We start from the raw sequence: 72,089 nt of genomic DNA, 5'->3' as shown, positions 1-72,089 counted from the left end.
CCTTCTTCCTCTTTACAAGACATTCAATCTCCCGCGTCAACCAAGGTCCCCTCACACGACCATTTCATTCCTGCCTGACAGGTACATACATATCAAGGACACGTCGTATCTGTTCCTTGAAAAAGTTCCACATTTACACGACATCCTTCCCTGACAGCCTATGCTCCCAACTTATGCTCCTCAGATCCTGTCTCGTGGTGATTGTAATCTTAGCTCGGGGCATATGTGGTCTTTCTACGTGCAGCACTCGCTATCTTCTGGCCATGACAACGTCAGATCTACTGTTCATTGCTTTTTATATCATCCTTCACCAATTTCGACAGTATTATTATCCACTGTGTTTCCTGCAAATCACTCCTGTTTGTGGTGTTATCTATGCCCTCAACCGCTTGAGCATTGATTGTTCTGCGTGGTTCACCATTGCTTTTTGCTTTGATCGATTTGTTGCCATTTGTTTACATGAGATGAAAACTAAGTATTGCACAGGGAAAACTGCAACCAGGGTTCTAGCAATAACCTGTATATTTTTTTGTTTAAAGAACATTCCCAACTCCTTTGTATATCGACCTGGAAAGATTATCAACAATGTTCCATGGTACTGTTATATCAGGCCTGGTTATTATTATGACCCTCGGTGGATAGGTTTTAAATGTTCTGAGACTTTTTTAACACCAGTGTTCCCATTCACTTTTATTCTCTTTATCAACATTCTGACTGTCAGACATATCTTCGAGGCCATTAAGGCGCGGAAGGAACTGAGAGGTCAGAGAAAAACAGGGAATTATCCAGAGGTGGAGAGCAGAAAGAATTCTGTGATTTTACTTTTTGCCATATCTGCCAGCTTCATACTTCTCTGGTTGTTGCATATTTTATATTTCTTTAATGCTGGTTATTCGTTGGATTCTGTTGCTTTTGATCTCTTTGCTCAGATTGGATATATGCTGAGGAACTTCAGTTTCTGGGTAAAAACAATGATTGCAGATGCTGGAAACCAGATTCTGGAGTAGAGTGGTGCTGGAAAAGCACAGCAGTTCAGGCAGCATCCGAGGAGCAGGAAAATCGACGTATCGGATTTCTGATGAAGGGCTTTTGCCCGAAACGTCCATATTCCTGCTCCTCAAATGCTGCCTGAACTGCTGTGCTTTTCCAGCACCACTCTCCTCCAGAACTTAAGGTTGCTGCACAAATGCCCTTATTTATGTGGTGACGCAGAAACATTTCAGAGACCAGTTAAAGTATGTCATGACATATCCAGTGATAAAATTAGTTTAATTGATGAATTAATCCAAGTAACTGAGAGCCAACATTGGATACAGCAGATGACAGAATGAGGAGTCCATGTGAGGGTGGACCGATAGGAGAAGGAGGAGCAGCAACTTGATAACACTCCTTTCCTAATGGGCAAGGAATGACTCCATCTGAGGAACAAAATGACAGAGACTGGAGGTGTAAAGCCAGTGTAAAGTGCTGTTAGCAATCAGCAACAGTTATCAGGAAGTGGAATAACAAAAGGTGGGAAGGAAGATTCATGACCTGTCCCACCTGCCAATCTTCCTTCCTACCTATCCGTCCCACCCCCCTCTCTGACCTATCACCTTCTCCATCCAACTGTTGCAATCTCAGCTACCATCTTCCTGCCCCACCCACTTCCTATTTATCTATCCACCCCTGAGGCTCCCAGCCTCATTCCTGATGAAGAGCTTTTGCCCGAAAGGTCAATTTTCCTGCTCGTTGGATGCTGCCTGAGCTGCTGTGCTTTTCCAGCACCAGTTAATCTTGACTCTGATCTCCAGCATCTGCAGTATCCACTTTCATCTGGGTGAAACCATTTTGCTGCTGCATTCTCTCACACCTCCTTCCTCCCCCCTCTAATCCCACTGAGATGACTCTGACTGTGCTCTATCCCTGGGAGAGGTATGCCCCGGGTAGAGGGAGTTAGGACTTGGGTGAGAGACCTGGGGGTATTTCAAACAGGTCCTGGCAGCCGTTGTCCCTTTCACCGTGTGCACTGAGCAGGGGGTGAGTATCGGTGTGTTTCTGTCTGTCTGTGTGTGTGAGAGTGTGGGGAGTGTTTGAATCTCAATCCCAGTTTTGATCCTTTAACCTCACCCCTCCCTGAACCAGGCCCTTCTAATGCAAGCCCCTGGAGGAGAGTCTGTCCTAAATGGGAGAGAGGAGGGTGAGAGACCATCAAGAGATCTCGGGCCAACTGAAATGGTGAATATCACCTCTCTAATCTTACCATAACTTTCCTTATCATGTGTTTGTATCTGTCTGATGTTTCCTTTTTCCCCCTCTCTCTCTTTTTGCCTCTATCTCTCACTTTCTATCTGTATCACTCTACATCTCTCTCTCCCTTTCAACCTTTCTCTCTCACACTATCTTTCTCTCTCTCTGTTACTGACAGTCTCTTCATTTGCATTTTTCTCTCCTGCCTGCACTTCCCACCTTTATCTATGATCTTTCACAGTCTTTTGCTGTTTCTTCTTCTCACGTTTTCTCTCTCTCTTTCGTTTTTTTCCTTTCTTTCCCTACTTCTGTTTTCAATCCTGAAACTGTGCACCCCCCCACCCCGCTTCAATTTTGGACAACCTCCCTCCTATCGCAAATTTAACCCCTGTCCCCCTCCATGGCCCCTGTCCAGTTGCCTTCCCGGGCAGCTTTTTCTCCCCTGAACTGCCCCGCCCCTGTAGTTCCTCCATTGGGCTGGAAGGCAAAGTGAGCGTGTATAGAGACTAATGTGTCTTTTGACTAATGGCATGGAGTTATCAAGTCATCCAGCACGGAGACAGACCATACGGACCGACCAGGCCACCCTGACCATGTGCCAAAGCTAAACTATTCCTACCTTCTTCCGCTTGGCCCATATCCCTCTAAACCTTTCCTATTCATGAACTTATCCAAATGTATTTTAAACATTGTAATTGTACCTGCATCCATCACTTCCTCTGGTAGTTCATTCTCCCTGTGTCTGCGTGGGATTGCTCCGATTTCCTCCCATAGTCCAAAGATGTGCAGGTCAGGTGAATTGGCCATGATGGATTGCCCGTAGTGTTAGGTGCATTAGTCAGAGGCAAGTGGGTCTGGGTGGGTTACTCTTCGGAGGGTCAGTGTGGACTGGTTGGGCTGCAGGGCCTGTTTCCACACTGTAGATAATCTAATCACGTCCTTTTTCAACCTTTCTCCTCTCACCTTAAAAATATATCCCCAGGTTTGAACTCCCTCACCCGAGGGAAAAATTCCTTGCCATTCCCTTATCTATACCCTTGTGATTTTTTAAACATCAATAAGGTCGCCCCTCACCCTCCAATGCAAACAGCCCATTTTTATATCTCAAACCCTCTATTCCTGACAACATCTCGGTAAATCTTTACTGAACCCCCTCCAGTTTAATAACATCCTTCCTCTAACAGGACAATGAGAATTGCACACGTTAATCCCAAAGAGGCCTCATCACTGTCCTGTACACGTTCAATATCATGGCAGAACTCCTATACTCTAAGGTCTGAGCAATGAAGCCAAATGTGCTAAGTACATTCTTAGCTATTCTGTCTAACTATGATGCAAATTTCAAAGAACTATGCCCCTGAACCCTGAGGTTTCTCTCTGCTCTACAACACTACCCAGGGCCCTACCGTTAAGTCCTGACTTTGTTTGCAATACCTCACGTTTATCCAAATTAAACTCTATCTGCCAGTCCTCAGCCCATTGACCCAGTTGATCAAGATCTCTTTGTAATCTTGGGTAACATTCTTCACTGTCCGATTTACCAATTTTGTGTCATCCACAAACTTACTAAACATGCCTCCTATATTCTCACCCAAATCCTTTCTATGAAAGACAAACAGAAGTGGAGCCAGCACCGATCCCTGTGGGACACCGCTGGTCACAGGCCTCCAGTCTGAAAAACAATGATCCATCATCACCTGCTGTCTTCTATCATAAAGCCAATTACTAATCCAATTGGCAAGCCCATCCTGAATCCCATGTGATCTAACTTTACTAAACTGTCTACCATGCAGAACTTTGTCAAAGGCTTTACTAAAGCCCAAGCAAACATGTCCTCATCAATCATTTTGGTGACTTCTAAAAACAATCTCAATCAAGTATGTGAGACATGATTTCCCTCACACTAAACCATACCGACCATCTCTAATCAATCCTTTCCTCTCCACCCTGTATAAATCCTATCTTTCAGAATCACCTCCAAAAATGTACTCACCACCGAAGTGAGACTCACGGGTCGATCGTTCCCAGGCTTCTCCTCACATCCCTTCTTAAACAATGACTTATTAGCCACACCCCAGTCCTCCAGTTCTTTACCCATGTTTATAGATGATACAAATATTTCTGCTCGATGCCGGACAATTTTCTCTCTAACTTCCCATATGTCCTGGGACACACTTGATCAGGTCTTCAAGGTTTATCTATCTTTATGTTTTCTAACATCTCCAGCACTTCCTCTTCTGGACAGTGAATTGTTTCTAAAATGTCAATATTTATTTTCCTGATTTCTCTCGCTTCCATTTCTTTCCCAACAATAAAAGCTGATGGAAAAAATTCATTCATATCTCTCCCATCTCTTGAGGTTCAATACAAAGGCAATCTCATTGGTCTTTAAGGGGTCATACTCTCTCCAGTTGCTCCCTCATGGTTAATGTATTTATAGAATATCTTTGGATTATCTTTAACCTTACCTGCTAAGGCTATTTCCTGTCCCCTCTTTGCTTTCCTCATTTCCTTCTCAAGAATGCCCCTAAACCCTTTATACTCTTCAAGACATTCTGTTGATCCCAATTGTCTCTCTAATAGATGGTTATTTTTTATTCTTGACTTGAACTTCAATATCTTTATTCATCCATTGTTCCCTAATCTTACCAGCCTTGCCTTTCACTCTAACAGGAACAGAATATTTCTGGACTCTTGTTATCTCACTTTTGAAGGCCTCCCACTTGTCAGTCATCCTTTACCTTGTGATCAGTCTGCTCCAATCAACTTATGAAAGCTCTTGTTTCATACCCTTTCATAACCATTTGCCTTACTCCAATTTAGAACTTTAACTTTTAGGGAAGACATATCCTTTTATATAACTATTTTAAAATTACTGGCATTATGATCACTGGTCCAAAAGTGTTCTCTGACTAACACTTTTGTCACTTGTCCTGCCTTATTTCCCAAGAGAAGGTCAAGTTTTGATCTGTCTGTCATAGGAACATTTATATATTGATAAAGAAAGTTTTCTTGCAATTGAACAAATTCTTCAGATCAAAACCTTTAACACCATGGCAGTCTGAGTCAACGTTTGAAAAATTAAAATCCCCTCCTATTACAACTTTATTATTCTAACTTAGCTCTCTACATATTTGATTCTCAATTTCTCTCTGACATTTGGGGAGCTGATAGTACAATCCCATCAAGGTGATTATCACTTTCTTATTTCTAATTTCAACCCATATATTCTCATGAAATGCTCCCTCAGAAATATCTTCTCTCGATACAGGAGTAATATTTTCCTTAATCAAAATGCCAGTCTGTCCCCTGCCTTGCCTCTTTCTATCCTTTCTATACTATCCAAAATCCAGAACATTGAGCTGACAGTCTTTTCCATTCCTCAGCTTAGTTTTTGTAATAGCAATGACATCCCAGACCCATGTTCCCTTAGATGCTCTGAATTCATCAGCCATATCCAAAAGACCTCTTGTATTGAAATAAATGCAGTTTAATTGTTCAGTGTTCCTTTGTTCTTTGACTTGTTTTTGTTTCTCTTTTCTAAAGAACGTGCTGTTTTCTGATTCAGAATCATTGTCATCATTCTTTCTATTTTCACTGTTGTTCAGAAAGCCCCAGCCTCACCTCTCCCAAATCTTACAATCTCCTGAAATAGAACGAGCAAATCTGTCCACCGGGACATTGGTCCGGTTGAAATGAAACTCATCCTTTTAAACAGGTCTTTTCTGTCCCAGAAGAGATCCCAATGTTCCAAGAAAGTGACTCCCTGCACATTGCAGCACCGCGTCAACCATTGATTTATCTGCCCTGTCCTTTTATTCCTTCCCTCATTAGAACTTGGCGCCAGAAGTAAACCAGAGATTACTATTTTTCATATTCTGTTTTTTTACCCTTCTACCTAACCAGTTATACTCACTCTGTAAAGCCTTAACCATTTCCCTGACTATGTCATTCCTATAAATGTGTACAACAATTTCCAGCTTCTCACTCTCCCCTTTGACAATCTGCTTCAAACGTTTTGAGAATCATTTACCCTGGCACCAGAAAAGCAACGTACTCTCCTAGATTCACACTCACTGTCCCTCGCAGGAGAGTTCCCAGAAACAATTATTCATTTAAATCTTGACAAACCCATTTGACATAAAATTCATTGTTAGTTCCAAGGTCTGATGACGACTTCTATTTTTCTCATTCAACAATACCCAAAATGGAATATCTGTCTGAGAGAGGAATAGCCACAGGAGACTTCTAAACCACCTTCATACCCTTCCTGACGGACAGTTATCGATCTGAATGATCTTGCTGTGTAATCACTTCGCTAAATCTCCTAGTCATCACACTCAATATCTCTTGCAGGCCATCAGTAACATTAATCCAAAAAAGAAGATGCTCTCAATAGCACCTTAAATATATTATTAAAACTACCTTTCCTTACCCACAGATTTAATATGAAGCATGCAAAGAAAAATTAAAAACATAAATATTAAAAAGAAATCAAACACTTAACTGAACAAATGAAAAAAACAACTCGTCCTCAAATAATCCAACATTCAGTTTTCAATGTCCAGATAAAAAGAACTCTCCCGAGCCGTCCCTATGCAGGCCTCTCCACAAGCTCCGTGTATAAACAACCTGTCCTTCATCAAGTACATTTTTAATTTGATTGCTTTCTGAAAACTCACCCACCACTGACAACAGGTTCACCAGTCTATAGTTCCCTGGCTTTTCCTTATCCCCTTTCTTAAATAATGGCATCATATTAGGAAGGGACCTTTACCCTTTCTCCTTCCTGGATCTCTCCATCTACATTTCCAGTGACAGACTCAACATGGACATCTATTTCAAACCCACAGACTCCCACAGCTACATGGACTACACCTCCTCCCACCCCTAATCCTGAAAAAACGCCATCCCTTATTTCCAACTCGTCCGTCTCGGCCGCATCTGCTCCCAGGAGGACCAATTCCACCATCGAACATCCCAGCTGTCCTCCTTCTTCAAGGACCGCAGTTTCCCCTCCCACGTGGCCGATGATACCCTCCAGCGCATCTCCTCCACTTCCCGCACCTCTGCCATTGAACCCCACTCTCCAATCGCACAAAGGACAAAACCCTCCCCCCAGTCCTCACCTTCTACTCCACTAACCTCCGGATACAACACATCAGCCTCTTCCATTTCTGCCACCTACAAACAGACGCCACTACCAGGGATATATTTCCCTTCCCACACCTTTTCAACATTCTGCAAAGATCATTCCCTCCGCGACTCCCTTGTAAGGTCCACACCCCCCACTAACCCACCCTCCACTCCCAGAACCTTCCCTGGCCACTGCAAGAAGTGCAAAACCTGTGCCCACCCCCCCCCCCCCCCTCACCTCCATCCAAGGCCCCAAAAGATCCTTCCACATCAGGCAGAGTTTTACCTGTACTTCCACACACATCATCCATTGTGTCCGTTGCTCTCGGTGTGGTCTCCTCTACATTAGGGACACAGGACACCTACTTGTGGAATGTTGCAGAGGACAACTCTGGGACACACACTAAACAACTCCACCACTCTGGACCTGAACACTTTAACTCCCCCTCCCACTCTGCCAAGGACATTCAAGTCCTGGGCCTCTTCCACCTCCAAACTTGAGTCACCCAATGCCTGGAGGAAGAATGACTTATCATCCACCTTGGGACCCTGCAACCACATGGGATCAATGTAGATTTCACCAGTTTCTTCATTCCACCTCCCCCACCTTATCCCAGATAATCTCCAACAACAGAAAATCAAACCATCATCCTTTGATATTCAATGGGGTTACCATTACTGAATCCTCAACTGTCAACATGTTGGGGTTACCATTGACCAGAAACTGAATTGTATGAGCAATATAAATACAGTGACAACAGACCAGTTCGGAGACTCAGAATACTGCAGTGAATAACTCAGACAGGATTGTGGTGGAATACTTGGCACCAACTGGGATAAAAGAGCCCACTTGATTGCCACGACATCCACAAACATCCATGTTATTTTCAGCACTGATCCGCAGAAGCAGCAATGTGCACCAGCGACAAGGTGCCCTGTAGAAATTTACAGAACCTCCTGAGACAGCACTTTCCAAACCCACAGCACATTCTCAACCAGCACTAGGGATGAGCAATAATTGCCGGCCCAACCAATGGTGGGCACTAGGTTTTAGGTTTTGTGAATATAAGCTGGTTGGGTCCAGGCAGTAACCTGTTTGTTGTGAAGAACTGAAGAGAAATGCTGTTTGGAACAATCTGTCAGTCTTTCAGAGGCATGGCCAACATACATAGCACCACACAGACACTGACCCTCATATACCAGATTACTCCCACATGAGATAGGTGGAAGCAATTTAAAATGTATTTGAATCGGGATTGATGAATATTTGGAAACACACTTAAAATATTGTATTGAAAATGATTTGGTAAGGAAGTTAGTGACCAAACTGGATATTTTCAAAGAGCTTGAACTTCATAATTATTTGATTTTGGGTGGAATATCCAGGCACATTTGTACACTTTGTTTTCAACAGATTTCAGACTGAAAATTGAACCAAACTAATGGGTGGATCTGTGTGCATTGGACAATCAAAGTGGACACGGTTAGTATTGTAGAACAATCACTGGACACAAAAGGTTAACTGTGATTTCTCTTCACAGATGATGCTGAGCTTTTCCAGCAATTTTTGATTTTGTTTCTGATTTAAAGGATCTGCAGTTTTGTTTTTGGATATGGTCCAAAGATTTATGAATTCAATATTTAGACTTTGCAGTTAATGGTCAGGACAATCTGGAAATCATTGACATTCTGGCTCGAGTCACAGACAGGGATGTTGACTGGGATTACGCTGGACATCAATGTTGATGCACAATTCTGTTTGGACACTGAAGTTGTGAAGCTGACATGCACTGGATATGGTTAATGAAGGATTCGATGTAAGATCCTATGTGTTGCAGGACTCCATTACCTTTGTAATACCTTCATTAAGGAGCTGGTCCAGGGTGCAGAATTACAGAGCCTTTATTGGGCAGTGCATTGAGTATAGGAGTGTGGTTGTACATCGCATTGGTTAGGCCACTTTCGAAATATTACTTTGGATTCTGGCCTACCTGCTATAGGAAAGATATTGTTCATCTTAAACGTTGCAGAAAAGATTTATCAGAATGTCACTGGGGATCGAGGGCTTGAGCTATCGAAGGCTGAGGGGTGACCTCATAGAGGTTTGTAAAATCATGAAGGGCATGGGTAGGGTGAATAGCAAAGGTCTTTGCTCCAGGGAACAGAAGTTCAAAATTAGAGCGCATAGATTTAAGTTGAGATGGGAAATTTTAAGAGGGACTGAAGGGGCAACTTTTCTTGCACAGAGGTTGTTGCGTGCATGGAATAAGCTGCCAGAGGAAGTGGTGGAGGCTGGCACAATTGCAGCATTTGAAAAGCATCAGGATGGGTATATGAAGAGGAAGGATTTAGAGGGATAGGGGCCAAATGCTGGCAAAAGGGACGAAATCTGTTCAGGGTGAATGGGTTGAATGGAAGGGTCTGCTTCTGTGCTGGACAAGTCTATGACAATTTAACTCTAAGTCATCAGCAGAGAGAAAACCATGAGAAGTGGTTGTTGGCAGATCATTTGTTTAAATGTTGAACAGTGATTAGATCTACCCTTGGCTGAGTTTTTTTGAAGAAGTAACGAAGAGGATTGATGAGGGCAGAGCAGTAGATGTGATCTATATAGACTTCAGTAAGGCGTTTGACAAGGTTCCCCATGGGAGACTGGTGAGCAAGGTTAGATCTCATGAAATACAGGGAGAACTAGCCATGTGGATATAGAACTGGCTCAAAGGTAGAAGACAGAGGGTAGTGGTGGAGAGTTGGTTTTCAGACTGGAAGCCTGTGACCAGTGGAGTATCACAAGGATCGATGCTGGGTCCACTACTTTTCAACATTTATATAAATGATTTGGATGTGAGCATAAAAGGTACAGTTAGTAAGTTTGCAGATGACACCAAAATTGGAGGTGTAGTGGACAGCGAAGAGGGTTAACTCAGATTACAACAAGATCTTGACTAGATAGGCCAATGGGCTGAGAAGTGGCAGATGGAGTTTAATTCAGATAAATGTGAGGTGCTACATTTTGGAAAAGCAAATCTTTGCAGGACTTATACACTTAAGGGTAATGTCCTACTGCTGAACAAAGAGACCTTGGAGTGCAGGTTCATAGATCCTTGAAAGAGGAGTTGCAGGTAGATAGGATAGTGAAGAAGGCATTTGGTGTGCTTTCCTCTATTGGTCAGAGTATTGAGTACAGGAGTTGGGAGGTCATGTTATGGCTGTACAAGACATTGGTTAGGCTACTGTTGGAATATTGTGTGCAATTCTGGTCTCCTTCCTATCGGAAAGATGTTGTGAAGCTTGAAAGGGTTCAGAAAAGATTTACAAGGTTGTTGCCAGGGATAGAGGATTTGAACTATCGGGAGAGGTTGACCAGGCTGGGGCTGTTTTCCCTGGAACGTCAGAGGCTGAGGGGTGACCTTATAGAGGTTTCCAAAATTAAGAGGGGCATGGATAGGGTAAATAGAAAAAGTCTTTTCCTTGGGGTGCGGGAATCCAGAACTAGAGGGCATAGGTTTAGGGTGAGAGGGGAAAAGATTTAAAAGAGACCTAAGGAGCAACTTTTTCACACAGCGGGTGGTTCGTGTATGGAATGAGCTGCAAGAGGAAGTGGCGTTGGCTGGTACAATTACAACATTTAAGAGGCATTTGGATGAGTATATGAATAGGAAGGGATTGGAGGGTTATTGGTCGGGTGCTGGCAGGTGGGACGAGATTGGGTTGGGGTATCTGGTCGGCATGGCCGGGTTGGACTGAAGGGTTTGTTCCCATGCTGTACAGCTCTATGACTCTATGACTCTACCCTGTGCCAATGCTTAGTTCTTCTGCTCCATGCACTTCCTAGCTTTCATAGAGTCATAATGTCATAGAGATGTAAAGCACGGAAACAGACCCTTCAGTTCAACACATCCACTCCAACCAGATATCCGAAGTTAATCTCATCCCATTCACCAGCAGTTGGTCCACATCCCTCCTAAGCCTTCCTATGAATATACCCATCCAGATATGTTGTAATTTTGCCCGCTTTCACCACTTTGTCTGGCAGCTTATTCCATTCACACATCACCCTTGGCAGGAAGAAAACTGCCACTGAGATCCCTCTTAAACTTAGGCCCCTCTAAACTTGGACCTATGACATCTAATTTTGGACTCCTAACCCCTGGGAAATAGATATTGGCATTTAACCCTATCCATGCACCTCATAATTTTATACATCTCTATAACATTACCCCTCAGCCTCCAATGATCCAGGGAAAATAGCCCCAGACAATTCATTCCCTCCCTATAGTTCAAACCCTTCAACCCTGGCAACACCCTTGTAAACCGTTTCTGAATCCTTTTAAGTTTCATAACATTCTTCCTATAGCAGGGATAACGGAACTGAATGCAGTCTTCGAATGGTGGTCCAACCAAAGTCCGCCACAGTCTCTACGTAACCTCCCAACCCCTATAGTCAATGCACTGATCAATAAAAGCAAGCCGAGCCGAGCAGTGCAGAGGAGAGAGAGTGGGAGCCGGCAGTGTGAGGGAGAGAGAGAGTGACCCGGCAGTGTGAGAGAGAGAGAGTGGGACCCGGCAGTGTGAGGGAGAGAGAGTGGGACCGGGCAGTGTGAGGGAGAGAGAGAGTGGGACCGGGCAGTGTGAGGGAGAGAGAGAGTGGGAGCCGGCAATGTGAGGGAGAGAGAGAGTGGAAACCGCTAGTGTGAAGGAGAGAGAGTGGGACCCGGCAGTGTGAGGGAGAGAAAGTGGGACCGGGCAGTGTGAGGGAGAGAGAGAATGGGAGCCAGCAGTTTTTGGGAGAGAGAGAGAGTGGGAGCCGGCAGTTTGAAGGAGAGAGAGAGAGTGGGAGCCGGCAGTTTGAAGGAGAGAGAGTGGGACACAGCAGTGTGAGGGAGAGAGAGAGTGGGAGCTGGCAGTGTGAGGGAGAGAGAAAGTGAGAACGGGCAGAGTGAGGGAGAGAGAGATTGGGAGCCGGCAAAGTGAGGGAGAGAGAGTGGGAGCTGGCAGTGTGAGGGAGAGAGGACGGGAGCTGGCAGAGTGAGGGAGAGAGCGAGAGTGGGACCTGGCAGTGTGAGGGAGAGAGAGAGTGGGAACCGGCAGTGTGAGGGAGGGAGAGAGAGTGGGAGCGGGCAGTGTGAGGGAGAAAGAGAGAGTGGGAGCTGGCAGTGTGAGGGAGAGAGAGAGTGGGAGCCGGCAGTGTGAGGGAGAGAGAGAGAGTGGGAGCTGGCAGTGAGGGAGAGAGAGAGTGGGAGCTGGCAGTGTGAGGGAGAGAGAGAGTGGGAGCAGGCAGTGTGAGGGAGAGAGAAAGTGAGAACGGGCAGAGTGAGGGAGAGAGAGATTGGGAGCCGGCAAAGTGAGGGAGAGAGAGTGGGAGCTGGCAGTGTGAGGGAGAGAGGACGGGAGCCGGCAGTGTGAGGGAGAGAGAGTGTGGGAGCAGGCAGTGTGAGGGAGAGAGAAAGTGAGAACGGGCAGAGTGAGGGAGAGAGAGATTGGGAGCCAGCAAAGTGAGGGAGAGAGAGTGGGAGCTGGCAGCGTGAGGGGGAGAGAGAGAGTGGGAGCTGGCAGTGTGAGGCAGAGAGAGAGTGGGAACCGGCAGTGTGAGGGAGGGAGAGAGAGTGGGAGCGGGCAGTGTGAGGGAGAAAGAGAGTGGGAGCTGTCAGTGTGAGGGAGAGAGCGAGTGGGAGCAGACAGTGAGAGAGAGAGAGAGTGGGAGCCGGCAGAGTGACGGAGAGAGAGTCGGAGCCGGCAGTGTGAGGCAGAGAGAGAGTGGGAGCCGGCAGTGTGAGGGAGAGAGAGAGTGGGAGCGTGCAGTGTGAGGGAGAGAGAAAGTGAGAACGGGCAGAGTGAGGGAGAGAGAGATTGGGAGCCGGCAAAGTGAGGGAGAGAGAGTGGGAGCTGGCAGTGTGAGGGAGAGAGGACGGGAGCCGGCAGTGTGAGGGAGAGAGAGAGTGGGAGCCGGCAGTGTGAGGGAGAGAGAGAGTGGGAGTGGGCAGGGTGAGGGAGAGAGAGAGAGAGTGGGAGCCGGCATTGTGAGGGAGAGACAGAATAGGAGCTGGCAGGATGAGGAAGAGAGAGGGTGCGAGCGGGCAATGTGAGGGAGAGAGAGTGGGAGACGATAAAGTGAAGGAGAGAGAATGGGAGCTAGCAGGGTGAGGGAGAGAGTGGGTGGAAGCGAGCAGTGTGGGGGAGAGAGAGTGGTAGTCGGCAGTGTGAGGGAGAGAGAGGGTGGGAGCAGGCAGTGTGTGGGTGAGAGAGTGGGAGCCGGCAGTGTGAGGGAGAGAGAGTGGATGCTGGCAGTGTAAGGGAGAGAGAGAGCGTGTTAGCGGGCAGTGTTACAGAGAGAGAGAGTGGGAGCCGGCATAGTGAGGGAGAGAGAATAGGAGCTGGCAGTGTGAGGGAGAGAGAGTTGGAGCCGAAAAAGTAAAGGAGAGAGAGTGGGAGCTTGCAGTGTGAGGGAGAAAGAGAGGGTGAGAGCGGGCAATGTGGGGGAGAGAGAGTGGGAGCTGCTAGTGTGAGGGAGAGAGAGAGAGTGGGAGCAGACAGTGTGAGGGAGAGAGAGTGGGAGCCAGCAATCTGGGGTCGAGAGAGAGTGGGAGCGGGCAGTGTGAGGGAGAGAGAAAGTGAGAACGGGCAGAGTGAGGGAGAGAGAGATTGGGAGCCGGCAAAGTGAGGGAGAGAGTGTGGGAGCTCGCAGTGTGAGGGAGAGAGGACAGGAGCTGGCAGAGTGAGGAAGAGAGAGGGTGGGAGCGAGCAGTGTGAGGGAGAGAGAGTGGGAGCTGGCAGTGTGAGGGAGAGAGAGTGGAGCCGGCAATGTGAGGGAGAGAGAGTGGGAGCGTGCAGTGTGTGGGAGAGAGATTGGGAGCGGGCCATGTGGAGTGAGATAGAGAGTGGGATCCAGCAGTGTGAGGGAGAGAGAGAGATTGGGAGCCGGTAGTGTGGAGGCAGAGACTGTGGGAGCCGGCAGTGTGAGGGAGAGAATGGGAGCCAGCAGTGTGTGGGAGAGAGTGAGGGAGCCGGCAGTGTTAGGAGAGAGAGAGAGAGTGGGACCCGGCAGTTTGTGGGAGACGGAGAGTGGGAGCCGGCAGTGTGAGGGAGAGAGAGTGGGACTCTTCAGTGTGAGGGAGAGAGAGTGGGAGCCGGCAGTGTGAGGGAGAGAGAGTGGAACACTTCAGTGTGAGGGAGAGAGAGTAGGAGCCGGCAGTGTGTGGGAGAGAGAGTGGGACTCTTCAGTGTGAGGGAGAGAGAGTAGGAGCCGGCAGTGTGAGGGAGAGAGAGTGGGACTCTTCAGTGTGAGGGAGAGAGAGTGGGAGCCGGCAGTGTGAGGGAGAGAGAGTGGGACTCTTCAGTGTGAGGGAGAGAGAGTAGGAGCCGGCAGTGTGAGGGAGAGAGAGAGTGGAAGCGGACAGAGTGAGGGAGAGAGAGAGTGGGAGCCGGCAGTGTGACGCAGAGAGAGAGTGGGAGCCAGCTGTGTAAGAGAGAGAGAGAGTGTGAACGGGCAGTGTGAGGGAGAGAGAGTGGGAGGGGGCAGTGTGAGGGAGAGAGAGTGGGAGCTGGCAGAGTGAGGGAGAGAGAAGGTGGGAGCGAGCAGTGTGAGGGAGAGAGAGTGGGAGCCAGCAGTGTGAGGGAGAGAGTGGAGCCGGCAATGTGAGGGAGAGAGAGTGGGAGCGGGCAGTGTGTGGGAGAGAGATTGGGAGCGGGCAGTGTGGAGTGAGATAGAGTGGGATCCAGCAGTGTGAGGGAGAGAGAGAGATTGGGAGCTGGTAGTGTGGAGGGAGAGACTGTGGCAGCCGGCAGTGTGAGGGAGAGAGTGGGAGCCGGCAGTGTGAGGGAGAGAGAGTGGGAGCGGGCAGTGTGGAGGGAGAGAGAGACTGGTGCCGGCATTATGAAGAGGAGAGAGTGGGACCCGGCAGTGAGAGAGAGAGCGAGAGTGGGAGCTGGCAGTGTGATGGAGAGAGAGAGACTGGGAGCCGGCAATGTGAGGGAGAGAGAGTGGGAGCGGGCAGTGTGGAGTGAGATAGAGAGTGGGAGCCAGCAGTGTGAGGAAGAGAGAGAGATTGGGAGCCGGTAGTGTGGAGGAAGAGACTGTGGGAGCCGGCAGTGTGAGGGAGAGAATGGGAGCCGGCAGTGTGAGGGAGAGAATGGGAGCCCGCAGTGTGAGGGAGAGAATGGGAGTCGGCAGTGTGAGGGAGAGAGAGAATGGGAGCCGGCATTATGAAGGAGAGAGAGTGGGGCCCGGCAGTGAGAGGGAGAGAAAGAGTGGGAGGGGGCAGTGTGAGGGAGAAAGAGAGTGGGAGCGGGCAGTGTGAGGGAGAGAGAGAGTGGGAGGGGGCAGTGTGAGGGAGAGAGAGTGGGAGGGTGCAGTGTGAGGGAGAGAGGGTGAGAGCCGGCAGTGTGAGGGAGAGAGAGTGGTAGCCGACCGGATGATGGAGAGAGTGTGCGAGTGGGCAGTGTGAGGGAGGGAGAGGATGGGAGCCGGCAGAGTGAGGTATAGAGAGAGTGGCAGCTGGCAGTGTGAGGGAGAGAGAGAGACTGGGAGCCGGCAGTGTGAGGGAGGGAGAGTGGGAGCGGGCAGTGTGAGGGAGAGAGTGTGGGAGCCGGCAGTGTGGAGGGAGAGAGAGACTGGGAGCCGGCATAATGAAGGAGAGAGAGTGGGACCCAGCAGTGAGAGGGAGAGAGAGAGTGGGAGCTGGCAGTGTGATGGAGAGAGAGTGTAGGAGCGGGCAGTGTGAGGGAGAGAGAGAGTGGGAGCGGGCAGTGTGAGGGAGAGAGAATGGGAGCCGGCAGTATGAGTGGAGAGAGAGAGAGTGGTAGCCGGCCGGATGAGGGAGAGAGAGTGTGAGGGAGAGAGAGGGTGGGAGCCGGCAGAGTGAGGTATAGAGAGTGGGAGCTGGCAGTGTGAGGGAGAGAGAGGGTGGGAGCCGGCAGAGTGAGGGAGAGAGAGAGAGTGGGAGTGGGCAGTGTGAGGGAGAGAGAGAGAGTGGGAGTGATCAGTGTGAGGAAGAGAGAGTGGGATCTGGCAGTGTGAGCGAGAGAGAGTGGGACCGGGCAGTGTGAGGGAGAGAGAGAGTGCGAGCGGGCAGTGTGAGGGAGAGAGAGGGTGGGAGCCGGCAGAGTGAGGGAGAGAGAGAGAGTGGGAGTGGGCAGTGTGAGGGAGAGAGAGAGAGTGGGAGTGATCAGTGTGAGGAAGAGAGAGTGGGATCTGGCAGTGTGAGCGAGAGAGAGTGGGACCGGGCAGTGTGAGGGAGAGAGAGAGTGGGAGCCAGCAGTGTAGGAGAGAGAGAGTGGGAGCCGGCAGTGTGAGGGAGAGAGAGAGAGTGGGAGCCGGCAGTGTGAGGGAGAGAGAATAGGAGCTGGCAGTGTGATGGAGTGAGAGTGGGAGCTGAAAAGGTGATCAAGAGAGAATAGGAGCTGGCAGGGTGAGGGTGAGAGAGGGTGGAAGCGGGCAACGTGGAGGAGACAGAGTCAGAGCCGGCAGTGTGAGAGAGAGAGAGAGAGAGTGGGAGCGGGCAGTGTGAGGGAGAGCGAGTGGGAGCCGGCAGTGTGAGGGAGAGAGAGAGAGTGTGAGATGGCAGTATGAGGGAGAGAGAGAGAGTGGGAGCGGGCAGTGTGAGGGAGAGAGAGTGTAGGAGCGGGCAGTGTGAGGGAGAGAGGGTGGGAGCCGGTAGTGTGAGGGAGAGAGAGTGGTAGCCGGCCGGGTGAGGGAGAGAGAGTGCGAGCGGGCATTGTGAGGAAGGGAGAGGGTGGGAGCCGGCAGAGTGAGGTATAGAGAGAGTGGCAGCTGGCAGTGTGAGGGAGAGAGAGAGACTGGGAGCGGGCAGTGTGAGGGAGGGAGAGTGGGAGTGGGCAGTGAGAGGGAGAGAGAGAGTGAGATGGCAGTGTGAGGGAGAGAGAGAGAGTGGGAGCGGGCAGTGTGAGGGAGGGCGAGTGGGAGCGGGCAGTGTGAGGGAGAGAGGGTGGTAGCGGGCAGTGTGAGGGAGAGAAAGAGTGGGAGGGGGCAGTGTGAGGGAAAGAGAGCGGGAGCGGGTAGTATCAGGGAGATAGAGTGGGAGCCAGCAGTGTGAGGGAGAGAGAGTGTAGGAGCGGGCAGTGTGAGGGAGAGAGACTGCGAGCCGGCAGTGTGAGGGAGAGAGAGTGGGATCTGGCAGTGTGAGGGAGAGAGAGTGCGAGCAGGCAGTGTGAGGGAGAGAGAGAGAGTGGGAGCGGGTAGTGTGAGGGAGAGAGAGAGTGGGAGCCGGCAGTGTGAGGGAGAGAGAGTGGGAGCGGGTAGTGTGAGGGAGAGAGAGTGTGGGAGCTGGCAGTGTGAGGGAGAGAGAGTGGGAGCGGGTAGTGTGAGGGAGAGAGAGAGTGGGAGCCGGCAGTGTGAGAGAGAGAGAGTGGAAGCCGAAAAACTGAAGGAGAGAGAGTGGGAGCTGGCAGTGTGAGGGAGAGAGAGTGGGAGCGGGTAGTGTGTGAGAGAGAGAGAGAGTGGGAGCCGGCAGTGTGAGGGAGAGAGAGCGTGGGAGCGGACAGTGTGAGGCAGAGAGAGTGTGGGAGCGGGCAGTGTGAGGAAGAGAGAGAGTGGGAGCCGGCAGTGTGAGGGAGAGACAGAGTGGGAGCGGGCAGTGTGAGGGAGAGAGAGAGTGGGAGCTGGCAGTGTGAGGGAGAGAGAAAGTTAGAGCGGGCAGTGTGTGAGGGAGAGAGAGTGGGGGACGAGAAAGTGAAGGAGGGAGATTGGGAGCTGGCAGTGTGTGGGACAAAGAGAGTCGGAGCGGGCAGTGTGAGGGAGAGAGAGAGTGGGAGCCGGCAGTGTGAGGCAGAGAGAGTGTGGGAGCGGGCAGTGTGAGGAAGAGAGAGAGTGGGAGCCGGCAGTGTGAGGGAGAGACAGAGTGGGAGCGGGCAGTGTGAGGGAGAGAGAGAGTGGGAGCTGGCAGTGTGAGGGAGAGAGAAAGTTAGAGTGGGCAGTGTGTGAGGGAGAGAGAGTGGCAGACGAGAAAGTGAAGGAGGGAGAGTGGGAGCTGGCAGTGTGAGGGAGAGAGCGAGGGTGGGAGCAGGCAGTATGGGGGAGAGAGAGTGGGAGCCAGCAGTGCAAGGGAGAGAGTGGGAGCGGGTAGTGTGAGGGAGAGAGAGTGAGACACGATAAAGTGAAGGAGAGAGAATGGGAGCTAGCAGGGTGAGGGAGAGAGTGGGTGGAAGCGGGCAGTGTGAGGGAGAGAGAGGGTGGGAGCCGACAGTGTGAGGGAGAGAGAGAGTGTGAATGGGCAGTGTGAGAGAGATAGAGAGTGGGAGCGGGCAGTGTGAGGGAGAGCGAGTGGGAGCCGGCAGTGTGAGGGAGAGAGAGAGAGTGTGAGATGGCAGTATGAGGGAGAGAGAGAGAGTGGGAGCGGGCAGTGTGAGGGAGAGAGAGTGTAGGAGCGGGCAGTGTGAGGGAGAGAGGGTGGGAGCCGGTAGTGTGAGGGAGAGAGAGTGGTAGCCGGCCGGGTGAGGGAGAGAGAGTGCGAGCGGGCAGTGTGAGGAAGGGAGAGGGTGGGAGCCGGCAGAGTGAGGTATAGAGAGAGTGGCAGCTGGCAGTGTGAGGGAGAGAGAGAGACTGGGAGCGGGCAGTGTGAGGGAGGGAGAGTGGGAGTGGGCAGTGAGAGGGAGAGAGAGAGTGAGATGGCAGTGTGAGGGAGAGAGAGAGAGTGGGAGCGGGCAGTGTGAGGGAGGGCGAGTGGGAGCGGGCAGTGTGAGGGAGAGAGGGTGGTAGCGGGCAGTGTGAGGGAGAGAAAGAGTGGGAGGGGGCAGTGTGAGGGAAAGAGAGCGGGAGCGGGTAGTATCAGGGAGATAGAGTGGGAGCCAGCAGTGTGAGGGAGAGAGAGTGTAGGAGCGGGCAGTGTGAGGGAGAGAGACTGCGAGCCGGCAGTGTGAGGGAGAGAGAGTGGGATCTGGCAGTGTGAGGGAGAGAGAGTGCGAGCAGGCAGTGTGAGGGAGAGAGAGAGAGTGGGAGCGGGTAGTGTGAGGGAGAGAGAGAGTGGGAGCCGGCAGTGTGAGGGAGAGAGAGTGGGAGCGGGTAGTGTGAGGGAGAGAGAGTGTGGGAGCTGGCAGTGTGAGGGAGAGAGAGTGGGAGCGGGTAGTGTGAGGGAGAGAGAGAGTGGGAGCCGGCAGTGTGAGAGAGAGAGAGTGGAAGCCGAAAAACTGAAGGAGAGAGAGTGGGAGCTGGCAGTGTGAGGGAGAGAGAGTGGGAGCGGGTAGTGTGTGAGAGAGAGAGAGAGTGGGAGCCGGCAGTGTGAGGGAGAGAGAGCGTGGGAGCGGACAGTGTGAGGCAGAGAGAGTGTGGGAGCGGGCAGTGTGAGGAAGAGAGAGAGTGGGAGCCGGCAGTGTGAGGGAGAGACAGAGTGGGAGCGGGCAGTGTGAGGGAGAGAGAGAGTGGGAGCTGGCAGTGTGAGGGAGAGAGAAAGTTAGAGCGGGCAGTGTGTGAGGGAGAGAGAGTGGGGGACGAGAAAGTGAAGGAGGGAGATTGGGAGCTGGCAGTGTGTGGGACAAAGAGAGTCGGAGCGGGCAGTGTGAGGGAGAGAGAGAGTGGGAGCCGGCAGTGTGAGGCAGAGAGAGTGTGGGAGCGGGCAGTGTGAGGAAGAGAGAGAGTGGGAGCCGGCAGTGTGAGGGAGAGACAGAGTGGGAGCGGGCAGTGTGAGGGAGAGAGAGAGTGGGAGCTGGCAGTGTGAGGGAGAGAGAAAGTTAGAGTGGGCAGTGTGTGAGGGAGAGAGAGTGGCAGACGAGAAAGTGAAGGAGGGAGAGTGGGAGCTGGCAGTGTGAGGGAGAGAGCGAGGGTGGGAGCAGGCAGTATGGGGGAGAGAGAGTGGGAGCCAGCAGTGCAAGGGAGAGAGTGGGAGCGGGTAGTGTGAGGGAGAGAGAGTGAGACACGATAAAGTGAAGGAGAGAGAATGGGAGCTAGCAGGGTGAGGGAGAGAGTGGGTGGAAGCGGGCAGTGTGAGGGAGAGAGAGGGTGGGAGCCGACAGTGTGAGGGAGAGAGAGAGTGTGAATGGGCAGTGTGAGAGAGATAGAGAGTGGGAGCTGGCAGAGTGTGGGAGACAGACTAGGAGCTGGCAGTGTGAGGGAGAGAGAGTGGGAGCCGAAAAAGTGAAGGAGAGAGAGTGGGAGCTGGCAGTGTGAGGGCGAGAGCGAGGGTGGGAGCGGGCAGTATGGGGGAGAGAGAGTGGGAGCCGGCAGTGCGAGGGAGAGAGAGAATGGGAACAGGCAGTGTGAGGGAGAGAGAGAGTGGGAGCGGGCAGTATGGGGGAGAGAGAGTGGGAGCCGGCAGTGCGAGGGAGAGAGAGAATGGGAACAGGCAGTGTGAGGGAGATGGAGTGCGAGCGGGCAGTGTGAGGAAAAAAGAGAATGGGAGCCGGCTGAGTGTGGGAGAGAGATTAGGAGCTGGCAGTGTGAGGGAGAGAGAGGGTGGGACCGTGCAGTGTGAGGGAGAGAGAATGGAAGCCGAAAAAGTGAAGGAGAGAGAGTGGGAGCTGGCAGTGTGGGGGAGAGAGAGTGGGAGCCGGCAGTGCGATGGAGAGAGTGGGAGCGGGCAGTGTGAGGGAGAGAGTGTGGGAGCCGGCAGTGTGAGGGAGAGAGAGTGGGACCGGGCAGTGTGAGGGAGCGAGAGAGAGTGGGACCGGGCAGTGTGAGGGAGAGAGAGAATGGGAGCCAGCTGTCTAAGGGAGAGAGAGAGAGCAGGTTAGCGGGCAGTGTGAGGGAGAGAGTGAGTGGGAGCGGGCAGTGTGAAGGAGAGAGAGTGGGAGCGGGCAGTGTTCGGGAGAGAGAGAGTGGGAGCCGGCAGTGTGAGAGAGAGAGAGTAGGAGCCGGCAGTGTGAGGGAGAGAGAGGGTGGGAGCCGGCATGTTGAGAGAGAGAGAGTGGGAGCCGGGATTGTGAGGGAGAGAGAGAATTGGAACAGGCAGTGTGAGGGAGATGGAGTGCGAGCGGGCAGTGTGAAGGAGAGTGCGAATGGGAGCCGGCTGAGTGTGGGAGAGAGATTAGGAGCTGGCAGTGTGAGGGAGAGAGAGGGTGGGACCGTGCAGTGTGAGGGAGAGAGAATGGAAGCCGAGAAAGTGAAGGAGAGAGAGTAGGAGCTGGCATTGTGAGGGAGAGAGCGAGGGTGAGAGCGGGCAGTATGGGGGAGAGAGAGTGGGAGCCGGCAGTGCGATGGAGAGAGTTGGAGCGGGCAGTGTGAGGGAGAGAGAGTGGGAGCCGGCAGTGTGAGGGAGAGAGAGTGAGACCGGGCAGTGTGAGGGAGAGAGAGAGTGGGAGCCAGATGTCTAAGGGAGAGAGAGAGTGGGTTAGCGGGCAGTGTGAGGGAGAGAGTAAGTGGCAGGGGGCAGTGTGAAGGAGAGAGATTGGGAGCGGGCAGTGTTCGGGAGAGAGAGAGTGGGAGCCGGCAGTGTGAGAGAGAGAGAGAGTAGGAGCCGGCAGTGTGAGGGAGAGAGAGAGTGGGAACACGCAGTGTGAGGGATATGGAGTGCGAGCGGGCAGTGTGAGGGAGAGAGAGAATGGGAGCCGGCAGTGTGAGGGAGAGAGAGTGGGAGCCGGCAGTGTGAGGGAGAGAGAGTGGGACACGGCAGTGTGAGGGAGAGAGAGTGGGAGCGGGCAGTGTGAGGGAGTTAGAGTGGGAGCCGGCAGTGTGAGGGAGAGAGAGTGGGAGCCGGCAGAGTGAGGGAGAGAGAGTGGGAGCCGGCAGAGTGAGGGAGAGAGAGAGAGTAGGAGCCGACCGTGTGAGGGAGAGCGAGTGGGAGCCAAGAAAGTGAAGGAGGGTGAGTGGGAGCTGGCAGTGTGAGGGAGAGAGAGTGGGAGCCGGCAGAGTGAGGGAGAGAGAGAGTGTAGGAGCCGACCGTGTGAGGGAGAGCGAGTGGGAGCCGAGAAAGTGAAGGAGGGTGAGTGGGAGCTGGCAGTGTGAGGGAGAGAGCGAGGGTGGGAGCGGGCAGTGTGAGGGAGAGAGAGTGGGAGCCGGCAGTGTGAGGGAGAGAGAGTGAGACCGGGCAGTGTGAGGGAGAGAGAGAGTGGGAGCCAGATGTCTAAGGGAGAGAGAGAGTGGGTTAGCGGGCAGTGTGAGGGAGAGAGTAAGTGGCAGGGGGCAGTGTGAAGGAGAGAGAGTGGGAGCGGGCAGTGTTCGGGAGAGAGAGAGTGGGAGCCGGCAGTGTGAGAGAGAGAGAGAGTAGGAGCCGGCAGTGTGAGGGAGAGAGAGAGTGGGAACACGCAGTGTGAGGGATATGGAGTGCGAGCGGGCAGTGTGAGGGAGAGAGAGAATGGGAGCCGGCAGTGTGAAGGAGAGAGAGTGGGACACGGCAGTGTGAGGGAGAGAGAGTGGGAGCGGGCAGTGTGAGGGAGTTAGAGTGGGAGCCGGCAGTGTGAGGGAGAGAGAGTGGGAGCCGGCAGAGTGAGGGAGAGAGAGTGGGAGCCGGCAGAGTGAGGGAGAGAGAGAGAGTAGGAGCCGACCGTGTGAGGGAGAGCGAGGGGGAGCCGAGAAAGTGAAGGAGGGTGAGTGGGAGCTGGCAGTGTGAGGGAGAGAGAGTGGGAGCCGGCAGAGTGAGGGAGAGAGAGAGAGTAGGAGCCGACCGTGTGAGGGAGAGCGAGTGGGAGCCGAGAAAGTGAAGGAGGGTGAGTGGGAGCTGGCAGTGTGAGGGAGAGAGCGAGGGTGGGAGCGGGCAGTATGGGGGAGAGAGAGTGGGAGCCAGCAGTGCGAGGGAGAGAGTGGGAGCGGGCAGTGTGAGGGAGAGAGAGTGAGAGACGATAAAGTGAAGGAGAGAGATTGGGAGCTCGCAGGGTGAGGGAGAGAGTGGGTCGAAGCGGGCAGTGTGAGGGAGAGAGAGGGTGGGACCCAGCAGTGTGAGGGAGAGAGAGAGTGGGAGCAGGCAGTTTGAGAGAGAGAGAGAGTGGGAGCCGGGACTGTGAGGGAGAGAGAGAATTGGAACAGGCAGTGTGAGGGAGATGGAGTACGAGCGGGCAGTGTGAAGGAGAGAGAGAATGGGAGCCGGCTGAGTGTGGGAGAGAGATTAGGAGCTGGCAGTGCGATGGAGGGAGTGGGAGCGGGCAGTGTGAGGGAGAGAGAGTGGGAGCCGGCAGTGTGAGGGAGAGGGAGTGGGACACGGCAGTGTGAGGGAGAGAGAGAGTGGGAACCAGCTGTCTAAGGGAGAGAGAGAGCGGGTTAGCGGGCAGTGTGAGGGAGAGAGTGAGTGGCAGGGGGCAGTGTGAGGGAGAGAGAGAGTGGGAACAAGCAGTGTGAGGGAGATGGAGTGCGAGCGGGCAGTGTGAGGGAAAGAGAGAATGGGAGCCGGCAGAATGTGGGGAAGAGATTAGGAGCTGGCAGTGTGAGGGAGAGTGACTGGGAGCCGGCAGTGTGAAGGAGAGAGAGTGGGAAACGGCAGTGTGAGGGAGAGAGAGTGGGAGCGGGCAGTGTGAGGGAGAGAGAGAGTGGGAGCCGGCAGTGTGAGGGAGAGAGAGATTGGGAGCTAGCTGTGTAAGGGAGAGAGAGAGCGTGTTAGCAGGCAGTGTGAGGGAGAGAGTGAGTGGCAGGGGGCAGTGTGAAAGAGAGAGAGTGGGAGCGGGCAGTGTTAGGGAGAGAGAGAGTGGGAGCCGGCAGTGTGAGGGAGAGAGAGAGTGGGAGCGGGCAGTGTTAGGGAGAGAGAGAGTGGGAACACGCAGTGTGAGAGAGAAAGAGAGGGTGAGAGCGGGCAATGTGGGGGAGAGAGAGTGGGAGCCGCTAGTGTGAGGGAGAGAGAGAGAGTGGGAGCGGGCAGTGTGAGGGAGAGAGAGTGGGATCTGGCAGTGTGAGGGAGAGAGAGATTGGGAGCTAGCTGTGTAAGGGAGAGAGAGAGCGTGTTAGTGGGCAGTGTGAGGGAGAGAGTGAGTGGCAGGGGGCAGTGTGAAAGAGAGAGAGTGGGAGCGGGCAGTGTTAGGGAGAGAGAGAGTGGGAGCTTGCAGTGTGAGAGAGAAAGAGAGGGTGAGAGCGGGCAATGTGGGGGAGAGAGAGTGGGAGCCGCTAGTGTGCGGGAGAGAGAGAAAGTGGGAGCGTGCAGTGTGAGGGAGAGAGAGAGTGAGAACGGGCAGAGTGAGGGAGAGAGAGATTGGGAGCCAGCAAAGTGAGGGACAGAGAGTGGGAGCTGGCAGTGTGAGGGAGAGAGAGAGAGTGAGAACGGGCAGAGTGAGGAAGAGAGAGATTGGGAACCGGCAAAGTGAGGGACAGAGAGTGGGAGCTGGCAGTGTGAAGGAGAGAGAGAGAGTGAGAACGGGCAGAGTGAGGGCGAGAGAGATTCGGAGCGGGCAGTGTGAGGGAGAGAGAGTGGGAGTGGCAGTGTGAGGGAGAGAGGATGGGAGCTGGCAGAGTGAGGGAGAAAGAGGGTGGGAGCGAGCAGTGTGAGGGAGAGAGAGTGGAGCCGGCAATGTGAGGGAGAGAGTGTGGGAGTGGGCAGTGTGCGGGAGAGAGATTGGGAGCGGGCAGTGTGGAGTGAGATAGAGAGTGGGAGCCAGCAGTGTGAGGGAGAGTGAGAGATTGGGAGCCGGTAGTATGGAGAGAGAGAATGTGGGAGCCGGCAGTGTGAGGGAGAGAATGGGAGCTGGCAGTGTGAGGGAGAGAGAGTAGGAGCCGGCAGTGTGAGAGAGAGAGAGTGGGAGCCGGCCGGGTCAGGGAGAGAGAGTGTGAGCGGGCAGTGTGAGGGAGAGAGAGGGTGGGAGCCGGCAGGTGAGGTATAGAGAGAGTGGGAGCTGGCAGGGTGAGGGAGAGAGGGGGTGGGAGCGGGCAGTGTGAGAGAGAGAGAGTGGAAGCTGAAAAACTGAAGGAGAGAGAGTGGGAGCTGGCAGTGTGAGGGAGAGAGAGGGTGGGACTGTGCAGTGTGAGGGAGAGAGAGTGGAAGCTGAAAAACTGAAGGAGAGAGAGTGGGAGCTGGCAGTGTGAGGGAGAGAGAGTGGGAGCTGGCAGTTTGAGGGAGAGAGAGTGTGGGAGCTGGCAGTTTGAGGGAGAGAGAGTGTGGGAGCCAGCAGTGTGAGGGAGAGAGAGTGGGAACAGGCAGTGTGCGGGAGAGAGGGAGAGTGGGAGCGGGCAGTGAGAGAGAGAGTGGGAGCGGGCAGTCTGAGGGAGAGAGAGAGGGTGGGAGCTGGCAGTCTGAGGTAGAGAGAGAGTGGGGGCGGGCAGAGTGAGGGAGAGAGATAGTGGAAGCCGGCAGTGTTTGAGAGATAGAGAGAGGAAGCCGGCAGTGTTGAGAGAGAGAGAGAGTGGGAGCGGGCAGTGTGAGGGAGAGAGAGAGTGGGAGCGGGCAGTGTGAGGGAGAGAGAGAGTGGGAGCGGGCAGTGTGAGGGAGAGAGAGTGGGAGCGGGCATTGTGAGGGAGTGAGAGAGTGGGAGCCAGCAGTGTGAGGGAGAGAGAGAGTGGGAGCGGGCAGTGTGAGGGAGTGAGAGAGTGGGAGCGGGCAGTGTGAGGGAGAGAGAGAGTGGGAGCGGGAGTTTGAGGGAGAGAGAGTGTGGGAGCGGGCAGTGTGAGGGAGAGAGTGAACAAGTTATCCAAGATTATGTAACTGGCACATACTTCCCGTCTGCTCCAGGCTGCTCATATTCCTTTTGCTTCTCTCACCTAGTATATATTTAACTTCCCTTCCGGAGCTCTGTCGAGAGGCAGCAGTGGTGATGCATTGTTGGAAGTGTGCTAGCGGCCGTGGGTCCTGAGTGCTGGCGGATGTCCATCTGGGGTGTGGATGTGGCTGTGGGCACGAGCCTAACATGGTCAGAGCAAGCACGGAGTGTCAATGAGGGAGACATGCCCCACCCCTGGCACCTGGAGCATCAAGAGCAGGGAGACAGATTCCCAAACAGCGGGCCAAAGCAAAGGTGATTGAGCCTTCACAGGGAGTGCACTTCAGAAACACTGTGCAACTTTTACTGTTATTCCTTATTTTTCCGCTTAACATGACGAAGGACTGTAATGTTAACATTTATCTTTATTTCTTGAATTTTCTCCTTCTACTAAGAAACACAGTAGTGCTTTCCTTCTAACTTAGTTTTTGTGTTACTAACCATACCTACATTTTGTACTGAGGTATCTTCGGACCTGAGATGATGCCGTGTTTGGTGACATTGTACACTTTTCACTGTACTCCTGTACTTAAGTACACGTGATAATAAAGCTTATGTCTATATCTAAGTACCAAATACCCTTTTCACTTACCTGCCTAGTTCTGACTCCACGTTCAAACATCCATGAACCAGCACTCCAAGGTCTCTTTGTTCACAGCTTCTCTCTAGGACCTTACCATTAAGTGCATATGTCCCACCCTGAGTTGCCTTTCCAAAATGCAGCACCTAACATTTATCTAAATTAAACTCCATCTGCCACTCCTCAGCTTGGGAACTCATCTGTTCAATGTCCCATTGTATCTGAAGGAATCTTCACTGCTGTCCACTGCACCTCTAATTTTGGTGTCATCGCAAACTTACTAACCATCCTTCCCATGTTCACATTCAAAACGTCTATATAAATGATGAAAAGTGGTGGACCCAGCATCGATCACTGTGTCACACCGCTGGTCACAGGCCTCCAATCAACCTTCCATCACTACCCTCTGTCTCCTCCTTCTGTAGCCAAATGACTCGTTTTCTTTGTATTCTCCTTGCTAACCATCTACCATGCAGATCTTTGTTGAATGTCTTACTGAAGTACATATCGATCATGTTCACCATTCTGCTTTCATCAATCCCCGTCATTACTTCTTAAAATAACTCAATTAAGTTAGTGAAACATGATATCCCACCATGTTGACTATCCCTAATCTGTCCTTGCCTTTCCAAATATATGTAAAATGTGTTCTCAGGACAACCCTTCAACCACCACCAATGTCAGTCTCACTGATCTAGAGTTCCCTGGCTTCTGCTTATCACATTTCTTGAACAATGGCACCACGTTAGCCAACCTCCAGTCTTCCAGCAACTTACTTGTGACTATCGATGTTACAAATATCTCAGCAAGGGGCCCAGTACTCATTTCTCTAGCTTCTCACAGAGTTCTAGGGCACACCTGGACAGGTCCTGAGGATTTATCAATCTTTATATGTTTAACCTTCAACCTCTTCAACCTTTCCCTGCAGCAGGTGCCAGTCCCTGCCTGTTTCAAGAGGGCCAACATCCCTGTGCCTAAGAAGGTTCATGCAGCATGTCTCAATGACTACCGCCCAGTGGCCCTAACCTCGATGGTCATTAAGTGCTTTGAAAGGCTGGTCATGGCATTAATCAACTTCAGCTGTCCCATTACTCTTGACCCACTCCAACTTGCCTATCGGACCAACCGATCCACATCAGATGCCATATCACTTGCCCTTCACTCCTCCCAAAAATATCTATACACCAAGAACAGCTACATAAGAATCCTACTCATTGACTACAGTTCAGCATTCAACACTGTTATCTGCTCGAGACTGATTACTAAACTTAGAAATCTCAGTCTAAGCCCCACTCTCTGCAACTGAATCCTTAGTTTCCTGATCCACCGGCTACAATCAGTGAAGATTGGGGACAATATTTCATCGTCACTAACACTCAACACTGGAGCCGCCCAGAGGTGCGTACTCAGCCCGCTGCTGTACTCAATGTATACCCATGACTGCATTGCCAAATACCAGACTAATGCCATTTACAAGTTTGCTGATGGCACCACCATAGTCAGTCAAATCTCAGATGGCGATGAAACAGCTTACAGATGGGAGGTGGAAGACCTGGAAAAAGGTGCACTGAGAATAACCTAGCTTTCCATGCCGGCAAAGTGGAAACTGTCAAGCTCCTGGGAATGGTCATCCGTAATAAGCTTTCTTGGACACTTCATGTGGATTCACTTTTTACAAAGGTTTATTTGGAAGCACTAGCTTTCGGAGCTCTGGTCCTTCATTAGATGCTTGTGGATTATAAAATTGTAGGAAACAGAATTTTATAGCAGAAGTTTACAGGGTAATGGAACTGAAATTATACATTGAAAAAGACCTGGATTGCTTGTTAAGTCTCTCATCTATTAGAATCGGCATGTTGTTTCAGTTCTTTCATATGCAAATCCCAGAACTTTAGATTAGATTACTTACAGTGTGGAAACAGGCCCTTCGGCCCAACAAGTCTACACCGACCCGCCGAAGTGCAACCCACCCATACCCCTACATCTACCCCTTTAACCTAACACTACGGGCAATTTAGCATGGCCAATTCACCTGACCCGCACATCTTTGGACTGTGGGAGGAAACCGGAGCACCCGGAGGAAACCCACGCAGACACGGGGAGAATGTGCAAACTCCACACAGTCAGTCGCCTGAGTCGGGAATTGAACCCGGGTCTACAGGCGCTGTGAGGCAGCAGTGCTAACCACTGGGCCACCGTGCCGCCCAACTTCCTTAAAGTTACATTCTCAAGTGAGCTTTAACCACAGGAGCCATGTTGGCCCAGGTTATACATTGAAGGTATGAGGTGCCCTGTGTGATGCTGTCTGTGCCCCAATGTTCAGACTTACTTGTGACTATCGATGTTACAAATATCTCAGCAAGATTGACAGAATCTTACATGGATTCATTCAGTGTTTGAGCAAAATAAAATGTAATTCTGAAAGTACAAATTCTCCCCACAAAATTATATGCGTGTGTGTCCAGGTGGGTGTGCATGTGTGCGGTGGGGGTATGTGAGAGAGTGTATGTATGTGAGTGAGTGTGAATGTAAAGGGGTATAAGTCTGTGAGAGGGTGTGTGTGAGTATAGGAGTGTCCGTGTGAGCGTATGAGAAAGGGTCTGCATGAGTATATAGGTCTGTAGGCATATGTGTGTCTGTGAATGTGTGCATGTGTGTGAGTGTGAGTGTAAAGGGGTACAGGTCTGTGAGAGTGCGCGTGTACGTGTGAGCGTATGAGAGAGGGTTGGCATGGGTGTATGGGTCTGTAGGCATGTGTGTATCTATATATGTGTGTGTGTGTGTAGTGCAGTGGGGTCATCTGTAGTGTGACATGAACCCAAGATCCTGGTTGAGGCCAGCCCTGTGGGAACCGAACTTGGCTATCAGCCTCTGCTCGGCCACTTTGCCTTGTTGCCTGTCCCGAAGACAGCCTTGAAGGATGGTCACCCAAAGGTCCGGAATGCTGAAGTGTTCTCCGACTGGGAGGGAATACTTCTGTTTGTCGATTGTTGTCCGTTTCAACAATCGGTATTCGATTATCCGTATATTGGATTATCCAGAAAGATCGCAAAACCCCTGCCCGGATGGAATTTCACAATGTCCCCAATGTCCTGTACTTCCTGCAGGAGCCTGTGCCCCACAACCTGAGCCACTTCCGGAGTTTTAGTTTTGCCCCTTTTAGGGACATAAAACGGCAGGCCCTGTACCGACTGCTGCTGCACACCATCCACCTCTATTCCCTCATCGCCCTGACATGTCTTGGTGTGCCCATTTGCCACTCGGCAGTGGGGATCCTCAGTAGAGAGCTCTCTATGTGGGAGTCCTCCGCTTCTCTCTGGGGTGGAGGGTGATGCATGCAGCAGTCCCCTATAACCACATTACGGTGGCTCACTGACTCATAGCCCAACTGCTTGTCCTGTGGTGCTGTAGAGTCCGGAGACCATGTAAATATTGTGTGTGGGCATTTGCACTCCCTTTATGATTTTCTTAAAAACCTTCTTCGCTGTTTCTGGTTCACTTCAGCCCCACGCTTCTGATCTTCGGGCACCTGGTGCAGAAGGGGGATGGTAGGTCAGAGGACCTCTTCGTGGGTCTGCTCCTGGGCCTGGCAAAACTGGCCATAAATAGGTCCAGGCAGCGGGCCATGGAGGGGGGTGTTGAGGCCGATTGCCTGCCTCTCTTACACAGTTATTTTAGATCCCGGGTATCACTGGAGAAGGAGCACGCGGTGTCCACCAACACCCTCGAGATTTTCAGGGAGAGGTGGGCACCACAGGGAGTGGAGTGTATTATTTCCCCCTCCAACTCTATTCTGATTTAATCCTTACCCTCCCCTTCACTGTTTGATCATGCAGCATTGCCCTTTGATGAGAAGGGCACTGCTTGTCACTGGTCACTCAGTGTTTCCTTTCTTCCTGATGGTGGAATATAAATAAAGATTGAAGCAATTGTTGTGCTACACAGGTTCTGACACCTGCACGCAGGGGTGCTGGGGAAAAATAAGCACTCCCGCGATTGGGTGGTAGTGTGGGGGGCGGAGAAAGAAAAAGAAATCCCATTGAATTCACCCTCACCCTATTTGCCAAAGCTATCTCATGTCCCATTTTTATTTTCCTGATTTCCCTCATGTATACTTCTACTGCCTTTATACTCTTTTAGAGATTCTCTCGATCCCTGCTGTCTATACCTGACATACGCTTGAACAAATCCTTATTCTTGAACAAAACCTCATTTTCTCTGGTCATCCAGCATTCCCTACACCTACCAGCCTTGCCCTTCACTCTAATGGGAACATACTGTCTCTGGATTCTCATTATCTCATTGTTGAAGGCTTCCAACTTTCCAGCCGTCCTTTACCTGTGAATACCCACCTCCAATCAACTTTTGAAAGTCCGTGCCTAATATCATCAAGATTGTCCTTCCTCTAAATTTAGAACTTTAACTTTTAGATCCGGTCTATCTTTTTTCATCAATATTTTAAAACTACCTGACTTGAAGGTGTTGGTATTGTACTGATGTGGACAAAGTTAAAAAACACACATCAGGTTATAGTCCAATAGGTTTATTTGGAAGCACTAGCTTTCGGAGCGCCACTCCTTTATTAGGTATAACCACCCGATGAAGGAGTGGCTCTCCGAAAGCTAGTGTTTCCAAATAAACCTGTTGGACTACCACCTGGTGTTGTATGATTTTCAACATTAATTTAAAACTAATAGAATTATGGTCACTGGCCCCAACGTGCTCCCACACTGACAACTCAGTCACCCTGCCCTACTTTATTTCCCAAGAGGAGGTCAAGTTTTGCTCCTTCTTCAGTAAGTACGTCGATTTACTGAATCAGAACATTTCCTTGTACACACTTAACAAATTCCTCTCCAACCAAGTCCTTAACTCTTTGGCAGTCCCAGTCTATGCTTTGGAAAGTTAAAATCCCTTACCATTACCACCCTATTATTCTTACAGATAACTGAGATCTCCTTACAAGTTTGCTTCTCTATTTCCCACTGACTTTTGGGAGTCCACAGTAAAATCCTAATAAGCTGAAAATGTGTTGCTGGAAAAGCGCAGCAGGTCAGGCAGCATCCAAGGAACAGGAGCATCGATGTTTCGGGCATAAGCCCTTCTTCAGGAATGAGGAAAGTGTGTCCAGCAGGCTAAGATAAAAGGTAGGGAGGAGGGACTTGGGGGAGGGGCTTTGGAAATGCGATAGGTGGAGGGAGGTCAAGGTGAGGGTGATAGACCGGAGTGGGGTGGAGGCGGAGAGGTCAGGAAGATGATAGCAGGTTAGGAAGGCGGTGCTGAGTTCAAGGGATTTGACTGAGACAAGGTGGGGGGAGGGGAAATGAGGAAACTGGAGAAATCTGAGTTCATCCCTTGTGGTTGGAGGGTTCCCAGGCAGAAGATGAGGCGCTCTTCCTCCAACCGTCGTGTTGCCATGGTCTGGCGACGGAGGAGTCCAAGGACCTGCATGTCCTTGGTGGAGTGGGAGGGGGAGTTAAAGTGTTGGGCTACGGGGTGGTTGGGTTAGTTGGTCCGGGTGTCCCAGAGGTGTTCTCTGAAACTTTCCGCAAGTAGGCGGCCTGTCTCCCCAATATAGAGGAGGCCACATCAGGTGCAGCGGATGCAATAGATGATGTGTGTGGAGGTGCAGGTGTATTTATGGCGGATATGGAAGTGTCCTTTGTGGCCTTGGAGAGAAGTAAGGGGGAAGGTGTGGGCGCAAGTTTTGCATTTCTTGCGGTTACAGGGGAAGGTGCCGGGAGTGGAGGGTTGGGTTGGTGGGGGGTGTGGACCTGACGAGGGAGTCACGGAGGGAGTGGTCTTTTCGGAACGCTGATAGGGGAGGGGAGGGAAATATATGACTGGTAGTGGGGTCCGTTTTGGAGGTGGCGGAAATGACGGCGGATGATACGTTGTACATGGAGGTTGGTGGGGTGGTAGGTGAGGACCAGTGGGGTTCTGTCCTGGTGGCGGTGGGAGGGGTGGGGCTCAAGGGCGGAGGAGCGGGAAGTGGAAGAGATGTGGTGGAGGGCATCGTCGACTACATCTGGCGGGAAATTGCGGTCCTTGAAGAAGGAGGCCATCTGGGTTGTACGGTTTTGGAACTGGTCCTCCTGGGAGCAGATGCGGCGGAGACGAAGGAATTGGGAATATGGGATGGCGTTTTTACAGGGGGCAGGGTGGGAGGAGGTGTAGTCTAGGTAGCTGTCGGAGTCGGTCGGTTTATAGTAGATGTCCGTGTCGATTCGGTCACCCGAGATAGAAATGGAAAGGTCTAGGAAGGGGAGGGAGGAGTCTGAGACGGTCCAGGTGAATTTGAGGTCAGGGTGGAAGGTGTTGGTAAAGTGGATGAACTGTTCAACCTCCTCGTGGGAGCACGAGGTAGCGCCAATACAGTCATCGATGTAGCAGAGGAAAAGGTGGGGGGTGGTGCCAGTGTAGCTGCGGAAGATGGACTGTTCCATATATCCTATGAAGAGGCAGGCATAGCTGGGGCCCATGTGGGTGCCCATGGCTACTCCTTTGGTTTGGAGGAAGTGGGAGGATTCGAAAGAGAAGTTGTTCAGGGTGAGGACCAGTTCAGTCAGTCGAAGGAGGGTGTCGGTGGAAGGGTACTGGTTGGTTTGGTGGGAAAGGAAGAAGCGGAGGGCTCTAAGTCCTTCGTGATGGGCGATGGAGGTGTACAGGGATTGGATGTCCATGGTGAAGATAAGGCGCTGGGGACCGGGGAAGCGAAAAATAATGGAGGAGGTGGAGGGCTTGGGTGGTGTCCCGAACGTAGGTGGGGAGTTCTTGGACTAAGGGGGACAGGACGGTGTCGAGGTATGCAGAGATGACTTCGGTGGGGCAGGAGCAGGCTGAGACAATGGGTCGGCCGGGGTAGTCAGGTTTGTGGATTTTGGGCAGGAGGTAGAAACGGGCCGTGTGGGGTTGTGGGACTATGAGGTTGGAGGCGGTGGATGGGAGATCCCCTGAGGTGATGAGGTTCTGGATGGTCTGGGAGGTGATGGTTTGGTGGTGGGAGGTGGGGTCATGGTCAAGGGGGCAGTAGGAGGAGGTGTCCGCGAGTTGGTGTTTAGCCTCAGCGGTGTAAAGGCCGGTGCGCCAAACTACTACCGCGCCTCCCTTGTCTGCCAGTTTGATAGTGAGGTTGGGGTTGGAACGGAGGGAGTGGAGGGCTGCACGGTGAGAGGTTGAGGCGGTTAATTGGCTATGAAGAGATAGAGGGCATGTAAGAGGCCAGCACGGGGTGTCCAGGTGGATGGGGTGTGTTGGAGGCGGGAGAAGGGGTCGTCAGAGTGTGGGCGAGAGTCTTGGTTGAAGAAGTAGGCGCGGAGGCGAAGGCGGCGGTAGAATTGATGTCACGCCGCGTGTTGAACTCGTTAATCAGAGAGCGTAAAGGGATGAAGGTGAGGCCTCTGCTGAGGACTGATCTTTCATCCTCAGAGAGGGGTAGGTCTGGAGGGATGGTGAAAACATGGCAGGGCTGGGAGCTAGGACCTGGTGTGGGGCTGGAACTGGGAGTGGGGGCGGGGTTGGGCGTGAGGGCGGGGACGGAGATCGGCGTGGGGGCGGAGTTGGGCGTGGTGACGGAGATCGGCGTGGGGGCGGGGTTAGACGTTGTGATGGAGATCGGCGTGGGGGCGGGGTTAGGGATGGTGACGGAGATCGGCGTGGGGGCGGTGACAGGCATGGTGACGGAGATCGGCGTGGGGGCGGGGTTAGACGTTGTGATGGAGATCGGCGTGGGGGCGGGGTTAGGGATGGTGACGGAGATTGGCGTGGGGGCGGTGACAGGCATGGTGACGGAGATCGGCGTGGGGGCGGAGACACATGTGGCGTTGTGGTTGTGCAGATTAGTGATGTCACTGGGGGCGGAAGTGGCTGCGGCGGCGGCAACCCAGGCGGCGGAAGTGGCTGTGGCGACGACCGAGACAGTGTTATTCCCGATAGCCGCAGGGGCCGCGAATCTGTCGGCGATGGTCTTCCTGGCGATCGTGGAGTCGGTTGTCTGGGCGGCGATCGCGGAGGCTGCGAGGTCGATGGGGGCAGTAACGTCATGGTCCGCGGCGGCGGTTGTTGCCGCGGGCGATGTAGCAGACGCGTGGTTAATGGCGCCAGAACAATTTCGGAGGCCGATGGAAGATTCTGGAACAGTTGAGGAACCCAGAGTGTGGGGGTAAGTACATGAAAGTTTTTGGTACTTACTGTCTTTAATTTCCGATATGGCTAGGAAGAACTGTTTATTTACTGTATGGATTCTTCTGTGGATGAAGAACAGTAGATGTCCTTTGCAGGTCTGTGAGAGTGTTGTCCTGAGCTGGGGTAGGTCTAATTGCAGGGAATGTAGGTAGCGGCATATGGCTGCAAGTGTGGTGGTTAAGAGCTGAAAATGTGTTGCTGGAAAAACGCAGCAGGTCAGGCAGCATCCAAGGAGCAGGAGAATTCGATGTTTCGGGCATGAGCCCTTCTACATTCCTGAAGAAGGGCTTATGCCCGAAACGTCGATTCTCCTGCTCCTTGGATGCTGCTTGATCTGCTGCGTTTTCCAGCAACACACTTTCAGCTCTGATCTCCAGCATCTGCAGTCTTCACTTTCTCCTCATAGGTGGTTAAGAAGACATTTAGCATTCTTGAAATCGTTGGTCGGACCTTTGAAATAGAAGTCTGCATGACATGTTGATGTTGTACAAGACCTTGGTGAGGCCTCTTCTGGAGGACTGCATTCAGTTCTGGGCACCCTGTTATAGGTAGGATATTATTAAGTTAGACAGGGTTCAGAAGAGCTTCATCAGGATGTTGCTGACAATGGAGGGTTTGAGTTACAAGGAGAGGCTAGATAAGCTTGGACCTTTCTCACTGGAGTGTAGGAAGTGACCTTACTGAGATTTTTAAAGTAATGAGCCATATAGAGTAAGGTGAATAGCAGTCATCTTTTCCTTTGGGTGAGTGATTTCAAGACTATGGGACATATTTTTAAGATGAGAGGAGAAAGATTTTAAAAAAGACACGACAGGCAATTTTTTTACACAGAGAATGATTTGTATATGGAATGAACTTCCAGAGGAAGCGATGGACGCTGGTGCAGTTACAATGTTTAAAAGGCATTTAAATAATAACATTTGTGGGCGGCACGGTGGCACAGTGGTTAGCACTGCTGCCTCACAGCGCCGGAGACCCGGGTTCAATTCCCGCCTCAGGCGACTGACTGTGTGGAGTTTGCACGTTCTCCCCGTGTCTGCGTGGGTTTCCTCCGGGTGCTCCGGTTTCCTCCCACAGTCCAAAGATGTGCAGGTCAGGTGAATTGGCCATGCTAAATTGCCCGTAGTGTTAGGTAAGGGGTAAATGTAGGGGTATGGGTGGGTTGCGCTTCGGCGGGTCGGTGTGGACTTGTTGGGCCGAAGGGCCTGTTTCCACACTGTAATGTAATGTAATCTAATCTAAACATGAATAAGAAATGTTTGAAGGGATACGGGCCAAGCGCAGGATGGTGAGGCGAGTTTAGTTTGGGACAATGCTCGTTCCTGATGAAGGGCTTATGCCTGAAGTGTCAATTCTCCTGCTGCTTGGATGCTGCCTGATCTGCTGTGCTTTTCCAGCACCACACTCTCGACACTGATCTCCAGCATTTGCATTCCTCACTTTCTCCTAGTTGGTTTTAACCTTACAGCGAAGCCTCTTCCAAGGATGCCTACCTTGAAGAAGCTCTCCTCTCTCTACAACGTTCTTAGTGAATCTTTGTCTCTCACCACTGCCCCCAGGTCATCTGCTCTGCCCTGAAGCTCTTCAGCCACGTCCTGAAGCAGACTTGCTACCACAGCCACATCTCCTTTCTCAGTGCCTGTCTACAGAATCGACTGATCCCACATAGACGCTAGACCACATTCAGTACCATTCCGGATGAAGGGCTTATGCCCGATTCTCCTGCTCCTCAGAAGCTGCCTGACCTGCTGTGCTTTCCACTCTACTCTGATCTCCAGCATCTGCCGTTCTCACTTTTTCCTATGGTCAGCATGGACTGGTTGGACTGAAGGGTCGGTTTCTGTGCTTTGTGACACTGAGTTTATCAGAGGTCATGGAGGGTTTTGTTGGCTGTGGAGAGGTTACACAGATAGTTTAGAGTTCAGGTCCTGGAGGCAGTCACAGAGATAAGGGAGGCATGCAGGTCCTGGAGGAGGTCACGCAGATAAGGGAGGGGTGCAGGTCCTGGGGGAGGTCACAGGGATAAGGGAGGGATGCAGGCCCTGGAGAAGGTCACAGAGATAAGGGAGGCATGCAGGTCCTGGAGGCAGTCACAGAGATAAGGGAGGCATGCAGGTCCTGGAGGATGGTACAGACATTGGTTGTGTTTGTACTTGCTGGAGGAAGATACAGAAATAGTTCAGAGTGCTGGGCCCGAAGGAGGTTACAGTTTTGGGGAAGGGCCGCTCAACCTGAAACATTAACCCTGATTTCACTCCACAGTTGCTGCCAGACCTGCTGAGCTTTTCCAGAAATTTCCATTTTTGTCTCAGGAAGTTGCAGAGATATGTTCAAGTGTAGGGGCCAGGAGGATACAGAGATATGGAAGAGTGTCAGGGCTGGAGAAATTTAGAGGTCAGGATGGGTGTCAGGACTACAGGAGGTTGTGAGGTTTGGAGGGGAGTATATGCTTGAGAAGGTTACAGAGGTAGGGAGAGGTGTAGGAGCTGGACAAATTTACAGAAATAGGGAGGGGAATAGGAAGTGGAGAATTTTAGAGATAGGTGTGTTTGCGCTAGAGAGATTACAGAGATATGAAGGGATGGTAACTGATGCAAATTCTCAGCTCCCTCACTAAACAGCTTCTCCCAGCCCTTGTTGATCACCAGTGAATGGTCAATAGTGATAAATACTGGGTACTACCAAGAGAAGACACAAAGGATCAAGGCAATTCCATCACTTCTCGTCCCACATACACCATACCATCTATGTCTGGAACTGCTTTGTGCAGTCTGGTATAATGATGCTGCTCCTTCAACAAGGTTATGTTGTCCTTGATTTTTTTTTACAAGAGGAAACGTGAAAGCAGAGATTCCGATATGATTTAAATGTTTGAACTTTCCCTCTGAATCTTATCCTGCCTGTAAGAACCTTATTTGACTTTACCTTTTGTCAAGGGCTGTGATTATTGGATGTTGTAGAGATTGGAACAGCTTCATTCAGTTGTGATATCGTGTTGGGTGGGTTTTCAAATACGTTATTCTAAGTTCTATTTTCTGCTGTTCGTGTTTCATCCATGATGTTTAAATAAACTCTTTTCTTTAAAGCTGAGTGGTTTGACCAGCTGTATCACTCCTGGAATATGCACTGTACATCTGCCTAAAAAAAAGTTAAGGTCTGGGGGCCTACCTTCTTAATATGGTTTAAGGAGGTCTGGCCAGGTCCATAACACTGGAATATCAACACATTGTAGACTATGAAAAATGAAGGTTTTGGTAACTCCCTGTTTGATCGCAGTGAGGCCCCTTGAACTGGACAGGTCAAAACTATGGCCTCACAGAACAGGTGTGACCCCACTGTGTACATCACAGAGAGAGATCAGACATCGCAATCATTTTGTAAACTGGCTTCGTCTGAGGCATGAGGCTGAATGAGTAAACACAGGGAAGGCAAGGTCACTGCACTGACCGTGTCTCTGGCTGATGTATCCAGGAGTGAATGTGATCAGACAGAAGATCAAAACTGCTTTACTTTTCAAATAATATGAAAGGACCATCAGCAAGCTGATCAGACAGTAGATGGTGAAGTTTGAAAGGTTCATCTAAAATCTTTCCTCATGCACTGACTGAGCTTTTGGGTGGAATGGGGAACAAAGAACAAAGAAAACTTACAGCCCAGGAACAAGTCTTTTAGCCCTTCAAGCCTGTGCTGATCTAAATCCAGTGTAAACCTATCATCCAATTCCTAAGGATCTGTATCCCTCTGCTCCCCACTTACTCATGCATCTGTCCAGGCACATCTTAAATGAATCTACCATGCCTGACTCTACTACCTCTGCTGGCAATGCATTCCAGGCAACCTACACCTTCTGTTTAAAGTACTTTCCGCGTGTGTCCTCCTTAAACATTTTTGCTCTCACCTTTTCGTTATTGAATGCCTCACCCTTGGAAAAAACTTATCTCTATCTATCCTGTCTATACCCTTCATGATTTTGTAGACCTCAATCAGTTGCCCCCTCAATCTCCTTTTTTCTAATGAAAACAACCCTAACCTACTCAACCTCTCTTTATAGCTAGCACCTTCCACCAGACAACATCCTCGTAAACCTTCTCTGCACCCTCTCCAAAGCGTCCACATCCTTTTGGTAATATGGCGACCAGAACTGTACACAGTATTCTAAATGCAGCCGAACTAAAGTCTTGTACAATCACACCAGTCCAAAAAAGTAAAGAAATCAGTGGATGAACATGGAACATTTTGAATACACGAGTGAGAGTTGACAATCGAGAATTTAGAGGACAACGTGCCTGTGTTGGTTTTTGCAGTCACCAGATGTTCAGGGATTATTGAGATTTGTTGGGATATGCAAACCAGGAGGAAGTAAGAAATTTGGACCAAATAAATGCATAGAATTTATAATCCTGATATGGCACTGGAATACAAGCATGCCGAGGTAACAATGGAATGAATGTTTCACCAATCATGAGCTGAAGCAGGGATTTCGGAGCTGTTTTGCAGAAGGAAGCAATTCTTCATAATGGTGTAAATATCTTTTAGAATTTATCACATCCTTTATTATGCAGCTGCAATGGAAGCAGGGTTTATGTGGTGACTCAGTGTGTTTTGTATGCAAATCCTATCAGATTACATGAATAGGTTGGACCAGCAGTTAGAGGGAAAATGGAATTTACCGGAGCTAAGGGATGTGATGGATGGCAGTTGCAGGAAGAGAGATAAACTGAAGATCCAGCCAGGTTAGATTAGATTACATTACATTACAGTCTGGAAACAGGCTCTTCGGCCCAACATGTCCACACCGACCCGCCGAAGCGCAACCCACCCATACCCCTACATTTACCCCTTACCTAACACTACGGGCAATTTAGCATGGCCAATTCACCTGACCTGCACATTTTTGGACTGTGGGAGGAAACCGGAGCACCCGGAGGAAACCCACGCAGACACGGGGAGAACGTGCAAACTCCACACAGTCAGTCGCTTGAGGTTGATGGGGTTCCTCCAGGAAAGGTAGTAAACGGAGGCAGGTTTTGCAGAAGTCTCCTGTGGCTATCCCCATCTAAAGCAGGGATGCTGTTTTGGAAAAACTAGGGGGTGAGGGACTCTCGGGGGAATGTAGCACTGACAACCAGGTTTATGGTACCAAGACTGACTCTAATGTAACAAAGGATACGTCAGATTCCAAGCGATCGACTGTGATAGAGTATTCTCTACTCTGATGCACAGACAGACGTTTCTGTTGCCGGCAGTGAGATATCAGAACGGTATCTTGCCTCTTGGGTGCCAGGGTCAAGGATATCTCGGCGCAGAATGTTCTCAAAGGGGAGGAGGTTGTTGTACACATTGGATCCAAGGACATAGGAAAAGAAAAGGATAATGTTCTCAAGACAGAATACAGGAAGTTAGGCAGCAGCTTAAAATAATAGGTCCTCAAGGGTAGTAATATCTGTATTATTCCCAATTCTACAAGCTAGTGAGAGTAGGAATAGGAGGATAGATGACTACGTGGCTGAAGAGCTGGTGCAGGGGAGAAGAAGTCATTGGAATATCGTCTGGGTAGAAGTGACCTCTAAAAGAAGGATGGATTGCACCGGAATTGCTCGTGTCACCAGGCATAATCCAGGTATTACTACTCTTGAGGACATACTTTTTAAGGTCCTGCCTAATTTCCTGTTGGGGGATTTGCCAGAGCTGCTCAGAAGGATTTAAACTAAGAGGAAGGGGGAGTGGGACTCAAGGAGATAGTGAGAAAAAACATCACTTGGAGACTGGTGCAGTTGGGCAAAACAGCAAGTCAAACAGTTAAGGCAGGCACAAGTAAAGCAGAGGATGACGTAGGACTGATAAATAAAACTGCATTTATTACCATCAAAGAGGCCGGCAGGTAAGGCAGATGAACTCCGGGTGTGCTTGGGAGCATGAGACTGAAATATAGTGATTACAAAGACTAATGTCAAATATATAAATGCTGTTGATAATCAGGTTGGGGGAGGAGCAGGATGAAACGAGGAGCTATCTCCTTCATTAATGTCCTTTAGGGAAGGAAACCCACTGTCCTCACCCAGATCTGATTTATATGTGAGTCCAGATTCAAAGTAATGTAGCTCATTCCTGGGCATAAATGACCCCTAGGCAATAAAAGATGGACAATAAATGTTAGCTTTGCATTACACAAACAATTATTATACATAACAACTGATTGATTTTAGACTCTTGTCAGCAAAAGCAAGTCGAATGGAACTTGATCTTCAGGGGAATAATGAATTTAATGTGCCCTTCTGAATGTGTGTGAAGGCTGTTTGAGGAGAGATGGACTCATCTTTAAAGGAAAGGTGTTGTTTCACAGATTCATCAGCAGTGTCTGGCTGCATCATCACCAGGTCCCAAATATCTAATGTTATGAAGATGTGGATACACCTTTAAGAGAGTTAAAAGCAGCAGAACTACCAGACAGCACTAAGTGTTCTCAATAAGGCAATGATGCATGTAACACTTGAGTAGTTCATTTCCTGGAGAGAAAGACAAATTCGAATCTGGCCAAACAGTTTAAATTATACCTGAAATATCAAACTCCAATCAAGTTTGAATTGAATATATTGACAATCTTAAAAGCCAATGACACATTCCGATGCTCTGGAGTATAAATCCGGGGAAAATTGAACAGTTGAGAGGAGAACTGCCACGGCCCAGCATGTAAACGGGCTGCTTGAAAATAGCTCTCTCTTAAAAGTACCTTTTCAATCAGTAAGCTGTGATGCAGAAATTCCTAACAAGGAGAAAAGAAGACATAGTAAGATCCAAAGACAAGGACCTACAGCTACTTGGTTTTGAGATAAGAAGTGTTGTCTTGTAAATCTTAATTGGGAGTTTTATTAGACTAGTATTATAGAAGGGAAGGTAAAAGATAGGTTAGAGAAATAAATTGTAAATAGTAGTCAGTTAATTATTCTCTGTTATACTTTAAGAAATAAAGTTGTTAATTTTTACTTTACGTTGTTCTTAGCCACTCTAATTTTTACAGATTACTACACGGGATAAATCTTTTCTGTGTTGCTGGTTTTAAATTAAGCAGGAGGGTTCACCCCATGTCATAACACTAAGAACAGAACAGTTCTTATCTTTTGCTGACTTTCTGCTGAACTCTGAGTTGCCTGGAGGATGGAAGCTCCTTATATGATAGAACAGACTGTCCTGCAGTTAATAATTATAACACTCCAGCAGAGACTGAATCCGTGATGCACACGTGAAGGGGTCAAACAGTAACAGACACAGATTCACACAGACACAGCAACATGTCATTAAACAACCAGAGAGATACACACACTCACTGTTGCACAGACAATGTATACAGCCAGGTGTATATGTATATACACACACTCACAATCACACATTTACACACGGGCACACACACATTCATACGGACACTTTCTCACATGTACACTCTTATACACACACACTCACTCACAGACAAACACCATGCACAAATGGACACACAAAGTAACAAACATTCACATGCACAATCACACTCATACACACAATAAGACACAATGACACAACCTCGAGAGTGTGGTGCTGGAAAAGACAAGCAGGTCAGGCAGCATCCAAGGGGCAGGAGAATTGACATTTCAGGCATAAGCCTGATGAAGTCTGTGCTTCGCCAGTTCCACACTCTTGTTTCTGATCTCCAGCATCGGCAGTCCTCACTTCCTCCACAATCTACATGAATACAATGTTGACAATATAATGTCGACACGTAAGTTTGCTCGCTGAGCTGGAAGGCTCATTTTCAGATGTTTTGTCACCGTATTAGGTAACATTATCTGGTGAAGTGCTGATGTTATGTCCCACTTTCTATTTAGGCGTTTACGTTTCCTTGTGTTGGTGATGTCATTTTCCTGTATTGGTGACACCGTTTCATGTTTTTTTTCTCAAAGGGTGGTAGATGGGATCCAAATCAATGTGTTTGTTGTTAGAGTTCCAGTTGGAATGCCATGCTTCTTGGAATTCTCATGTGTGTCTGTATTTGGCTTGTCCTACGATGGATGTGTTGTCCCAGTCAAAGTGGCATCCTTACTCCTCTGTATGTAAGGATACTAGTGACAGTAGGTCATGTCTTTTTGTGGCTAGTTGATATACATGTATCCTGGTGCCTAGTTTTCTGCTGGTTTGTCCAATGTAGTGTTTGTTGCAGTTCTTGCAAGATATTTTGTAAATGACACACATAATGCTTGTTGTCTGTATAGGGGCTTTCAAGTTCATTAGCTGCTGTTTTAGTGTGTTGGTAGGTTTGTGGGTTACCATGATGCCAAGAGGTTTGAGTAGTTTGGCAGTCATTTCCAAGATGTCTTTGATGTAAGGAAGAGTGGAGAGGGTTTCTCGGCATATTTTGTCTGCTTGTCTCCCCTACATCACTCTCCCGTACATCGTATATAGACAACAAGCAAAATGAACGTCATTTACAAAATACCTTGCAAGAAATGTAGCAAACAGTACATTGGACAAACAGACAGAAAATTAGGCGCCAAGATACATGAATATCGACTAGCCACAAAAAAGCATGACCTATTATCACTAGTATCCTTACATACAGATGAGGAAGCATACCACTTTGATTGGGACAACACATCCATCCTTGAACAAGCCAAGCAGAGTCACACATGAGAATTCCTTTAAGCATGGCATTCCAACTGGAGCTATATCAAGCAAATCGATTTGGACCCCATCTATCACCCTCTGAGAAAAAGAACGTGAAATGACATCACCAACCTAAGGAAACCTCAACACCTAAATAGAAAGTGGGACATAACACCAGCGCTTCACCGAGACTCACTGGTGATGTTAGCTAGTATGGTGATGAAACATTTGAAAACAAACCTTCCAGCTCAGTGAGCAAACTTACATCCAGAACCTCAACGTGAGCTACCAATCATCTCAAAACTTGCTTACAATGTTGACAGTGTGTAATAACTGATATTTGGGCACCCAGCAGCATTCAGCTGCTGGATTGCCTATAGGAATGCAAGAGTTACCGTTTGGGGCAACTCATATTTGGATAGTCAGCAGTGTGCAATATACATGTTGTCTACAGTCATACAACATCTAGCGTGACAAATATATTGTGTGAGATAATTCATATATGGACACTCGGGAGAGTGCAAATTGTGTAATGAGTTCAGTGATGCAGTATCTCCAGTGTGGGACAACTGAAATTTGGACAGTCAGCAGTGTGCAGCCTGTGGTGTTGTCTATAATGATGCTCTGTCTACAATGGAACAGACTGAACATTCAGAGCATTCAGCTGAGTGCAGCCTGTATATTGAACATACAAGTCACAATGAGATGCTGGATCCTTTCCAGCCTCTCCCATAGTACAATGCAACATTTGTTGAACTCTGAAAGACTGAATGGAGCCAAGAGTCTGGTGAGGTCCGTGTTAGAGGCAAATATTTAACAGACCGATCAACTGTCCAAAGTTATCAAAGATTGCTTTCCCTCGCACCCCAAAATGAAAGTGTTTCTGTCAATTGTGTCCACCTCCAGACTTTTAGTCTGCTCTTATATCCCTAAGGAGAGATTAGTCTCCAGCTGATTCTCACCATTGGGTTACTCTTAAAAATGTAACAATAACAGGCAAGCTACTGAGGGATCTTCTGGTGCCATGGAATTGTTCCAACCTTTAATCCAGTAAATATCACAGAATCCCTACAGTGTGGAAACACATCCACACAACCCTCTGAAGAGCAACCCACCCAGGTCCACTTCCCTGCCCTCTATTTTCTCATGACTAATATACCTAATCCACAGATCCCTGAATACGATGAACAATCTAGCATGGCTAATTCACCTAACCTGCAAATTTTTTGAATATGGGAGGATACTAGAGCACCTAAAAGAAACACACAGACATGGGGACAATGTGCAAATTCCACACAGACAAACACCCGATGGTGAATCAAACCTGGGTGCCTAGTGCTTGAGGCAGTAATACTAACCACTGAGCCACTGTACTGCCCTATGGATTCATCTCCCACATTTCCTCATCAGACCCAGGAAGTAGAAAACCAACTTTAAAATGGGAGACAGCATTGAATTAAGAGTAGCTGCTGTTTATTGAGATTCTCATTGGCTTGGACGGAAAGCAGCAACAATCCGTATTTAAACCCATTGCAATTCTGCAGAAAATGATGTGTTTGGATCTTTGAAAGAGGCTGGCAGATTATGCCTACATGATTGCTTCTCTTTTCCCAATTGTGACAATCCTTTCCGATTACATATCTACTTCAAACGGTGTATGGCACGACTGAGTGAGCTTCTAGCTGCCCTTCACAGGGCAGCTTTTAGTGAACCAAACCTGAAAACAAGTTGCCTCATTCTCCAACTCAGCCTTCTCCCAGTTCCCATTGGTGGACCTCTACCTCCTCCAGTGCCTGCATCCCTCCAAACGCAAACACTTCTTGGAAGCAAACCTTGAGAGATACATAGCTCCAATCTTTACCCCTTGATAAGACAAGCTGATACCTTGCTGTGAACATTGGGAGCTGACTGCATGCTAATTGGCTGCCTTGTCTCCCTAGTTACAACAGTGACAGTCCTCATTAGTCATTAACATGTCTGTCCAGCAGTCTAAGACATCCTGGGATTCTGGAAGGTGCTGTCAGTTATTTCCTTTGATTTCGCACCTTTCCTGATTTGTCTCCTTCTCAGCAGCTCACTCTACATTTCCCACACCACCTCATCTTCCATTTTGTTTCTATCTGCTTGTCTATCTTGCTGCTTCTACCTGATTATTCTCTCTCTCTCTCTGATCTCTTGCTCTCTCCCTGCATTTTTCCCTTCTCAGCATTTCCCAACGATCTCTACTGTTTCTCAATTATTTTCCATTGGCTCTACGTGTCCTATTCCTATGTATCACATTTGCAAGCAGTCTTTCAGCCTTCCATCTTCACATCATTGCTGTTGTACCGATGTTCGGGTCGGGTGGCTGGATTGTCAACGATGCCAACAATAAAGGTTCAAAGGTACCAGCTGAGATAAAGACCATAAGTAATAGGACGAGGATTAGGCCTCTTGAATCTGCTCTGATATTCAACATTCCTCGCATTCACTCTCCTGCCCTTTCTCTGTAACCCTTGATTCCCTGACCAATGAAGAATCTATCTATCTCAGCTTTAAATATACACAAGATTGTGTCCCCCCACAACCCTCTGTGGAAAAGAATTCCAAATATTGCAACTCTGAGAAACAAATTCCTCCTCATCTCAGTTTTAGAGTTCCTTTATTCTGATTCTCTGATCCTCTCAGCATTCACCCTGTCAAGCCCCTTAAGAATCCTGTATATTTCATGTAAGATCGCCTCTCATTCTTCTAAACTTCAGTGAGTAGAGTTCCAACAGCTTTAACCTTTGCTCCAAAGACAATCCCTCCTTATCAATAATCTTCCCAATATACCTTCACTGATCTGCCCTCAAAAAATTGATGTGTTTCCTTAAATAAGGGAGCCATAACTGACCAAAACAGTCCTCCAGGTGTGGTCTCACCAGCATCTTGTTCAGTTACAGTAAGATTTCCCTACTCTTGTACTGCATTCCACTTGAAATAAGGGCCAACATTCCATTGCCCTTCCTGATTACCTGCTGTTCCTGTGTTTCGTGTTCCCCCAAGTTCCTTTGTGTAGCAGCTTTCTCCATTTACATAATATTCTGTTCTTTTGTTCTCTCTTCCAAGGTGATCAACTTCATATCTGCCCACAACGTACACCATTTGTCAATATTATGCCCACTGACATAAACTATCAATATCTCTCGATAACTGTTTGTATCCCTGAAGAAGGGCTTATGCCCGAAACATCGATTCTCCTGTTCCTTTGATGCTGCCTGACCCTCCGATTTAACCACCACCAGCTGGCTCCCAATGGTTATACATTTCTTATGAGCTGCTGTTGTTTTCTTCAATACTTACTTCTGAAGCAGAACCAGTCGTCGTCTTGTCTGAGCCTCTTTCTTAAGCTGCTTGGAATTTTTCACTCATTGTGAACCAACAGTTTACTCACTGTCTGACTCGCAGCCAGCCATGGGGAAGACAAATGGTATGTTGGCCTTCATTGCAACAGGATTCGAGTTCAGATTCGTGGTGCCTTACTGACGTTATACAAGAAGTTGATGAGATCAGCCCTGCGTTATTGTGTGTAGTTTTGGTCTCCCTATCTCAAAGAGGACATTTTCACCATAGACAGAGTGCCCATTGAGACTGCTCACCACTCAATGAGATTATAGCCGATCTGATCATCATCAAACCCACTCTCCTGCCGTTTCCCCATAACCCTCAATTCACTCCTGATTAAAAATCTCTCTGAACAGGCAGTGAATAGATGGATGCAGACTATGAGCAGGCAAATGGGATTAGACTAGAATGGCATCATAGTCAGCACAGACATGGTGGGCTGAATGGCCTTGTCTTCTGATATGCTGTTCTGTATTCTCAATGTGGCTTTGCAATGTCAAAGCAGGCACAGCCATGGGCCAAGTGCTTAAAAATGGGATTAGAATGGGATTTGATTACTGCGGTGGTGTTATTTTTGGACTGTTATTCTCGATCCCCAGGTAACGTTTTGAGGATGGGAGTTCAAATCCAGCCTGAATCCAGAACTGAAGCGATGAGGCGGGGGCTAGAATCAATGCCACAAACTTTCCAGGACCAGGTAAGGCTGTTGTCTGCCCCTTCAGGGAGTCTCTTCTGTTCCATGGGATCCTGCAGTGTAGTGCAGCAGAAATTCAGGACCAGAATTTCAGAGGTTCCATTCCCACCTCAGCCAACAACAGTCAAAATGTGTGCAGCCACATCTACAAACATCTCGATGGGAGATTGTAACAAGCCCCAAACAACCCTCCCATTCACAATGGGCACAATCAGTGGTCTAGCCCTTTTGCACTTTGAAGGTGGAGGCTATGCCCACCATACTTGTGTAATGATTAACTACTGAACCGTCTATTTGTTCATATAATGTGCCCCGGTGCTCCTGCACCAGACATTGTGGCTGGACAGTGATCAGCAGAAGATGGAGAAAGCATTGATTTTGCTGATTGTGTCACTGATCGTGGCAGTGCCCAGTGCTACTGCCTAGTTGTCACTGGGAGGTGAGGATATAGAGCACGGAGAATGCCAGAGAATCCCCAAGCAGCCTGGCAGCATCCGAGGTGTGAGAAAAACATTGCTCACATTTCCAGTTCCATTTTTAAAGAAATTCTGAAGAAGTGTAAGAGCGGGTTGGAAACGTGAGCTCTGTTTTTCTCTCTGTCTTTGTGCAGATGCTGTCAAACCTGCTGAGTCTCTCCGTCAGCGTCTGTTTCAGATATCTATCACCATCGTATTTAGCGACCGTTCAGCCTTCTCAACTGCTCTGCTATTCCACAATTGTTTGGCTGTGATATCTCAGCTTTATTATGTCACATGCCGGAATTCCCTCTGATTTCTCAGTCCCTTAGTATCTCTCATTGTCTGAAAACACTTATCAGGATCTGTGCCTCTCAGGATCTGGAGACCTGCAAGTGATGTGAACCATCGTAGGCCAACATTTTTTCAGCAGTTGAATTCCATCCCGTGATCTTCCAATCCTCACTGTCTATCCTTCAAACCAAACACTTGAACAGTGCTCAGCTCATATCTCCAGTATCTGATGATGGGTCTCATTGAGAGCTCAATTTCCTTTGCTGTAGTTAATATGCGAGACATTGCAGGACATTTCATTTTCATGTTCTATCCACAAGACCATAAGAGGGAACAGTAGAAATAGACTATTCAGTCCATTGAATCTTCACTGCCATTCAATGAAATCTGACTGATCTGATCATCCTCATTTCTACTTTCCTGCCTTTACCCCATGACCATTCCTCTCTTTATTAATTAAAAATCTATTTTAATAAGTCACAACCCTCTGTAGCAAAGAATGCCACAGAATCACTACCCTCCGAGAGAAGAAATTCCTCTTCATCTCTCTCTCAAATGGGCGACCCCTTATCCTAACACATTGACCTCTGGTCCTAGACTCACCCACAGGGGAAACAACCTTTCCATATTTACCTTGCCAAGTCCTTAAGAATCTTCTAAGTTTCAATAAGGCATCATCTCATTATTCTAAACTCCAATGAATACAGGCCTAACCCTACTCAACCTCTTCTCATAAGACAGTTGCTTCATTCTTGGGATCAGCCTGGTGACCGTCATAATGTTAGAAGTTGGGGTGTTTGCCAATGATTCCACAATGTTCAGCATATTTGTGACTCCTCATACCAAAGCAATCCATGTTCATAGAGTACAGGCACAGCCCTACTCATCTTCTCATAAGGCAGTCCCTCCCTACCTCAGATCAACCTTGGTAATCCTTCTGTGGGCTGCCTCCAATGCCAGGATCCTGGTAATAGGGACTTCATTGCTACGATGCAGGATGTTGGTCTCCACATAATGAGGCGAGGAGTTGAAAAAGACTACCCCACAGATATGTCCTTCTGTGGGGAGGCTCAAAGGTGAATTCTGAGCATTAATGAGGAAGGAATTCAAGGGAACCATTGGGATAGAAGGTGTGTGCAATGTTAGGAGGGGAAGACAAGAGATTGGCTAGAGGGAATTGAACCAGAACACAGGCACGATGGGTGGATCAGTCTCCTTCTGTGTCCCAATGTCTGTCATTCTGTGATCTCTCCCTCTCTTTTAAACCAGGTCTACCCTTCAACTGTGGCAAAGACAATGGGAGCTGCAGGCTGAGACTGTGTACAGAGAATGATATTTAAATGAATGGGAAGTGTATCTACATCTTTAAGTGCTGCAAGCCCATTGGGCAACAGTGACCAGCACAAAGCTCTGCTTGATGAGAAATGCAGTTCCTCCTCGAATGTGTCACTGTCAATTAGCAGCTCCCTGCACTGGTGGGAATAAAACTGACTGCATTTATGACCACTTCTGTTCTGTGTTCATTTCTCATGGAGAAGCTCATAGAATCACACAGCAACCAAAGAGGACCTTCAGCCCATCTGGTCATAGACTCTCCCACATGGGGAATTAACGTCTCCACATCTACCCTTTAGAATCCCTCTAGAATCTTCGATGTTTCAAAAAGGTGCGATCTGATTCTTCTTAACTCTATTCAGTACAGATCCTACCCTACTCAATCTTTCCTCATAAGACAATCCCTCTGTTTTGGGGATCAGCCTGGTGACAATTGTAATGTCAGAGTAGAGGTGTTCACCAATGATGGCACAATGTTCAGCACCATTCATGAGTCCTCAGACACCGAAGCAGTCTATGTGCAAATCCAAAAAGATCTGGACAATATCCAGGCTTAGGCTGACAATTGGCAAGTAATATTCACTCCACGCAATTGCCATACAGTGATCATCTCCAGTTAGAGACAATCTACTGCCTCTTGAAAGTCAATGGTGCAATCATGACTGAATTCCCCACTATCAACATCCTTTGGCTTATAATTGAACAGAAACTCATGTGTATTCACAATAAGCACAGTGGTTACAAGAGCAGGTCAGAGGCTAGGAATAGTGTAGCAAGTAACTCATCTCCATACTGCCCAAAGCTAATCCACCATCTACAAGCACCAAGGCAAAAGTGTGTTGGAACATTTGCACTTGCTTGGCTGAGTGTAGCTCCAACAACACTCGACACCATCCAGGAGAAAGTAGCTCTCTTGACATCCACAAACATCCACTCCCTCTACCACTGATGCTCAGTAGCGACAGTGTGTACTATCTATAAAATCACCAGAGATCCTTAGATGGCACTTTCTAAACCCACTTTCAAATGGAAGGACGAGGGAAGCAGACACATGGGAACACTACCACTTGCAAGTTCCTCAGCAATCTATTCCCCGTTCTGACTTGGAAATATATCATTGTTCCTTGTTAGTCTCTGGGACAATATCCTGGAATTCCTTCCCTCAGGGCATTGTGAGTCTACCTACGGAACATGGACTGTATTAGTTCAAGAAGGTAGCTCACCACCGCCTTCCCAAGGTCATCTAGGGACAGGCAATAAATGCTGGGTCAATCAGCGATGCCCGTGTCCCATTACCCTCACAGGCAATGCATTCCAGATCTCTCCTTTCGCCACCACACTCCACCCTTTGGCTGAAGCAATGTTTCCTCAAATCCCCACTAAACCTCCCACATATGACCTTAAAATGGTGCCCCATGTTATTGATCCTTCGATTAAGAAGAGTGGATGCTTTCTATGCATCTCATAATCTTACATACCTCTATCAGGTCCCTTCTCAACCTTCTCTGCTCCAAACAAAATAACTCAAGCTTATCCAGCCTCCCTTCATAGCTGAACTGCTCCCTTTCAGGCTCCACCCTTGCGAATCTACTCTGCACTCCCTCTAATGCAATCACATCCTTCCTGTAATGTGGTAATCAGAACTGCACATAGCACTCCAGCTGTGGTGTAACTAAAGACCTGTGCAGCTCCAACATGAGTTCCCTGCTCTTAAAATTCATGCATCAACTGATAACGGCAAGCATTCCACTTGCCTTCGTAACAGCCCTATTAGCCTGTCCTGGCACCTACATGGATCTGTGGATAAACACCCCAAGTTCCCGACGTTTCTCTGAACTTGCTGGTCTCCTTCCTGCCATCCATTCAATACTCTCGTCGTGTTAATTCTTTTGAAGTGCTGCAATTGGAAATAGAACCAGTCTGACTCAAAATTTGAAGACATACAGACTCTAAGCTCACACTTTTAATACATTCTCTGAGCTGAGATGTCACCTTTCTTTTATAAAACTTTTAGTTAGCTTGGGAATGTGACTTGAAATAAGTTCTGGGATTTCCATATTAATGAACCGAAACCTGCAACCCATTCTTAAAGATTTAAGACTTAACAGCAATCTGGGTTCGTTCAATATATCGCATCAGTTTTATGACACTATGATCTTGTGCTCTAAAGTCTGTGTCTTATGATCATGCCCCACTAGCTACCTGACGATGGAACAGCACTCCAAAAGCTTGTACTTCCAAATAAACCTGTTCGACTAGAACCTGTTGTTATGTGACTTTTAACTTGAGAGTTGTATTATAAAGTCTATCATTTTCTGAGGCTAATGTGCTTTGCAATGTGCTCATCTGAACAATTTGACATCGGAAACTAAGGTTCAGAGAACACATTTTGCCCGACCACCTCACTCTCAGTCTGTCTCCAGCAGATTTATATATGATGTGAGCAGATCTTGTAGGTTTGGGGCAGCTTAAAAGTGGACAAATTCTGATACGTGGGAAAGTTGGCAGGAAGTCATAGGGACTTTGACCCAAATTTTTAATTTTTCTCCAGCTAGAGGGAAGGTGCCAGGGGACTGCACCTCTGCAGCTGACGTGTCTCCATTTTACAAGATCAGTGGTCGCATTAGATGTGGAACACGTTAGAGAAATTATTGGGGAAAATTCGGAAGGAGAGAATTCATCTCCATTTAGAGAGGCAAGGTTTTATCAAGAATAGTCAGCACAGCTTGGTCAGAGGGGGGGTCATGCCTAACAAATCTGGTGGAGTTTTATCGAGGAGGTTACCAGCTCTGTGTATGAGGGTAGGGCAATCGATGCAGTTTGCATGGATTTCAGCAAAGTCTTTGACAAGGGTCCCACATGAGAGTTTGATAACAATGGGAAGAACGTATGGCATCCGGAGTATTTACAGCTCAGTTAGAGGAGGCAGAGGGTGTTGATAGACGTTTGTTTCTGTAATTGGAGACTGGTGAGATAGCAGTGTGCGATAGAACAGCTCTCAAGGAGCTCTCCAACATAAGGTATTCAATGGCTGAATAGCCTTAGCAGAAGGTCATCACTGAAAAGAATATTGAAAAATATTTAGATATTGATGGGATTGATATTGAGTGAAATGTTTCAAGAATTGTTGCTTGAAGCCAAATTAGGTCTAACGCTCGAGACTTAATAGGATCTGATTAATCCAGTCTTTGAGGAATTCAATTACAGATGTGAATCTCAGTGATATCATATCATTAAAATAAACCTGTTCCCATAATCTGCTTGTTAAAAATGACATTAACATTTGAAGGTGTAATCACAGTTTCCCGGTGGAGATGCCACACAATATATAAAAATAACACTGGAACTTTGGCAGCATTTGAGAGCATTCTCGTATTTTGACAGATTGCTAGCAGCAGGAAGGGGAAGCTTGTTTAACAATCAACAAAATGCTTCTTTCAAGTCAAATGATTGAAAAAGTATATGACACCATCCTTGGCATTGTTGGTATTCCTGGTAAGAGTCGTAATAGCTGAAGTTGTATAAATCTTTGTATTAAATTATACTAATTCCAATTATACGACTGATAATTAACTTATTTCCATTTAGCAAGGCAAATGCAGATGCCAGACAACAGTGTCCTTTCTTAGTGAGTTTAAAGTGAGTACTTTGTCAAATAGGAGTCTCCTCAGTAATGTGCAACATTGTGTGTTTCTCTATACTGTGCAGGATGTTCTTGTACTGAGGCTACACTGATCGAGTCTGGCTGAGCACCTGTCCTGGCTGGTCTAGAAAGTGTTTAGAAGTGCCACTGTGTTTCTGTGGTAGTTCAAAGCCTGCTATTGATCAGATCGGTCTTGTAACAGTCCTCCTCTTAGTGGCACCTGGTGTTTCCATTCCTTGAAGCATTTTGTTGGTGGGTCCTGTTCAGACAGCTTGCTTCAAACGGGAGCACAAGTACAATGTGGGCAGCGGGTTATGGAGTGTTAAGTGAGTGTCAGCACAGATAGCTGACAGTGGATGTGTGGGAGCAGGGTATTTGTGAGGAAAGATCGCTGAGAAATTTCATGAGCACAGGGTTCCAACTACGATTTTGGAATTATTTCATTGTCAAAAACACATGGTAGCTTTGCCATTTGAAAAAAAAATGCAGCTGTCCCACAAAGGATCAAACAATGTTGTCCAGCAAGATATTTGCCATGTTGCCTTTTGTTACTGTTGTCCTTTGACGTTCCTGAAACAATAATCGTCTCTGCAAAGGTGCTCACGGGGCATTCATTTCGGATTGTCTTTGGCTATTAATTTGAATGAGTATTTATTACTTTTTTTTTGTTGGCACTGACATTTTGGAGATGAATGCTCTGGATCTATTTTTTGATTGATTCACTGTGCGGTCACAGTGTTACACTGTGGACTGAATACTCCATCAACATTTTGAATCTCTGTAATTGTACCTTGTCCAGAGGGCTCAAAACGGTGGAGATTGGATGGTTTAAAAGGATTTTTCATGACAGAAGACATTTTGGTTTGGGGTGACTGATGCATGATTTAGGATATTTGATACTGTTGTGCTGCTTCAAGGCTCCACTTAAGATCAAGAACATCTGGCCGTACAGAATGAAAGTCAGACCTGCTGTTGTGCCCTTCAGTTGATATGATGTTCAGTATTGAGGGAGTCATTGACTTGGAAACTGTATCAGGATCACCAGTTGATTTATAGTCCACCAGCAGAGCAATGCTAAAAGAATATGAATCATCTGTCCATCTTGACAGAGCATGATGTTCTTTCCCTCATACCGATTGTCATCTGAATCTCTGTCCGAACAGTGACTGTTGTTTACAGGTGAGATGGTTGATTGGAGATTACATTTAGGTGCTGAATTTAACCTTCGACTGATTCGTGGCTATTGAGGGATGGAAAGTATATTGGGGTTGAGATGAGGTAGTATTGAAGGGACTTGTTGCCAGCGAGCACTTGGAAGTTTATAAATGTTTGCAGTAATAATAACTTAACATTCGTACAGTACATTGTAAAGATCAGGGTTGCTGCATCAATACTGCTCACTGAGACATGTCTGGCACAGTGTGTGGCATCAGGGGAGTAACACAGTGGATCAAACACTTTGTGCAATAATGTTCTGTTTCTTCAATTCCAAAATGGTTTACTTGAAGTCAAAGGCATCAATGTAATGTTAGGTAGTAAGATATCAAATGAATTTCAATTGGTATCTAGCAAGACTTTGTAGGATTCAGAGAACATGTGTTATTGCCATAATGATGGAGGTTACTACAATTCAGAAGACTGGGTGTTCTGGGGCATCAGCAGTCTGTAATGGGTTCTCTTGGAGGTTTCCACATTCTTCTCTTGAAGTTCAGTCTTTATATTCCCAGACGGATCCTACTCATTGATATGGGATGCTGTTTGAATGCTGCTTCACTGCTGTGCATAACAGATACCTTTAATCCTTGATTTACTGGGTACTGGACTGTGGCATTGAGTTCCTAATATGTGATACTAATTTACACAATTAACATTTCCAAACTAACGTGGTGTAAGTCCTCAACTGAGGCGGCACGGTGGCACAGTGGTTAGCACTGCTGCCTCACAGCGCCAGAGACCCGGGTTCAATTCCCGCCTCAGGCGACTGACTGTGTGGAGTTTGCACGTTCTCCCCGTGTCTGCGTGGGTTTCCTCCGGGTGCTCCGGTTTCCTCCCACAGTCCAAAGATGTGCAGGGTCAGGTGAATTGGCCATACTAAATTGCCCATAGTGTTAGGTAAGGGGTAAATGTAGGGCTATGGGTGGGTTTCGCTTCGGGTCGGTGTGGACTTGTTGGGCTGAAGGGCCTGTTTCCACACTGTAATCTAATCTAATCTAAAAAAAATCTAATCTATTGATCTGGATCTCCAGGAATCACTCTGAGTAAATGTATTACTAATTGAGGAATCACACTAACTGGGGATCATGCAGTCTGCACCCTCAGGCTGCACCCTCTGATTGAAGTGGCTTCATGTTGCTGGGAGGATGTGTCACTATAGAATTGTACTGTGTTTGGGTAACTGCTCAAACATGACCTTCCAATCTAATATTCCTGATTTTCTGTGGGTATCTATAAATTCCTGAAGAAGGGCTAATGCCCGAAACGTCGATTCTCCTGTTCCCTAGATGCTGCCTGACCTGCTGCGCTTTTCCAGCAACACATTTCCATATCTATAAATGCAGCATTGCAGTAAGTGTGGAGCATGAACAGGAGAATACCTGTATCTCAATTGTAAGTTTTACTGGGAATATTGTTGAGTGAAGACTTATATTAGAGGAGAAAGTGAGGACTGCAGATGCTGGAGATCAGAGCTGAAAATGTGTTGCTGGAAAAGCGGAGCAGGTCAGGCAGCATCCAAGGAACAGGAGAATCGACTTCTGAAGAAGGGCTTCCTGAAGAAGGGCTTATGCCCGAAACGTCGATTCTCCTGCTCCTTAGATGCTGCCTGACCTGCTGCGCTTTTCCAGCAACACATTTTCAGCTCTGAAGAATTATATTGCATATGGGTCAGTAACCTGAAGGGAACACCCGATTCCAGTGGCAATGTGATTCAGTCAGCATCATTCAATAAGAGTTTCACCGAGTGTGGATTCCTAGCCAAAGGGGAACAACTAACCCCAGTGGAAAGTGAGGACTGCAGATGCCGGAGATCAGAGCTGAAAATGTGTTGCTGGAAAAGCGCAGCAGGTCAGGCAGCATCCAAGGAGCAGGAGAATTGACGTTTCGGGCATGAGCCCTTCTTCAGGAAGGGCTGAATTTCTGAAGAAGGGCTCATGCCCGAAACGTTGATTCTCCTGCTCCTTGGATGCTGCATGACCTGCTGCACTTTTCCAGCAACACATTTTCAGCAACTAACCCCAGTGTCCAAGTGTTACTTGGAGAATCTCTCAAAATAAAATTACACTGAGTGGAGATTACTGAATGGAAGGGAACAACTTATCCCAGTGGCCTTGCATAAGTCGGAGTATCTCTGACTGTGGAATTTATTTACTTGTGGGGAACTGAATGAATTGGAATATCTAACGGCATTGGTTACTAGGACCATAATAATATGAATCATGCAGTGCTTCATTTATATTACATTCCTCATTCCTGCCTACCCACTGATGGACCTGTCAATGTAGTTTGCAAATATATAATGGCATGCAAGGGGAAAAATCTTTGCAGCTGGTTGTACATGTTTGATTTACAAAGTGACATGTCCCATTGGACATAAACAGATGTTATATTTTTCAGAAAGCAAAAATGACAGAACAACTATGTTAATTCAGTAAAATTCCCTACACACATACTGTGTTCATTCAAAAAATATTTTGGTACTGATTTATCTTCCAACAATGTTAGGACAAGTTGTGGGACATGGCTACACTAATTTATTATCTGCACATTAATAAGGATAAAAATGTTGACACAATTTACCTCTGTGTCTGGTTAGATTTGGATTAACAATTTTTGAATCTCTAATTCATGATTAATTTATTTAGTTAAATTTTCCAGCAATTGCTGCCCTCGCTTTGCGATCTGTATCCTTCTTGGGAGAAAGAGGTTTAGATGAGGATGATGCAGTTTTAAGACAATATATAAAAATGAAACTATTGATCGTAATAGGAATAAAAATGTCTGTTTTAATAAATAACTAACTTTAGTACCTGCAATATTATTACTATTGTTAACAATTGATTTGGACAACAAAACACAGAATTAACAGTCCAGAATACAGAATCTCTAACATGGTGTTTTAATATCTCATAAAAGCCTCTCCCATTATTAAGTTTCTAATCCTGAATGACTTTTCAATAGGAATGAACTCCAGTTGTGGTCTCTCTCATTAGTGGAAGCATCATTTCCACAGTTGTATCACAAATTCCTTTATATTGTCTATACATCTGCATGTTCTAAGTCACTAACACAGGTCACAAATCCAATTTCTCAAGTTGGGAGCATTGTTCTTCTTTTAGTGTCATAATGACCAACATTCTGACTGTAACGAGAGCTAAACTCTATCACTTGTTGCTAGTTTTTTGTCCCACAGCCTCTGATCTTCCAACACAACCACGTGTTAGGTCTGTACTGTGCCAAATTCAGGATTGTTTAACTTACATTTACTGAAGGATTGATTGTCTGATCTTTAATCAGTAGCCCCTATTTTTATAGTTAAATTTTAATTCCTGTAAAGAAATGTTCAGCTCTTAAATGTTATAAACACATATTCACAAGCTGGAATCATCGAAAAACTGAATTCATTGAGAATACAACTCTCTTTGCTATCATCTGACAACAGGTGAAAATGCTTATGGCTGTGGGAAGTCAAACATCTCAACCATTGCACATTTCTGCAGGAGTTCTTCATGGTTGTACATTGGCCCTAAAATCTGCACGCACCTTATCATTTCCCCTTCCTTCCAAATTAGAGATGTTTCCTAATGATTACACAATGTTCAGCACTATTTACGACTCATTAGATAATGAAGCCGTCTGTGTCCATATGCAGTGAGATATTTGGTCTGGTCATTTAGTTTGGTCTGATAATCGACAAAAAACATTCATGTCCCACAAGTACCAGGCAATGACCATCTCTAAAAAGTGAGAATCTACCAATCTCCTATTGGCTTACTATGACATTACCATCACTGAATGAACAACTGTCAGAAACTTGAGCAACCCAATAGCAAGAGAATGACTTCATTCAGCTGAACAACTGCTGTAGCCAAAAGAGTATGTCAGGCACTCTGATTACTGTGACAATCAGCTTCCTGCCTGTCTCTCCGATCCATCTCCACCATCCAGAAAACAGAGCTCAGGGGTGGGATGGAATGCTCCCCATGGTTCTGGCTGAGTACAGTTCAATTGCAACGCTGTGTGCACCACTTACAAAGCTCCACATTGTGTAGGACAAATAGCCGACTGATTGGCGTGCCAATCACCACCTTCAGTACTCACTTTCTTCACTAATCACATACATGATCTGCAATAAATACCATCTCCACGATGCCACCCATTAACACTCCAAATATATTTCAGTTGCACCTGGAAGAACAAGGGCAACAGATGCATAGAAATGCCATCCCATGCTAGTTCCCCTTTAAGCCAGATATCATGCTGACTTGGAAATAGATCATGTTCTATCACCGTTGTTGGGTAAAAATTCCGTAACTTTCCCCCAAAAACCCTGTGGATTTTTCTGTGCCCAGGGAATACAGATGTTCAAAAAGGCAAATCCCAACACCATCACAAAGGCGATTAGCGCAGGGCAATGAATGTTGGCTTGGCCACTAAAACCCACATTCCATGAGTACATTTAAACATAATCAAAATTCCTTTTCTCCACAGAAGAACATCTCTGAGCCTGAGGGGTGGTTAGTCTCCATGGGAATATCCCATATAGCAGAGAGCAGGAGAAATGTCCAGGGGAAAAGCTGACTGTTTGTTGCTGAGGTTCTGTTGAATTCTGGGCTTCAGCTCTCCCAGTGGATAATCTGTGTGTGAGAGCCTATTTTGTCAAATCTATTGAATGTCCCAATTCATGCTGGTTTCAAAGCCAGGAGACACATTCTTTTGCCTTGGTTGTATGTGCTCAGTGCTGATCGATGTGTTGGTGTTCCCTACTCCAGGTAACTACACTGAATCGAATCGGGTACCCCGTTTTTCAATGCTGGATTGGATCATTTCATATTTGCTAATGGACTCATTGTGGGGATATCCAGTCCTAAAGAATGGTGTAAAAAGGGAGCAGTGATCGCTAGAATAGAGTTGGTTATGCATGGGAAGGTCCATTTTTTTTATTCATTGAAGGCATATGGTGTTGCTTGCTAGGCCAACACTTACAACCATTCTCTAATTGTCCAGAGGATAGGTAAGAGTCAAACAGATTGTTGTGGGACTGGAGCCATATGTAGGCCGAGCAGGTACGGATGACAGATTACCCTCCCGAAAGGATATTAGTGAATGAGATGTTTTGTTTTTCTGACAATGACAACTGTTTAATCATTATCATTAGACTCTTATGTACAAATGTTTATTGAATTGAAATTTAACGATCTGCCATAGTGAAGTTGGACACAGCTCCACAGTAAAAGTCTCTTCAGTCTCTGAATTAACAGTCTAGTGATAAGACCGTTTGGCCATCCACTGCCCAAATCTTTCGCACTGGCTTGAATCCTCAGGGATTTAAGGGTGGCACCATGCCACAGTGGTTAGCATTGCTGCCTCACAGCACCAGGGACCCGGATTCTATTCTAGCCTCAGGTGTCTGTGCAGAGTTTGCTCATTCTCCATGTGTCTGCCGTAATAAAAGAAAAAACACATCGATGGGCAATCGTGAAATGCTCTTCAGAGGGTCGTTGCAGATTCGATGGGCCTAATTACCACTTTCTGCATTGTTGGGTTTCTATGATGCTCCAAGTCAAGCAGTCTTTGATATCAAGCTGTGAGACAATTCTGGTGATCTCCATGCAGAGTGCTGGTTGACCTCAGTTTCATTAGGATGGTGGGGAGTACTCTAACCCATGCCTGCCCTGTCTCTATCAGGGTCTTAGTCAGACTAGCTTTCAGTGTCTGTTTAATTCCTTCTACTGTACCTGAGCTCTGGGGGTTATATGGGAGATGGGATTTCTGTTCAGTACCAAACAGGCACACCACTGTTTAATTACGTTCCTTGTAACATGTGTCGCTTGGTCCATTCTGAGGATTCCTAGCCCCAGACAACTCCGAATCTGGGAGCGGTATCTGTGTTCACAAGAAGAGGTCTGAGGTGAGGAGCTTGGGAGTGTACACTTGGACATCAGGTAAGAAGCGTTGCTTCATCCCAGATAAAGTCTGATTTCTAAATTGGAATGTTGCAATGACTAATTCGGCATGGATTCAGATTTTATTTGGGTGGTAGCTGTGCCATGTGGAGGAGTCTGTGACAAATGTTGAAGTTCTTATGATTGCTGTGGGTTTTCAGCTGGGGACATGGTAGTTGGATTCACTGCTGAATACTTTCATGTTCAGTTTGTCAGGATGTTCAATTCTGCACATAAGGGAGACTCCATTTCCGATAATTTGTTCTTCCACATTGTGCAGGGCATCCATTCCCATACACAAGTGAAGTGCTTCGATGCTCTATATTGTTGTTCATATATAGTTTGGACATACAATTCTGAAGGCAATCTGAACTGTGGAGACCCCAAAACTGAATACAGAAATTTGACAACCAATGTCCATGTTAAGTGTCACCCATTCTATATTTTACTGATCCCAGGTGTCTGAGAGTGGATATTGTGATATTATGGGAAACTGCAACCAGTCAGAGTAACCTACAAAGCAACTGAAATCAACTATAGCTGACCCTTCCCCCCCAAAAAAAATTGAGTGTATGATTGCGCTTTTTGGCGTGATTTGCTGCTCATCTTCTTCCCTCTGTCTTTTAAAACTGCAAATACTTCATTCAGGAAGAGTTTGCTGCCATGGTTCAGATTCTTTAAATTTCATATGAAATGGCACAACAATTATCTTTGTGTCATTACTTACAGTCTGGACTCAGGCACGGAGAATGTTTGATCAGTAACTTCAAGTCTTTGTTTTTTTTCTCTCTTTTACAGTGAGTCTAGTGGTGATTGTATTCCTTGCTCGGGGCAAGTGTGGTCTTTCTGCATGTATCACTCGCTATCTAGTGGCCATGGCAACGTCTGATCTACTGTTCATTGTTTTTAATATCTTACTTCGCAAATTTGCACATTATTATTATCCACTGTGTTTCCTGGACATCACTCCTGTTTGTTGTGTTCTCTATGCCCTGAGCTGCTGGGCCATTGATTGTTCTGTGTGGTTCACTTTTGCCTTTTCTTTTGATCGATTTATCGCCATTTGTTTTCATCAGATAAAATCTCAGTGTTGCACAGCGAAAACTGCAATGAGGGTTCTAGCCACTATCTGTATTTTCTTTTCTTTAAAGAACATTCCCAACTATTTTCGATTTAAACCTGGAAAGATCAGAAACAATATTCCATGGTACTGTCATAACAGGAGTAGTTATTATTATGACCGTCGGTGGGCAGGTTTTAAATATTTTGAACATTTTTTAACACCATTTCTTCCGTTCATTTTTATTCTCTTCATCAACGTTCTGACAGTCAGACATATCTTGAATGCTATTAAGGTGCGGAAGGGACTAAGGCATCAGAGAAAAACAAATCACGACCCAGAGATAGACAGCAGAAGGAAATCTGTGATTTTACTCTTTGCCATATCTGTCAGCTTCATACTTCTCTGGTTGATGTATATTTTGTTTGTCTTTAATGCCAGTTACTCCTTTAATTCCACTGCTTATCATCTCTTTCTACAAATTGCATATATGTTGCGGAACTTAAGTTGCTGCACAAATGCATTTATTTATGTGGTGACGCAAAAATATTTCAGAGACCAGTTAAAGTATGCCATAACATATCCAGTTATAAAAATAATTCAATTGATGAATAAATCCAAGTAACTGAGAGCCAACATTAGATGCAGCAGGTAATGGAACGAGGAGTCCACATGAGGAATGAACCAAAAGTGGAAGGAGGAACAACAACATGATAACACTCCTTGTCTAATGGGCAAAATGAAAGAGACTGCAGGAACAAAGCCGATGTAATGTGCTGTGAGCAATGAGCAACAATTAGTGGAAAGCTTGACAAAAAAAATGCAAAACCAAAAGAGAGACATGCCCAGAGAGGAAAAAAAAACTCCAAGCAATTAGCTATTGGTGAGTGAACCAGATACAAAATGAATGACCTGTAGAAAAGTATTATTGGTCACTGCAGGCCAGAGTGGGAACAGCAACGTCAGCCTCCTGTCCACTCTTCCTCGTGGAATTCTCTTATCCACATGTAGAGTTCAGTCATAGAGCTACACACCACGGAAACAGATAATTAGATTAGATTACTTACAGTGTGGAAATAGGCCCTTCGGCCCACCAAGTCCACACCGACCTGCCGAAGCGCAACCCACCAGACCCAGTCCCCTACATTTACCCCTTCACCTAACACTATGGGCAATTTAGCATGGCCAATTCACCTAACCTGCACATTTTTGGACTATGGGAGGAAACCGGAGCACCTGGAGGAAACCCACGCAGACACAGAGAGAATGTGCAAACTCCACACAGTCCGATTTGTCCATACTGACCAGACATCTTAAATTAATCTCGTCGCATTTGTCAGCATTTGGCCCATATCCATCTAACCTCTTCCTATTCATATGTCCATCCTGATGCCTTTTAAATGTTGTAATTCTGCCGGTCTCCACCACTTCCTTTGGCAACCCTTTCTATACAGTCGCTACCCTCTGCATTAAAATGTTGCCCCTTATGTTCCTTTTAAATCTTTCCCCTCTCACCTTAAGCCTATGTCCTCCTGTTTTGGACCTTGCTACGCTGGGGAAAAGACCTTGACCTTTTCTCTGCCCTCATGATTTCATAAACATCCATAAGGTCACCTCTCAGCTTCTGATGCACTAGGGAAAATAGCCCCAGCTTATTCAGCCTCTCCCTATATCTCAAACCCATCAACACTGGCAACATCCTTGTAAATTTTTCTGAAAATGTCAAGTTTCACAACATCCTTCCTGTAGCAGGGAGACCAGAATTGATTGCAATATTCCAAAAGTGACTTGTCCAATGTCCTGTTCAGCTGCAACATGACCTCCTAACTCCTATACTCGGTGCACTTGCCAATAAAGGCAAGCATACCAAGCACCTTCTTCACTATCTTATGTAAATGCATTTCCACTTTCAAGGAACAATGAAGCTGCATTCCAAGATTTCTTTTCTCAGCCACACTCCCTCGGACTACACCATTGAGTTTCTAAGTCCAGCGGTGAATTGCCTTTCCAAAATGCAGCAGCTCACCTATATTTAAATTAAACTCCATCTGTCAATCCTAATGTCACTGAACATGCTTTGGGTTGTGGCTTTGAAAGAGTTAATAAAGTAATCACTTTGTCTACTTTCCTGTCTGGCTGTCCCTGCAGTGGGAGCATGTTGGGTCCATCAACACCCTCAATGCCTTCAGAGGCAGATGGGCACCAACAGCGTTTGGAGGAGTAATACCTCATTCTCCAACCCCTTTGTAAGATAAAGCCCTTCTTGTCTTGCTCCCCTCCCCCATTTTGTCATTGTTGTATTGCCACTGATTGGGAATTATTATTTCAATTCGGACATGGGTAAATGGACAATGCTTTGCATTTGTTTTTTTTTCAAAAACGCAACTGCTTTCAGTGACCAAGGCATAGGCTTGGATTCTGAGATGTGATGATTGGTCACTGTCTGAGCTTTTGAAGATTGAGTCAAATCCCTATTACTTTCTCATGTGTCATTTGGCTGAACATTTCTGAATCGTCTCTTGTTTCCTGTTTCACTAACTGAAATGAAATAATGATTTGAAGTGTTTTATTCTTTCCAGCCAAGTTGAAAGTTAGGTGACCCTTGACAGCAGTGGGTAGATTGACTTGCTCTTGGAAATGAATAGTTTTACCTGTTTGTAACCATCCAGGAATTTTGTGATCCTGGAACAGTCCCAGAGGATTGGAAAACTCTGAATGTGACATCTGTATTCAAAAAGGGAAGGAGATTTATAAAATATATATCAGTTGTTTCCCCTTGTGAGAGTGTCTAGGACCAGAGGGCATAACCTCAGAATAAAGTGTCATACATTTAAAACAAAAATGAGGAGAAATTTCTTTTCTGAGGCCAGTGAACCTGAGAGGTTCTTTACCATAAAGGCACGTGGAGGTTGGGTTGTTAGTTAATTCAAGGTTGAGATGAACAGATTTTTATTCAGTAAGCGAGTCAATTATTATGGAAAAAAGCAGGGAAGTGGAGTTGAGGATTATCAGGTCATCCACGATCTCATTGAATAGTGGAGCAGACTCAATGGGCTGACTGGACTACTTCTGCTCCTATGTCTTACGGTCACCAAGACCAGCACCAAGACAGCCAGTCATGTCAGACTATTAGCAGCCAGACACATCACACAGTAAATAAGACACTTTCTGACACAACAGTCACACAGACACTCCCTCATAACTACAACCTCACAATCAAATACAAACAGAAAAACCTGCCCACTCAAAAATACAATGCACACTCAAGTACAATCATTCAAACATTAATCCAGTCACACAGACACAGTCATTACAAGTCTCACAAGCGCAAACATATAGCACACTCATAAATACTGTCGTATGCTCATGAGTAGTCTCACATGGAGGTGAACACATTCACTTGCAAGTACAGACATGCTCATCTTCATAAATACAGTTACAGCTATTCATAAATATAGTCAAATAGCATGATAAACATGATAAAAGCACACATAAGCACAAATACAATGAGATGAACATTCATAAATATAATCACATACACATTCATAAATACAAATACGGGCTGGGGACGCATGTGTGAGTTAAGTCTGGGGAGATAATATTTTGAAGACTTCAATCAATCACCTATCCCACAGAATTCTAAATTCTACAGAAAATAGGCCTAATTTAAATAATCTGTTTTATAATTTAACCCCTGAAGTCCAGACATCATTCTTGTAAACCTATGTGGTGCTCCCTCCAAGATCAATATATCCTTTCTAAGTTATGGTGTCCAGATCTGCTCACAAGTGCAGTCTGACTAGGGTTTTGTCTAACTGCAGCATCATTTCTAATCCTTGCACTCCAGTCCTCTTGATATAAAGGCCAGTATCCCGTTAGCTGCTTTGATTATTTTCTGCAGCTGTTTGTGACATTTGAAAGATCTGTGCACCTGAACCCACAGTTCTCTTTGGCCATTCATTTCATTCCATCTACAATATTCCCTGATCCATCTTTGGCTCCTAAGCACTGAGGATGTCACCTAGACAGGGGGCGAAACGTTTGCAACAAAAACTTCCAGCTCGGCGAACAGAACCACAGCAGCCATCTCTTTTCAGTCGAAAATGGATAGTCTTGCACTTGTTGACATTGAATTCCATTTGTCACAGTTTTCCTTGTTCACTCAGTCTATCAATATCCTTTTGTAATTTTGGCTGGGGCTGTTTTCCCGGAAGGGGCGGAGGCTGAGGTGTTATGTTATAGAGGTTTATAAAATCATGACAGGAATAGATAGGATAAATAGACAGGATCTTTTCCTGGGTTGGGGGAGTCCATAACTAGAGGGCATAGATTTAGGGTTAAAAATCACACAACACCAGGTTATAGTCCAACAGGTTTAATTGGAAGCACACTAGCTTTCGGAGCGACGCTTCTTCATCAGGTGATCTCCCAATCATAGATTTAGGGTGAGAGGGAAAAGATGTAAAAGGGACCTAATGAGCAATGTTTTCACGCAGAGGGTGGTACGTGTTTGGAATGAGCTGCCAGAGGAAGTGGTGAAGGCTGGTATAACTTCACCATTTAAAAGACACCTGGATGGGTATATGAATAGGAAGGGTTTGGAGGGACTAAATTAATTTGGGCTTATGTTTGGCATGGACTGGTTGGACCGAAGGGTTTGCTTCTGTGTAATGTAACTCCATATGACTTTCTATTCCAATATCCAAGTTATGAATAAATAGTGTGAATAATTTTAACACAGCCCTGACACAGATCCTTGTGGGATACCTCTGGTCATGTCCTGCCATTTTGGGTAATAAGCCCATAAGAAACAGGAACACGAGCAGACCATTCAGCCCCTCAAGACTGCTGCATGATTCAATAGAATCACGGCTGATTCGACATCCCTCATGTCCACATTCCTGCTCTTTCCCTATAACCCTTGCTTCCGCAGCTGATCAAGAATCTATCTATGTCAAGATTAAATATGCACAAGGACTCTGACCCCACAACATACTGTGGCAGAGTTAAAAAGACTCTTAGCCCTCTGAGAGAAGAAATTCCTCTTTGTCTCAGTCTTAAAGTGGTGCCCCTTTATTCTCAGACCATTCCCTCTGGTCCTAGACTCTCCTAGGAGAGGAAACATCCTGTCAGTATTTATTCTGTCTAACCCCTTAAAAATCTGATATGTTTCAATGAGATCATTTTTCTAAATTCCAGCAAAAAGAGTCCCAACCTGTTTTACCTTTGTTCATAAGGCAATCTTCCCATATAGAATCCCTGCAGTGTGGAAGCTGGCCCTTCAGCCCAACAAGCCCACACTGACCCTCCGAAGAGTAACCCACCCAGAACCATTCCCCCGATCAATGCACCTAATCCACATATCTCTGGATACTATGGGCAATTTAGCATGGTCAATTCACCTAACGTGCACATTCCTGGGCTCTCTGGGCAATTTAGCATGGTCAATTCACCTAACCTGCACATCTTTGGATTGTGGGATAAAACCAGAGCACCCTTGGGAAACCCACACAGACAAGGGGAGAATGTGCAAACTCCACATAGACACTTACCCAAGGCTGGAATTGAGCCCGAGTCCCTGGCACTGTGAGGTAGCAGTGCTAACCACTGAGTCACCTTGCCACCCATATCAGGGATCATTCTAGGAAACCGTCCCGAACTGTCTCCAATGAACTGATATATTTCCTTAGATATGATGATTAAAACTGCTTACAGTACTCCAGATGTCATCTCACCAGCACCTTGTACAGCTGTCGTAAGCATTCCCCACTCTTAAACTCCAACCCCCTTGAAATAAGGCCCAACATTTCACTAGCCTTTCTGATTACCTGCTGCACCCTGTGAGCTAGCTTTCTGTTTATCCAGCACAAGTTCCCCCAACTTTGTGTTGCAGTCTCCTGCAATTTTTCTAAATTTAAATAATATTCTGTTATTTTGTTCTTCTTTCCAAAATGAACAAATTCAAGTTCATCCCACTTCTAATTATATTCTGAACTCAACATCTGGAATGTTCCATGCAAGGACTTGAATCTAATGGTGGTGTTGTGCATGGAGGTCACTGGAAGCAGAAGTTGGTATTCTCTTGTCAGCGTTTCACCCTCCTCATCAAGGACACAGCCTTACCCTGGGAGCAAGTGGCAGGTGCTATCCTTGTACAAAGAGACAAAATGGAAATAAAATCATCCCCAGACAGAATAGAAAATTGCAAGTAATTTTGTTCACATTGAAGTCACTAATCAACAGCTGTAAACTCAATTTCAAACAGTACATCATCCAGAATGAGTCTAAAACATGTTTACTCATGTGTCCAGCCAGCCTCTTCCCATTCTGTGATAGTTTGAATAAAGTCAATTTTATTTATGCTGTTTATTTGGGAAACATTTGGAGGGAAGATCCCACAGATTGCCTTAGGGCTGGGGAAATGCAGTCTTCCCAGGCTGAAAAAGGTCATTTTGGCAGCTTTTACAATGTTCTTTATTGTCACCCAAACCTTCACCCAAACCCTCTTCTCACTCTCAATCAGCCAGTCGTCCCTCTTTCTGATTCCTCCAGTGTCCTCATCTCCAACTTGTATGGTTTTACTTTCCTGGTTTTTCATATTAAATAGATGTTCCTCTCTCCGGTTTCTGTTGGTAATCTTCAACATCTGAAAACCTCAGTGTCCCAAATCAGACTGTCAGCTTTGCCTGGCAATCTGATGTAAGCTTTCATTTCTCTGCCACACTGTTAACACATTGATAATTGTGATACTGTTTCAAAGAAAATGGGGTATCTTCAAATGCATCACCTGATGGCCATGGCAGTGGCAGATTTACTGGCTGCATTCCTTGACCTGATATTGAGACACAGTCTAATTGGTTTTGGCCATAACTTTATTTCTTGAAGTCCACCCTACTGGAAGTCCTGCTGTTTGCAACCTCTGACTGGTCAGTCTTGTCCAAGTTCAATTTCACCCTTGATTGATCTGTGGTCATTTGTGTTGAATGGTTAAACACAGAGCAGCGTCAGTTAAGGTACAGAGTCTGTCTGGTTGTGTCAGTGTGTGCATGCTTCTGTGTGTCTGTATGTGTTTCAGTGTGTGTGTGTTTCTGTACTTTTGTGTCCACCTGCACATATGTGTTTCTTTGTGACTGTACGTGCATGACTGTCTCTCAGTGTGTCTGTATCTGTGTCTCTGTGTCTGTGTATAATTATGAGAGTTTCTGTGCCTGTATGTGCTTATTTCTGGGTGGATGCCAGTATGTGTGTGTATGTTTCTGTTTGTATGTGTACATCTGCAGATCCATATTTCTGTGAGCCTGTATGTGTTTGTGTATCTCTCTCTCTGTGTCTGTCTGTGTGTAGAATTGGATTAAAGTACCAATAGGACAGCCAGATTGTGAGAGCTGAACAAAATCAACAAAAAATCAGCACAGCTTTGTCCGACCAACAGTCCAGCCAGCCTCTTCCCATTCTGTGATAGTTTGAATAAAGTCAATTTTATTTATGCTGTTTATTTGGGAAACATTTGGAGGGAAGATCCCACAGATTGCCTTAGGTGTTTCTTTGTGACTGTACGTGCATGACTGTCTCTCAGTGTGTCTGTATCTGTGTCTCTGTGTCTGTGTATAATTATGAGAGTTTCTGTGCCTGTATGTGCTTATTTCTGGGTGGATGCCAGTATGTGTGTGTATGTTTCTGTTTGTATGTGTGCATCTGCAGATCCATATTTCTGTGAGCCTGTATGTGTATGTGTATCTCTCTCTCTGTGTCTGTCTGTGTGTAGAATTGGATTAAAGTACCAATAGGACAGCGAGATTGTGAGAGCTGAACAAAATCAACAAAAAATCAGCACAGCTTTGTCCGACCAACAGTCGGCCTTCATTGACAATAGAGCTGCATGCAGATGGCTAAACTTGGAAGTGAGAGACAGCTGCTCGCAGCTTTCAATTTCTCTCTCAAGTTTGCTCTTGCAGAGAGAAGAGCAGGGATCTTTATCCTGACAACTTAGCAATAGCTATCAATAACTATTATGAGAGGTTCATCATCTATTAGACTGGGAAAGTGAATTATGATCTGTGTTATAACTTCCGATATTTATCGTATTGACTTCCCAAAATCCCGTGTCACCTACGTAATCCAATAATCTTGTCCTTGCTGGGGCTCGGAGGATTTTGTGGAATGTCCTTATTTTGGTTTAGTCAGTATCCCAGAATTTATCTGGAGCCAGCAAATCAAGTTCTGATGAGGTTTACCGAGGATAAACAATTTACGTGGATTTAGCCTGAGTCATGTCATGCTGAGGTTGTAATGCTTTGAGCTTTGTTAAAGTCTTAACTTGTATTGTGTTAAACTAGGGCGTGGCCATTTTTCCCATCAATTGTGTATGCAAATATATGTGCGAATGAGTGCATGTATATGCTTATTCATTTGTTTCTGTCTCTGAGTAGGTGTGTGTGTCAGTTTGTATGTCTGGGTGTGTTAGTCTGTACGTGTGTGTGGGAGTCACTTTCTGTTGGTTGAGGTGTTTGCATCGGTGTGTGTGTCTTTCTCTGTGTATCTGTATACGTGGTTGAGTGCTGGTTTGTATATCTGTGTGTGTCAGTCTGTATATATGTGTGTCTCTGTGTGTGTCCGTGTGTATATATGTACCTGTGTGTCAAACTGTGTATGTGTGTGACAATCTGCATGTGAGTGTGTATCTGCATATATGTGTGTCTGCATATGCTTCTGTGTCTCTGTCACCCTGTCTTTCCCTGTGTGTATTTGTTTGTGTATAAGTGTCTGACTCTATGTGTGTATGTCTCTCTGTGTCTGTATCTCTGTGCAATGGGCACTGTGTTGATTTTGGAGGTGAATCCACTGAAATGAGCTTAACCATTGCCCCGTCTGTCCCTCTTGTTTTTAAAGTGATGCGAGAATGGTGATCATGTTGATGTGAATTTGTGTGTGTGTGTGCGTGCGTGCGCATGTGTGAGAAAGAGAGAGTCTGTGTGTTCACCTCTGGCTGCAATGGAGCATGGCTTATCCTGGAGGGAGGTTTGAATGAATGAATTAATTAAAGAGTGATGAATCAGTATCTCTGAGGATACATATGATATAGGAAGGAAGAAAGGGGGGCAAGAGAGGATGCGGAGTGGCATTTTTGATAAGAGGTAATATTCTGGCTGTACTTAGGGAGGATATTCCTGGGAATATGTTCAGGGAAGTTGTTTGAGTGGAACTGAGAAATAAGAATGGGATGATCACGTTATTGGGATTGTACTATAGACCCCTCCCCCCCAACTGTCAATGGGAAATTGAGAAAAAAATTTGTAAGGTGATCTCAGTTATCTGTAAGAATAGTAGGTTGGTAATGGTGGGGAATTTTAACTTTGCAAATATAGACTAGGACTGCCATAGTGTGAAATGTTTAGCTGGAGAGGAATTTGTTATGTGTATGCAAGACAATGATCTGATTTAATATGTGGGTGTACCTACCAGAGAAGGAGCAAAGCGAGTGACTGGGGGTATCAGTGGGAAAGCACTATGGAGCCAGGTACTATACGTCTATTCGTTTTAAAATAGTGATGGAAAAAGGTTAGACAGGATGTAAAAGTCAAAGTTTTAAATTGGAAAAAGACCAGTTTTGAAGGTCCAAAATGTAGGACGGCAGATGCTGGAGAGTCAGAGTTGAAAAGTATGATGCTGGACAAGCACTGCAGATCAGGCAGCATCCGAGAAGCAGGAGAATCGATATTTCAGGCATAATCCCTTCATCAGGAATGTGATGAAGGATTCCTGATGTAGGGCTTATGCCTGAACGTTTGGCTCTTTTGCTCCTCAGATGCTGCCTGACCTGCTGCACTGTTCCAGTGCCACACATTTAATGTTGATGGTATTAGGCAAGAACTGTCAAAGTTGATTGAGGGCGGATGCATGCAGGTAAATGGAAAATTGGAAGATGGGAATCCTTCAAAAATGAGATTATGAAAGTCCAGGGACAGTATACAGAGGAACCTCGATTATCTGAAGGACACGGGCAAGCAGTATTTCATTCAGTTAATTGAATTCTGGATAAACGAATGCCGGATAACATAGTTTAGCTGAGCATGGGATCTTGCCAGATAATCCAATATACGGATAATCGAGGTTCCTCTGTATTCCTGTTAGGGTGTAGGGCAAGGCTGTCAGGTATTGGGCATGCTTGATGACGAGCAAAATGGAGGTTTATAAGTAGGTTAGATTCCCTACAGTGCAGAAACAGGCCCTTCAGCCCAACAAGTCCACACCAACCCTCCGAAGAGTAACCCACCCAGACCCATTTCCCTCTGACTAATGCACCTAACCTATGGGCAATTTAGCATGGCTAATTCACTTGACCTGGAGAATGCGGGTAAGTGGAGTTGAAATGCCCATCAGCCATGATTGAATGGCAGAGTGGACTCGATGGGCCGAATGGCCTTACTTCCGCTCCTATGTCTTATGGTCTTATGTTTGGACTGTGGGAGGAAACCGGAGCAGGCGGAGGAAACCCACGCAGACACGAGGGGAATGTGCAAACTCCACACAGACAGTTGCCCGAGGCTGGAATCAAACCTGGGATTCAGGTGCTGTGAGGTAGCAGTGCTAACCACCGAGCCACCATGCCGTATATGAGAAAAAGGGTAACTAGGGAGAGAATAGAGCCCCTCAAAGATCAGCAAGACAGCCTATGCATGGAACCACAAGAGATGAGGGAGATACCAAATGAGTATTTTGCATCAGTGTTTACTGTGGGGAAGGACATGGAAGTTATAGAATGTGAAG

Source organism: Chiloscyllium plagiosum, unplaced genomic scaffold (genome assembly GCF_037043375.1).
Source record: "Chiloscyllium plagiosum isolate Xiang-an unplaced genomic scaffold, Cpla_swu_hap1 HiC_scaffold_47, whole genome shotgun sequence".
NCBI classification, from domain to species: Eukaryota; Metazoa; Chordata; class Chondrichthyes; order Orectolobiformes; family Hemiscylliidae; genus Chiloscyllium; species Chiloscyllium plagiosum.
This window is presented reverse-complemented; position numbering follows the sequence as displayed.